The following is a 72,089-nucleotide window of genomic DNA, read 5'->3' as shown; positions in this document are numbered from 1 at the left end:
GACTTCACCAAATAAAGAATTAAGAAAATTAACCAGTATTCAGTCTGATGGGGGTCAAGGGGCATTGTGAATGTGTCAGACTTTGTCACATTGTTGTTGGTCAGAGATACCGTACTATCTATCATGACCCGTAACAGCATTGTTTCCCATTATTACCCCGTCTGCTAGAATCTATTCCACCATGCACCACATCATTGTTCCTCCTCTCACCACCAAAGTGAAAGAGAATGTCGCTCAAGTATACCCAATGCTCATTCCCTACAGGACTGAGCTTGAACACGATGGGCAACTCTAATAGTGCTTGTGTGTATGCACCTTAAAGGATACCTTAGTCCTAAATATAATCGGAAATGGACACCCTGTGTGTGGGGAGGTGCGCATACACTTACCGCACCTCCCGTGGGCCAGTGTCTCCTTCTGATCTTCTGTTAACAGCCCATTTTAAATCCCGGGGCGGCGGGGTCATTGCAGGCGCAGTAAGTTCCTGGGAATATGTGCACTCTTGCAGGAAGAAGTAGCCGGTGCGCACGGTCACAGGTGCCACAGTGGACATACTGCGCATGTGCTGTCCAAGCTCATATCGCTGCAAGCCTCCACAACTGGTGGGGACACAAAGTCCGCACCCCAGTGATGGCTTGGGCCAGAACCCTTAACCCATGTGCAGGCAGATGGCCAGCATGATCAACAATGAGCTTGGGTGGGGGGATGGAGGTATTGCCGCAACTGAGCCGATGTCGGCATTCATGGTGATTCGATGATGGTCCATGAGTGTGGCTGGGATGGCTGCAATGGTCGATGCCGCATGGACCTACATGGCCAAGCAAGCCGCCAGAGTCAGGGGGTGTAGGATGGTGTGGCGGTACAGCGTTCTCATGAGAGGACCACACTTCTACATGTTTCTATGGAATTCTGGCTTCGTCAGGGGGCGTGTCCACTATTGCACTCACACACATACATATGCGTGGAGGGAGCAAATTGAGAGGCACTGAAGTGTGGGGACAAGCGAATTTGGATTTCCAAATTTCAATAACCTGCATTCGAACACCAACACTAATTATAGGACCGATTGCACCATGGGACAGATTACAAATGAGCTAAAAACACTTCAAAACACTTCCCTGGCACTGGAACCAGAATTAAGAAGAAACTTCAACAAAAACAAAAGTCAGCAGACTTTCTTACCTTTTTCCACAATGAAAAAGTCTTAAAGTGGATCCGAGATGAAATTTTACTCATCGCATAATTGTCTTCCTTTCCTATTGTTTATAGGGCATTCCTCAAGCCAAATACTTTTTTTGTTTTTGTTTTAAAACTCTAATTCCCCCAAACTAAACAAGCCACGCCCACAGGTTTTCAGAGAGCCAAGGCACTTTCAGACAGTAGCAAGGGCTCATGGGAGCTCAGTCTGGGCAGGAGGAGGGGGAGAGATTTCAGAGGCAGAGGGGAGGAGGGAGGAGGAGGGGGATTAGGTTTTTTTTGCTCAAGATGCAGGTAAGCCTGCCTCTGTGTAATGTTTACAAACAACATGGCTGCTGTCATTGTATCACAGGAAGAAATAATCATTTTCTATTAAAGCTGTTTTCAGCTAGATTTGCTATGTAAACTATCTAAACTTTAGATAAGATATATAGACAAGTTACTTGTTATAGTTAGTTTTTCATCTCAGATCCACTTTAAACTTCTTTTATTTCTGAAATTGCAGGTCACCTGCCTTTCTGGTACACTTTGTTAGGTTGACAAATGAGTAGGACTTTGACCACAAAATGCATCCGTCACACTTGGACCAATCTTTGTACGTATAGATAAATATACCCATATGGATTATATGGAAGAATGAAAGCTTCACTAGACATTATATATACAACAGCATTTCAGACTTTGGGATATTTGATTGTGTTGTGGGATCTTACATTTGAGTGTGCTCAAAAGCAGAGATTTCAAACGCCAGTCCTCAAGAGCTGAGGTCCTCACATATTTTTCGCACAGCTCAAATTAATTGATGGGACTGAATCAGGTAAGGTGTGGTTCATCAAGTAAAACACGCTTCTCCATTTCCCAGTCCATCCCAAACACCAGCATGGATATGGATATGGCCCTTGAGGACTTGTTGGATATCACTGTCTTAAAGTGAGGATCTGATTATAAAAATGCTGGTGCGTGAATCAAATTGTTCATACTAATAAATAAGTGATCTCAAAGTGCTGATAATATCTGCACATGGACAAACTTCACAGGGTGACCCATCCTTTTGCAAATTCTGGGAGGAAGATAAGGGAAGATCTTTTCCTGGACATAAGTGGGTCATGGTTTTCCTCCTTACTCATAAGTTATCTATTTCTACTTCCATTTAGGAGAGAAGTTACAAGATGCTTTCAAATTGGCATAGATATCCTGATATTCCAACGTAGAATCAATCCAGATTTCCTTAATGTCTACTGAAGATCATGCCATAAAGAGAAGGGGACCCAATTGCATATCTGGTGGGGATGCGATAGGGTGCAGAATTTTTGGAATCTGACTTTTTTCCTGTTATGATGATAAAAAATACTGTACTAATAGAACCCCAGCCCTAAAACAGTTGGTAAATGGTTATACACTAAGCAGCCAAAACATCACCTGCCTAATATTGTTTAGAACCACTTTGTGCAGCTCTGGCCTGCAAAGGCATGACCCCTATAAGACCTCTGAAGACATTTAGCAGCAGATCCTTTAACCCCACTAAGTGTAATGCTGGGGAGGCATACTCTGAGTCAGCGTGTGTGCTCCAGACTATGTAGCTGGGTAATGGAAGAGGCTCCACAGATGGACACAGGAGTAATGAACAAGGGAGCAAGATTGCCCAGAGCAACTGCAGCTCTGGGCCACCTATCAGGCTAAATGCTAAGTGATACAATACACAACAGACGTAGTCGGTAACAGGCTTGGGTCATACACGTTAATTCAGTTGTCAGTCGAATTGGAAGGATTAGGCAGATTCGTAATCGAGAGGCAGGCAAAGGTCGGTACACAATACAATATACAATATTACAAATAATACAATACTGACTGACTAGAGTACATATATACAGTGCTGATGCGCAATATATGAAATGTAGCTGTCAAATAACTCACTAGCTAAAGCACAAGTAATGACAATTAACAAGACAGACAACAGACAGACAGACAGAATGCTCAGCCAATCTAGTCGCTGTTTCAGCAACGGCAACATTCACACTGAGATAGACAAGACTAACAGGTGGGAGCGAAACTAATGGCAACCGCTGCTATAGTTCGTCTTCAAGAACAAGGCAAGAACAAGGCTAGAAGGAATACTACAGTCACAAACGTAGTGCTGGTAGAATCCAAACTGTCAGGATCAGAAGGACTTCACTGACCCCCGCAGGTCAGCAAACGTCCAGCAGACATGAAAATACAGAGCAAGGCATTATACATTTTTACAATAACAACTTTCACAGCATAGACCCAACGACAACTCAGAGAGCTGAACGCTATGTCGGGCGGAGTCTGAAATGGGAGGCAGACTTTTATGCCGGCATCAGCCAATGGATGCAGGTATGCAAATTTCCACACAGGTGAATGGTAATCATTCAATCCTGAGCTGGCTTGATTACCATTTGCTAGCTGAAAGACTATCATAACAAATGCATGCAGTACTATGCAACAACATGCATGCAGGAAATCCAGGGCTACCATAGGAGGAATCCTGACAGCATCCTGAACTGCAGAGTGATTGCAAATGACAATAAGACTTACTGCGAATGCAGAACCGAATGCAAGAAGACAAGTCAGAACTGCCAAGTTGCAGCTCCACTACAAGCGACAGAACATGCTACAGGAGAGTTCCTGACACTAAGATAGAAGAGAAATCTTCATGCATTGGACTTGTTCCTCAAACACATCCCAATACATGCTTGATTGAATAAAGATCTAGAGGTGTTGGAGATGTTCATTAGACAAGACCACCTTATTTCATTGCTGAGTCTTTAATGTAGTTGTGAAGCTCTTTTGCCTAGGGTAGGTCTTTTTACAGTGGACAGGGGTAAAATGAACACTGATTGCTCGGTGGCCATGATTTATCTCTCAACTCATGGCCATGATTATGTTTTTCAGCAATCCGTGTCACTGTATTTTTTTCTGTGGAACTGGAATAAAAGGGTTAGCCTTGGTCCCCACATATATCAATGTACATTGCGCACCCATGAGTCTGTCAAGGGTCCTTCTGTCATGCTTCCTTGGACCAATTTTGATACATACAAATCAGGGCTGTACAATTATAAACTAGCCATTAAAAGAAAAAAAGGAAAGTTATACCAACCTATAAGCTGGTAACTGAACAAACAATCTTGATTGTACAATATAATCATGTTCTTGTAGTTGGACCTGTTGAGAGCAGTGTTAGGGAGATTTGCCCAAGGTCTCCTCACTGAATAGGTGCTGGCTTACTGAACAAGAAGGGCCCAGACTCAAACACTGGTCTCCTGTGTTAGAGGCAGAGCCCTTAGCCAGTATACTATCCAGCCACTGCTGGATATACTACAAAAGTGTGGTAGGTTGTACACTTAAGATTGCATGGTTAGAGGCCAGGTTAAGGTAACCACAACTTACTAATCCAAAGTATGTTTTTAATTGCTGGGTGAAAAATAAGGGGGAATAGACATATGAATAGTTTAAACGGTCAGAGGCCTCAGAGCCAATACTAAAACAGAGTGAATAAACATTTCTTTATGAGGTCATGTGACTATGAGTGGTCACCTGATCACAGTCACACCTGACTCTACATGCTATGTTAACTTTAAAGTGTTCCATTTGTTCAAGGTGACAATTGCCTGCTATACCCATTAACTAACAAGGGAGACCAACAATACAGGCAGCCAAAACCGTCTGCTATTTCCATACATCTCTAGAAGCATATTGGCCTGTTATGTGCTTATTATAGGAGAATTCCATCCAAATGGAACTGCCAGTACAGCCCCCTTCCTTGCAGTATTGTGTTTGGCCGCTCAACCTATGGAAACTCTTCCTTTAAATATAGCATGCCTTACAACTCAGCCATTTTTGTACTCTAGAAACTGTTTAGCACTGATCTATGAATGGAAAGAAATCAAACACAGATTTCCAATGATCGAGTCTGAAAAAATGATTTCTGTCGAGCACACATTTTACTAAAATTACAACTATCCTTCCACCAGGTGTTCTTTAAATCTGTCCGCCTTTGTGATGGTCCTCTGTGACCTGAGCTGCCCTCCACTCACTGGCCTGTTGCTCAGGTCTGGATTCACTTGTGTTGGTATTTCCACATCCTGGCACCAACGTGACTGCTTTGATATCAAGTCTGCCAAGTTATATTGGTGGTGACTGTTGTCATTCTTATCTCTGCAACTGACAGGCTGAATCTTGCAGTCAGACAAAAAGCAGCTGCATTTCTGAAGGTGTATATTAGATTGAGGAGCATTTTCACAGACCTATCAGTACAAAAGCTGCTACACCTCCACTGACCTCCTCTACATGCATTAACGGTTGTTTTGTCAGCAGGAAAGTTCCTTCCAAGCTTGAATGAATTAAACTTAGGTAAAACCACACAGGTGTGGAACTCAAGTTTTAGAATCTCCCAAAAGGATGAAGGGACAATAAAAAGCTTATTAGGGCTTTTGCTGGGGGTAGTATGACATACATTTCTGTATCTCCTATACATGTTGTAACATGAGAAGAACCCAAATCCTTGCCATTTCGAGTTTTGGGCGGTTAAAATGGGAAATGGCCGGCCGATGCAGTCAATACACGAAATACAGCCTTTTTTCGTGACCTGACAAGTTCTGGACAGCCAAGGCCCAAAGCTTACCACAACTACAACCTACAGTATATGCTTCCCTGCCCTGCGAGCTCCGAAGCTGCAACTTTCTACCGCTACCAGCTGCAGTGCAATAGCCCAGCTGGCCTGGAGAACCATTTCTTTCTCCTGCTGCCGGCTACAGCTCCTGCACAGCACATTTTTCTTTGCTGCTGGATGAAGCTTATAGATGTGACCTGTGGTGAATAGAGGTACAGAGGGACAGTGGGGAAAAAGGCAATTTGGGACTTGGCCGGCCAAGTTTCGGGTTCTTTCTGTAACCTATACAATGGTTAAGAAAAGCTTGCCATAGGTCACATTGTTACAATCCCCCCCCCCCCCCCCCCAAAAAAAAAAAAAAAGTATCATAGCTTTATTAACCTATAATCGACTATAGTCATCCAGATAGGAGCCACTCTGGTCCATCTGGAGGCATATATACGTGTCCAGTGTTTCCCAGGCAGGTGTGCGCACATAAGCACGCACCCGCTGCTCTTTCCCGGCGGCTTGTACATGGCGGCGAATGTTGCCTTAGGGACACAGCTTTTTTAATATGTATGTAATGAGGGTATATTATTGTTATGTTAGCAAATAAGGTCTTGTAATTAAGGAATGGATACCAAACAAACCCACAAGACAGAAAAAAAAAACCCTTCAATTCCAATATAATATATTGTCACCATACATTGTACTAGGAAAATAAATTAAATGTTGTGATGGCCAAGACTAATGGGTATATAAAATGTGGGCCTTATTTACTGTGTAGTAGCATTGCTTATTTTAAAACTATAGGGGATGGAATTGGAGAAAATGTGTATTTTTTGTTTTGTTACCTTATATTTCCCTATAAAATGCACAGAAAAAGTAATTACTGAAAACAAGTATCACCCCCAATCCTATCTTATATGAACTTTTTGCACTATAGTCTAATTTTGTCGAGTTCCACCTATGCGTGTGTGTGTGTTTTTTTCAAGGGGTACATAAGATGATATTAGCAACAAAAGTGGGTACTTGGCTAATCTAGTAATTATTAAAGGGGTCGACACTATTAATACATTGAGACACACTGATTTTGGTAATTGTCATAATACTTTTAATATTTCAGAAGCAAAGCACAGCTAGTGGGTTGGAAGACGACAGACAACATATGCTGTGGCCTGGTGTGGATGTTGTACTTATAAATCAGAACAAAGCAGGACCACACAAACACAAAAATTAGATAGTAACAACAATCCTTTATTAAACACATAATATTAAATCATTCCCAACATTGAGACGGAATTAAAAAAAACAATTGAAAACATCATCACTTCACTGTTAACCGTCAATAAACTGCATGAGGCTATGACAGCAACACAACAGCAGCCTGCCACCCAACGGTGATAAAAAATACTGTAACAAAGTCACATAAAAGAAAAGGGTCAGGTAGCAATCAATACTATACATATAAAGCTCAAATTATAACAACTCTTTAATGGGAAAAAGTAAAATGGCCCTGCAGACTGAATACTAAGAGTATAACTGTAAAAATTAATGTTCTTCAATCTTCAACTTACTCCGCAGTGCCCCTCCCTGGTACCTGGCGTCCATGTCGTGATGTTGTGGAACGTTCACATTCTAAACTTGATATTGTTGTCTTGATTCAGCCCTTATTTTGCCACACTCCATCTGTGTTTGGATGAGTATACTGAGCAGCATACCTTTACCATTGACTCAGCCCACTCACTGCACTTTCTTGCATTTTTATTAAACAGGCAGTATCAGTCACACTTCATACATTTTTCAGACCATAATATGCACTTTTTCTCCTGTGTGTGTGTGTGTGGGGGGGGGGGGGGAGGTTTCAGTGCATCTTTTGGTCTGAAGGTCTGCCAGGTTACCCCCCCCCCCCCAAAAAAAAAAAAAAAAAAACAAGCCATTACCCAATTCAGTGGCATGCTCTAAGTCCCCCCTCCATCCCCTCCTCTGTCTCCAGCCAGCACTCAGAGTCCTTAGACCTTCCTGATTCACATCGAAGTTCACGATGGCACCTGTGCGTCACAGTGTTAAGCAGGATAGACGGAAGTGAAAGCCTGAGGGCAGAGCGGGCTGGTGTTGTGCCTGATCAAGCTTCCATAATGATTATACCGGTTGGAGATGGAGGACTCAGAGCGCCCGGGTGGAGACGGAGGAGGAGGATGAGGACTACGAGCCAGACGGATGGATAGTTGAGGGGTTCTGCACTTTTAGTTAGTGTAGCTGGTGGGGCAGCAAAGATTAGTGTGGGGTAGTCAGTGGGGCAGCAGGGTTTAATGTAGGGTAGTTGGTGGGACAGCAGGGGTTAAAGTAGGGTAATTAGCGTAGCTGGGATGGTAGCAGTGGTTAGTGTAGCTGAGCAGTGTAGCTTGGGAGATAAAGACAGCTTGGGGGAGAAGCTCCACAAGACGCCCTTACGCTATGGATGCATCTTGTTTAGTATATTTTTTTTCCTCTGATTTTTGTCCTCTAAACCTAGGTGTGTCTTTGGTCAGGTGGGCCTTATGACCTGAAAAATACAGTACACTCTTATACTTTGCAATTCCCTGTCTCCACTCTGAGCATTGCACTGTCCTTATAAGTGACCTTCATGGAAATAGAGTTGTGGCTGTCTGAAGCCTATGTAATGGAACTGACATTTTTAGTACCATTAATTTTAGTGTTCATAAATGTTGATATTGGAGCACACAGAGGAAGTTCATCCTTAGCACTTTTAAAATCTGTATGCACTTTACGTTTTTAACAAGAACAATATGCAACTTTATGTTTTTGGATAAGAACTTTTTATATGTGTTTGGATAAGATCTTTTAGATATGGGCATAGGCAATAGGTGGTCACACACTTACAGATGGCCACCAGATTAGACCATCTGATAGATTCTTCCATCAACTACTTATTAATTTATTTTAAACTGTATTCGATGAAATACTATGAACTATTGCACTATCATGGGTAAAGGTGCTCTCAAGTTAATATTGTATAAACAAGAACAAGCTTTAGATGTTTATTTGCCCCCTTCCCGATTTCTTATTCTTTTGCATGTTTGTCACACTTAAATGTTTCTGCTCTTCAAAAACCGTTAACTATTGGTCAAAGATAGCATAATTGAACACAAAATGCAGTTTTAAATGATGGTTTTATTATTTAGTGAGACAAAAACTTCCAAATCTACATGGCCCTTTGTGAAAAAGTGATTGGCCCCCTTGTTAAAAAATAACTTAACTGTGGTTTATCACACCTGAGTTCAATTTCTGTAGTCACCCCCAGACCTGATTACTGCCACACCTGTTTCAATCAAGAAATCACTTAAATAGGAGCTATCTGACACAGAAGTAGACCAAAAGCACCTCAAAAGCTAGACATCATGCCAAGATCCAAAGGAAATCAGGAACAAATGAGAACAAAAGTAATTGAGATCTATCAGTCTGGTAAAGGTTATAAAGCCATTTCTAAAGCTTTGGGACTCCAGCTAACCACAGTGAGAGCCATTATCCACAAATGGCAAAAACATGAAACAGTGATGAACCTTCCCAGGAGTGGCCGGCCGACCAAAATTACCCCAAGAGCGCAGAGCGTGATTCTGGCCATTCATCTCTCCTGCTTTGCTCTTCCCAGTACCTCTGATGGCCCCTGCCGTGGCCTAACCAGGAGATCCTAATCTAGATCTTCAGCTGTTGCACTCGGCGCTCCCCTTCGGCAATCCATCCACTTTATAGGTGCCTGCCAATCATCTCTACTGCACAGCCTGCAGCATCGGTGGTCATCCGATCAGTTCATTATGTTTGATCCACGGTCAGCCTGCAGGTCATCATATTTACTACTAGCAGACATAATACACACTAGACAGCAAAAACTGCCATTATTTATAACCACACCCACACAATATGCAATAGGCTAAAAGGTTGCTGTTCAGATATTTATATGCACAGAGGGATATATTGGTTGCTTGGCAGACAGAAACAGCTGTTATTTCCCACAATGCAACAAGAGTCACAGACAAGAAACTGTCAGGACCTAGGTCCTGACATCACACTGTGGGAGGAGTTTCACCACAATATCAGCCATATAAAACCTCCCCATGATCTATTCGAGAAAAGGTAAAGATTTTTCTTGGGAAAGGGGGTATCAGCTACTGATTGAGATGACATTCAATTGTGGGTTAAAGTTCCTCTTTAAGATTAAGCATTAGATAAAAGAATAGCAGGTTAATTTTGTAAAAGTGACTGGCAGCCTATTGGGCCAATCAAAGTGCGGGGGTGAAACTACTTTATATGGCTCTGAACCAGTTCTGAAACATGCCTACTAGAAGAATCTTAACCACTTAACATGTCAGTCGTTTTCAGCTTATGCATCCGAGCAATGTTCACCTCCCATTCATTAGCCTATAACTTTATCACTACTTATCACAATGAACTGATCTATATCTTGTTTTTTCCGCCACCAATTCGGTTTTCTTTGGGGGGTACATTTTGCTAAGAGCCACTTTAATGTAAATGCATTTTAACAGGAAGAATAAGAAAAAAAATGAAAAAATTCATTATTTGTCAGTTTTCGGCCATTATAGTTTTAAAATAATACATGCCTCCATAATTAAAACCCACGTATTGTTATTGCCCATTTGTCACGGTTATTTCACCATTTAAATTATGTCCCTATCACAATGTATCGCGACAATATTTTATTTGGAAATAAAAGAGCATTTTTTCCGTTTTGCATACATCACTATTTACAAGCTTATAAAAAAAAAATAGAGAGAAATATTTCATCTTTACATAGATATTTAAAAAGTTTAGACCCTTAGGTAAATATTTATGTTTTTTTTTTTTTATAGTAATGTTTTTTTTGTTTTTTTTTATTAAACATTTTATGTGGGCATTTTTGGGAGGGTGGGATATAAAAGTGTTTTATTTGGGGAAATATTGGTGTATTGTAATGTTTTTGGGAATTTACTTGTAGTTTTACTTTTTGGCCACAAGATGGCAATCTCGATTTTTTTTACATGACGTCACTCTAAGCGTACAATGTATGCTTAGAGAGACACAGCTTCAGAAAGAGCGAAGCTTCCGAGAGAAGCTGTCGCTTTTTCAGCGGGGGATAGGAATCAATGATCGGGCTCCATAGCCCGATAAATTGATTCCGTGGCTACCGACTCCGCGGCCGGGAGTGCGCGTGCACGCGCGCGATCGTCCGCGGGAGCGCGCCTGTCCTCCTTGACGTTTTTATACGTCAAGGAGGACAAAGTGGTTAAAGAGAATCTGTATTGTTAAAATCGCACAAAAGTAAACATATCAGTGCGTTAGTGGTTAAAAACAGTTTTAAAAAATGTGTTTATAAACAAACAAAATGGCCACCAGAACAGGAAGTACAGTGGCGCACGGAAGGGGGTGTTCCGGGTGTCTGGAACACCCCCCAGCACCGAGACCGGAAGTGGGGCTGCCGCATGGCCCGGCCGGCTGGGGGAGAGAAGAGAGAAAAAAATGATGGCGGCGCCAATAAGGGATGCGGGAGCCGGCTTTATTCCTCACTCCCTCCCTCCCTCTGAATTCCCCTCACCTGCGGTGAATGTGTGCCCGGCTCCCCCATGAGTGAGTGCGCAGCGGAGCGGTAGGTCCTCTTACCGCAGATCAGGCGCACCGGCAACTAGTCTCTATGCTTCCTGTGACGTCATGGTAAACAGGAAGCAGGAGACTCCAGTTGCCGATGCGCCTGATCTGCGGTAAGAGGACCTACCGCTCCGCTGCGCACTCACTCATGGGGGAGCCGGGCACACATTCACCGCAGGTGAGGGGAATTCAGAGGGAGGGAGGGAGGGAGTGAGGAATAAAGCAGGCTCCCGCATCCCTTATTGGCGCGGCTGGTGCCTCCATCATTTTTTTTTCTCTCTTCTCTCCCCAGGGCAATCTTCTCCCCCCAGGGCAATCTTCTCCCCACACAGGGGCACCTTCCTCCACCTATCTATTCTATACTGGGGGACATTTACCTATCTAACTTATACTGGGGGGCATATACCTATCTAACCTATACTGGGGGACATATACCTATCTAACCTATACTGGGGGGCATATACCTATCTAACCTATACTGGGGGGCATATACCTATCTAATCTATACTGGGGGGCATATACCTATCTAAGCTATACTGGGGGGCATATACCTATCTAACCTATACTGGGGGGCATATACCTATCTAACCTATACTGGGGGGCATATACCTATCTAATCTATACTGGGGGGCATATACCTATCTAACCTATACTGGGGGGCATATACCTATCTAACCTATATTGGGGGGCATATACTTATGTAATCTATACTGGGGGGCATATACCTATCTAACCTATACTGGGGGGCATATACCTATCTAACCTATACTGGGGGGCATATACCTATCTAATTTATACTGGGGGGCATATACCTATCTAATTTATACTGGGCATATACCTATCTAATCTATACTGGGGGGCATATACCTATCTAACCTATACTGGGGGGCATATACCTATCTAACCTATACTGGGGGACATATACCTATCTAATCTATACTGGGGGGCATATACCTATCTAACCTATACTGGGCATATACCTATCTAATCTAGATAGGTATATGCCCCCCAGTATAGATTAGATAGGTATATGCCCCCCCAGTATAGATTAGATAGGTATCTGCCCCCCAGTATAGATTAGATAGGTATATGCCCAGTATAGATTAGATAGGTACAAAAACCTACTACACAGAAAGTGTACATGCTAGGGTGTGCTAAACAAGTGGGTACATGCACTGGTCAAAAAACTAGAATTAGTAAACAAACACACTACCAGTATATGCCGTTCAACCACCTGATATTTATTGAGAATCAAAGGTTTTTTTTACCTTGATTAATAATAGTTAAGTCTGTAAAAAAAGTTTTTAATGTAGCACACCATAATAATGCACAATTTTTCATTAAACGGGGTGTTACCCCACAATGTCTCAAACAGAAAGTCTCAGGGGACTGTGCACAGACCAGAATATAACCAGTTGACCATATCACTCCCTCAACATGGGGAGAGGCGGGCACGGACACCTACAATGCCAAAAGATTAAAGCATCTAATATGCTAATTGCCCGTCAAACGTGTCCGCATCACCCCATGCGCTAATATCACAGTGGTCAACAGCAATAAAAATGTGCCCCCCCAAAGCCCCCCTATGCCCCCCCCGCAATCACAACACCATGCCCTGCATGCAGACATCCACATCAAGATACCAACTAACATGGGTCGTCACCCACAGAAAAATCATGACACTTGAGAACACAGTCCATGAGAGGCATATATGAAAAATATCCCACGGCAAGTCCTGCTTTCAAAATTCAATGGCATGAGATAAAGTTCCACATTAAGAAGATCGTCATAGAAAGATCACTATATTTCTTCAAGAGTCTTTTCAGACCATTTAAGGCTGGTGCACCTAGCCAGTTTGCTGTAATATAAAGTTATAGGCCTATGCGGACAAAACAGTTCAGTATTTCAGCCAAGCCATATATCGTGACAACGAAGTTTCCATGCATGTAATACTTCACCATAATTGGATATACACATGAACTTTGCGGATATAGATGCCGTATGCACTGTTTCACATAGTTACCACCTCCTCCATTGATGCGATATGCAGTGACCGCATGGACGGTTTTTAGCCTGCCCAACTGACCGCAGTGTCCACGATGTGTATCTGCGGGAGTATCCAACTCAGGGCCTCAGACTTGTATTACCCCGGCCAAGCGGGAGTTCAGTCCTTGAAAGTATACGCCATAATTCCGGGCACCGTGCTCCGATCCAGCGGGAGGGCAGAGGGGGGCAGAGAGGCACATCTCAGCGCGTGACGCAGGCCTACGTCGACGCGTTTCGCCCCAGCCAGGGACTTCCTCAGGACGTACTGCGCAACCCTTTGATTCTCAATAAATATCAGGTGGTTGAACGGCATATACTGGTAGTGTGTTTGTTTACTAATTCTAGATTAGATAGGTATATGCCCAGTATAGATTACATAGGTATATGCCCCTCAATATAATCTATATTGGGCATATAACCATCTAATCTATATTGGGGGACATATACCTATCTAATCTATACTGGGGACATATACAGTGGCGTAGCTCAGGAGCTGTGGGCCCCGATGCAAGTTTTACAATGCCCCCCCCCCCCCCCAAGCACTCTATACATAGCAATTGATACGGCGCACCAAAACCTGCCAATGGCAACCACAGTGTCAGAGGTGCAAGAAGGGGATGGGAAACAGTTTGTTAATGATTACCACTATTAAAAGTATCTATAGAAGTGATTATTTTGAGCACCAGACCAATAGAGAGCTAATACTATAGTTAAGGGAGGGCCCTTTGGGGCCCCTCTGGCCCAAGGGCCCCGATGCGGTCGCAACCTCTGCAACCCCTATTGCTACGCCCAGTGGCGTAGCTACCTACAAACCTCTGGGCCCCGATGCGGAATCTGGATGTGCCCCCCCCCCCCCCGGCAACAACAGCCCCCCCTCCCCCGGCAACACCCGACGGATGCACACACATATCAAAATCCCTATAGCCAGCTATAGGTACCCCCAGTATAGGTAGTCAGGCATAGGTAAGCCAGTATAGTTGCCCCCAGTATAGGTGAGATAGGCAGGCGCCGCCGGTATAAGTTAGATAGATAGGTGCCCCCAGTACAGGTTAGCTAGGTGGGTGCCTCTAATATAGGTAGCCAGAATAGTTGCCCCCAGCGTAGGTTAGATAGGTAGGTGCCCCCAGTATAGGTTAGTTAGGTAGGTGCCTCCAATATAGGTAGCCAGTTTAGTTGCCACCTGTATAGGCTAGCTAGGTGCCCCCAATACAGGTTAGATAAGTAAGTGCCCCCAGTATAGGTTAGATAGGTAGGTGCCCCCAGTATAAATTAGATTAGGTTGGTGCCCCTTAGTATAGGTTAGATTAGGTAGGTGCCCCCCAGTATAGGTTAGATTAGGTAGCTGCCCCCCAGGATAGATTAGGTAGCTGCCCCCAGGATAGATTAGGTAGGTGCCCCCCAGTATAGGTTAGATGAGGTAGCTGCCCCCCAGGATAGATTAGGTAGCTGCCCCCCAGGATAGATTAGGTAGCTGCCCCCCAGGATAGATTAGGTAGCTGCCCCCCAGGATTAGGTTAGAATAGGTAGGTGCCCCCAGGATAGATTAGGTAGCTGCCCCCAGGATAGATTAGGTAGGTACCCCCCAGTATAGGTTAGATTAGGTAGCTGCCCCCCAGAATAGATTAGGTAGCTGCCCCCCAGGATAGATTAGGTAGGTGCCCCCCAGTATAGGTTAGATTAGGTAGCTGCCCCCCAGGATTAGGTTAGATTAGGTAGCTGCCCCCCAGGATAGATTAGGTAGCTGCCCCCAGGATAGATTAGGTAGGTGCCCCCCAGTATAGGTTAGATTAGGTAGGTGCCCCCCAGAATAGATTAGGTAGCTGCCCCCCAGGATAGATTAGGTAGCTGCCCCCCAGGATTAGGTTAGATTAGGTAGCTGCCCCCCAGGATAGATTAGGTAGCTGCCCCCCAGGATAGATTAGGTAGGTGCCCCCAGTATAGGTTAGATTAGGTAGGTGCCCCCCAGGATAGATTAGGTAGGTGCCCCCAGTATAGGTTAGATTAGGTAGGTGCCCCCCAGGATAGATTAGGTAGCTGCCCCCCAGGATAGGGCAGGTAGGTAGGTGCCCCGTCCCCATAATGGAGGGGGGGGGCCGCAGCCGCGGGGAGGGCAGCCCGACCTCTCCCTCCCTTCCTCTCCCCGGGCCCCCCCCCCTCAGATGCAGAGTGAGCGGCTCACGGAAGCGCTGTAGGCAGAACTCACCTCCGTCCCTGGTTCCAATCGCCGCTGATCTCCTCTCTGGCTGGCTCTGCATAGATGCTTACACACGCAGCTTCCTGTTTAGCCGGAAGCTGCGTGTGTAACAACATCTATGCAGAGCCAGCCAGAGAGGAGATCAGCGGCGAGTGGAACGCAGGAAGGTGAGTTCTGCCTACAGCGCTTCCGTGAGCTGCACTCTGCATCTGAGGGGGGGCCCCGGGGAGAGGAAGGGAGGGAGAGGTCGGGCTGCCCTCCCCGTGGCTGCGGCTCCCTCCTACCAGCGCGCACGGACGCATGGCCCTCCAAACGGAGATGGGCCCCCCGGGCCCCTCCCCCGCCTCCTCAGGAGCCGGGCCCGGTCGCCAAGGCGACCGCTGCGACCACGGGCCCTACGCCCATGGACATATACCTATCTAATCTATATTGGGCATATAACCAGCTAATCTATACTGGGGGGCATATACCTATCTAATCTATACTGGGCATCTACTTATCTAATCTATACTGGGGGCATATACCTATCTAACCTATACTGGGGGCAACTATATGGGCTACCTATACTGGGGGGGGAACTATAGCTGGCTACCTATACTGCGGGCACCTATACCTGTCTAAACGTTGGGGGCACATTTTACGCCCTCACCCTGGGTGCAATTTAGCCTAGAAACTGCTAGTATTTGGCTCCACCCACACCATATTTTGGCCATGCCCACACGCCGCTTTCAGGAATCCCCCCCTTGGAAATCCTGGATTTACCCCTGAAGTAGGTTGATGTACAATATGTCCACACATAGAAAATACATCCATACACAAGCAGGCTGTATACACCCTTCCTTTTGAATCTCAAGAGATCATTTGTGTTTCTTTCCCCCTGCAGCTATCTTCCACTGAAGTGTCAGGCTGTTTCTTCCTGCAGATTGCAGACAGCTCTGCCTGTATGTAATTCCTCAGTATGTGAAAGCCCAATCAGCTCAGAGGAGGATTTATCCAGCTTGTAAAAGATAAGAGAGAAGAGAGAAGCTGCCCTAATCTAAATAATACACAGGCAGTGTGCAGAGAGGGGCCTGGATGGGGGAGTGCATCACAGAACCACAACACTGAAGAACTTGGCAGCCTTTCAGACACAGGCTGACAAGTCTGACAAGAGAGAGATAAGTTGATTTATTACAGAGATGGTGATAGTAGAACGTGCTGCAGTAAGCCAGAACACATTAGAATAGCTTTTGGTACTTGTAGGATGATAAAAAACAGGATGCAATTTTTGTTACGGAGTCTCTTTAAAGTTTAGAAAGCTTTTGTTGTTCTGTCTTTGGATTCTCTCCATGACTAATACCGCACCACACACAACTAAATGCATAAAACAAATGACAATGTATTATGCACCGGCAACATGTTTCGGGAGTCTAAGCTCACTTCTTCAGGTCAAATAAAGTGCCACCCAATAGATTCAGCCAAACAAAAGGCACCTTTCAGTTGACTGAATTTATTGGACGGCACTTTATTTGGCCTTAAGAAGTGAGATTAGTCTCACAAAATGAGTTGCCATTGTCATATAAACTTGTCATTTTTGACATAAGCCACCTCCTCTTTTCTCATTTTAATTGTTTTGAACACAGTTTTATATATCCTTGGGTGCCTCTTACTCCCTCCCCCTACACAAACACCATCTGTGCTTCTCACCCTCCTTTTGAGGGGTAATATTGGTCTTAGTTGGCCTGGCCCCATCAAATACCAGATGTATTTTCTACTAGAGAGCCTGTGCCTAGTACCCTCTGGACAACCGAGTGGAGTTGGTTTTGTAAATCTCCACCTGCCGCAAGTTACTTGCATAATAAACAGCCTAGGCTGAACACACCATCCCCACTGTCAAATATGGTGGTGGCAGTATCATGCTCTGGGGGTGCTTCTCTTCAGCAGGGACAGGGAAGCTGGTCTGAGTTGATGGGAAGATGGATGGAGCCAAATACAGGGCAATCTTGGAAGAAAATCTCTTGGAGTCTGCAAAAGACTTGAGACTGGGGCGGAGGTTCACCTTCCAGCAGGACAATGACCCTGAACTTAAAGCCAGGGCAACAACGGAATGGTTTAAAACAAAACATATCCATGTGTTAGAATGGCCCAGTCAAAGTCCAGATCTGAATCCAATCGAGAATCTGTGGCAAGATCTGAAAACTGCTGTTCACAAACGCTGTCTATCTAATTTGACTGAGCTGGAGCTGTTTTGCAAAAAAGAATGGGCAAGGATTTCAGTTTCAGATGTGCAAAGCTGGTAGAAATATAACCTAAAAGACTGGCAGCTGTAATTGCAGCAAAAGGTGGTTTTACAAAGTATTGACTCAGGGGGCTAAGTAATTACGCACACCCCACTTTGCAGTTATTTAAAAAAAATGTTTGGAATCATGATATATGATTTTCGTTCCACTTCTCATGTGTACACCACTTTGTATTGGTCTTTCACATGGAATTCCAATAAAATTGATTAGGTTTGTGGCAGTAATATGACAAAATGTGGAAAACTTCAAGGGGGACGAATACTTTTGCAAACCACTGTATATACAGTAGATATAGGAAGTGTTTCTGATGCTGAAACTGAGATATTTAACATAAAAGTGAGTATCCTGAATTATTTACTGCATTCTACAATCTGTCACTACAATAACATCGGCAAAAGATAATAAAAAGTGTACATGGGCAGCTCTGGAGGGTGAATGTGCTCCCTAGAGTTTCTCAGCATGCAGCAATTACAGGCATTTTAATCTCAGACCTCCACACTCTTGCTCCATCGCACACTATGTAAGCTATAGAAATACATCCTGTTTGTATTTGTCAGCAGTTAATGCTGCAAGGACTGAATATAAATGTTTTGGCTTTGCTTTTCCTATATACAAACTGAAAGAATGTGAATTCAGCCCATAAAATGAAAGTCCTTATGCACAAAACACGCAAATGACTTCCTCCTCATAGCACACATGGCTTGTGGGAAGGCGTCACGTACAGTCAGAGTATTATTAGCTGGCTATAATAATATGATACATGTCCTGCAGATACAGAGCATCTAGGTGATTATGACCGTTTTTATGCACAAAAAGCTCCTGTGTGGACCCAACATACAGGCAAAATGAGGAAAACCACTGTTTCTATATAAACAAATACTCTAGGAGCTCCTCTGACTGCTCCATTACTAAACCAGACTTTGTACCTGAGGAGTAATGATGGTAATGTCTAGGAAAAGTCAAGGAGAAGCATGTGATTTGTTTGATTGGCTGATAGATTTGTAAAGCTCTGATTTGCTGTGATCACATCCTGCTTTAGCACGTGAAAAACTTGTGATAGCTAAAACTTGTGAACTCCAAATTTACAATGCCTCTGTGACAGTCTGAGTCCTAACTTTATGAAGATTGAGTAAACAAGCAGTCTAATCTATTAGTCATAAATCAGCATCAGCTAACAACCTCTCCTCCTATTTAGATGTTCTGTTTCATTTAAGGCATCTTAATGACATGTATTTATGCTTGCAAAAAAAAAAAAAAAAAAAGTGTGTATTCCTTTTGATTTTGCATGTATATAGCTTTCTGTTCCAGCATCTTGTAAGCAAACAAGATTGAGTCTGATGAAGGCTGCACAGCCGAAAGCTTACTCTTATTCATTTAAAGGATACCAGAGCCCAAAAAAAGATGAGAAACAGGGAGAGCAGGCATGGGTGGTGAGCTGTCCTGATGCTCACCGCTCCCCCATTCTCCTTTCTGCCCCTCTTCCGGTTGGCCGGGTCGGGAAGCATTGCCTCTTTCTGGCCAGGCTGCACGCGGGCTACAGCATGCAACCACTACATGCACGCATACTACTCCTGGCCGTGTGGTACATGTGCTGGCAGCAGTTGCGAGAAAGACGCAATGCTTTCCGACCAAGTTGACTAGAAGACGTAGCCACGGGGCAATTCCAGGTAAAGGAGGGGGCAGAAAGGAGAATGGGGGGAGCGGTGAGCATCAGAACATCTCACCACACATCGAAAGTTAATCTTTATTAGTTCCATGCAACAAATATGGCCAACGTTTTGGAGCCATGTAGGACCCCTTTATCAAGGCAATGTGTGCTCGGAGGCAAAGATTTGTCTGCTGCTGTGCATCAGCAATTGAGCCCAGACAATACACATCACTCTCTACGAGTGTCAAAAGCAGTCTAACTCCCACTTCCTTTGTGTAACGATCGGTGTAACACAGAGAGGGTCTGATTACCGGTGAACTGCAGTATCACCGAGAATACAGAATATACCCGATTATTGATGATCTGCAGTATCACCGATAATCAGATATATCTGCTAACCTCTGGACACCTGAGATAACAAGTGAGTGTTAGGTGCAACAGTAATACTTTGAGTATTGCACAGAAGTATGTTCCTTCCGTTGGCCGAGACTCTCCCGGGGGAGGAGCTAGGCTGAGAGTAGGAAGGACAGAGTGTGAGTGACACCAGTGAGAGGGTGTCACTAACAGGTCTGGGAACTGCCTCTAACAGTAAGGTCAGTTCTCGAGGTCGGGCAAGCCAGATCGTTAACACACAGACAGATAAGGTACAGATTCAGGAGACAGATACGGAATCCAATGAACAGGCAGGGTTTGGCAACGGAGTATCAGAATAGCAAGGTGCAGAATCAGGAGGCAAATACAGAGTCCAGGAACGAGCAGAGTTTGGCAACAGGATATCAGAAATAGCAAGGTACAGAATCGGAGTTCAGAGGAATAGTCAGCCAGGCAGAAGGTCATAACAAATAATACAATTCAATATTCCTAAAGCTAAGGTGTGAGTTCCTTGATCATCAACACCTTTGGAAACTATGCTAGAACACAGATACAGACAAGGTCTGAGTGCTACCACATAGTGATCGCAACGCCAGACACCAGAGAAATGACCAGCACCCAGTATATATACTATAGCGCTCTCCAGCGCCACCCCTAAGTGCTGGACCGATGGAAGGTGGTGAAAATGTCAGCTGACCAGCTTGGTCAGCTGACTCTTCTCTGGCTGTCATATAAGCTCTGTCTCTCAGCGTGCGCGCGCGTCCTTCTGAACCTGTGTGGACTAGCAGTCCCAGCCACACCAGACATGTTTTGCAATGTATCCACTGATTCGGGCGCGGGGGCCGCCGTACTGCTCTCCAAGCAAGCGGCGGCTTCCCCGCGTCCAACCACAATGTCAGTAGTATTGTTATGCGCGCAATCCGCCGCATCCAACGCGGACTCCACCGCTCTGCCCATGCAGCATGCGGCGGTTTCTTCGCGTTGTGCCGCCATGTTGGACGCGGAAACAGCCGCCTCACTCTGAGTACTTGCGTCGGCTTTTCCGCGTTTCCTCACACTTTGCAGGAACTTTTGCACAGCAGCAGACAGATCTTTGCCTCCGAGCAAACACTGCCTTGATAAAGGGGTCCTAAGTGACTCTGGAACGTTGGCCATATTTGTTACAAGGAACTAATAAAGATTAACTTTGGATGTGCCAGCTCTTTTCCTTGTTGAATACTGCATAGAGGGCATCATCCCTTTTTTCAGCTGTTGCACTCCCCTTAAATACTATAAGTTTGATCCTTTAGAGCAGGGGTCTCAAACTCGCGCAAGCTAAACAGTCATATCGTATTCAGTGACAGCTGCAATAAGCAGAATTATTATTAACTTTTATTTATATAGCGCCAACATCTTCTGTAGTGCTGTACATAGTACAAAACAAACTGTGGGGAGCATAGATACAGTGGGATGCGAAAGTTTGGGCAACCTTGTTAATCCTCATGATTTTCCCGTATAAATTGTTGGTTGTTACGATAAAAAAATGTCAGTTAAATATATAATATAGGAGACACACACAGTGATATTTGAGAAGTGAAATGAAGTTTATTGGATTTACAGAAAGTGTACAATAATTGTTTAAATAAAATGAGGCAGGCGCATAAATGTGAGCACTGTTGTCATTTTATTGATTCCAAAACCTTTAGAACTAATTACTGGAACTCAAATTGGCTTGGTAAGCTCAGTGACCCCTGACCTACATATACATGTGTATCCAATAAGAAAGCATATTTAAGGGGGTCAATTGTAAGTTTCCCTTCTCTTTCAATTTTCTCTGAAGAGTAGCAACATGGGGGTCACAAATCAAGTATCAAATGACCTGAAGACAAAGATTGTTCACCATCATGGTTTAGGGAAAGGATACAGAAAGCAGTCTCAGAGATTTCAGCTGTCTATTTCGACAGTTGGGAACATATTGAGGTAAATGAAAGACCACAGGCTCAGTTCAAGTTAAGGCTTGAAGTAGCAGACCAAGAAAAATCTTGGATAAACAGAAGCGACGAATGGTGAGAACAGTCAGAGTCAACCCACAGACCAGCATCAAAGTCCTACAAAATCATCTTGCTGCAAATGGAGTCACCGAGCATCGTTCAACTATTCGGCGCACGTTACACAAGGAGATGCTGTATGCGAGAGTGATGCAGAGGAAGCCTTTTCTCCACCCACAGCACAAACAGAGCCGCTTGAGGTATGCTAAAGCACATTTGGACAAGCTAGCTTCATTTTGGAATAAGGTGCTGTGGACTGATGAAACTTAAATTGAGTTATTTGGGCATAACAAGGGGGGTTATGCATGGAAGAAAAACAACACAGCATTGCAAGAAAAACACCGGCTATCTACAGTAAAATATGGTGGTGGTTGCATCATGCTGTGGGGCTGTGGGGCCAGCGCAAGGACTGGGAATCTTGTCAAAGTTGAGGGACACATGGATTCCACTCAGTATCAGCAGATTCTGGAGACCAATGTCCAGGGATCAGTGACAAAGCTGAAGCTGCGCCGGGGCTGGATCTTTCAATAAGACAACGACCCTAAACACTGCTTAAAATCCACTAAGACATTCATGCAGAGGAACAAGTACAACGTTCTGGAATGACCATCTCAGTCCCCAGACCTGAATATAATTGAAAATATGTGTTGTGAGTTAAAGAGAGCTGTCCATGCTCGGAAGCCATCAAACCTGAATGAACTAGAGATGTTTTGTAAAGAGGAATGGTCCAAAATACCTTCAACCAGAATCTAGACTCATTGGAACCTACAGGAAGTGTTTAGAGGCTGTAATTTCTCCAAAAGGAGGATCTATTAAATATTGATTTCATTTCTTTTTTGTGGTGCCCAAATTTACGCACCTGCCTAATTCTGTGCACACTTTCTGAAAATCCAATAACCTACACTTTTCAAATATCACTGTGTGTGTCTCCTATATGATATCTTTAACCGGTTCAGCACCGCAGTGCCGAAAATCTCATGCATCCGAGCAACGTTCACCTCCCATTCATTCGCCTATAACTTTATTGCTACTTATCACAATGAATTGATCTATATCTTGTTTTTTCCGCCATTAATTAGGCTTTCTTTGGGTGCTACACTTTGCTAAGAATTATTTTTTTCTAAATACATTTTAACAGGAAGATTAAGAAAGAAATGAAAAAAATTCATTAGTTCTCAGTTTTTGGCCATTATAGTTTGAAATTAATATAAGCTACCGTAATTAAAACTCATGTATTTTATTTGCCCATCTGTCCCGGTTATTACACCGCTTAAACGATGTCCCTATCACAATTTATGGTGCCAATATTTTATTTAGAAATAAAGGTGCATTTTTTCAATTTGTGGCCATCACTATTTATAAGCTTATAATTTTAAATAATATAATAACATATTCTCTTGACATGCATATTTAAAAAGTTCAGACCCTTGGGTAACTATTTATGTAGTTTTTGTTTTTTTTTAATTGTATTTTTTTTTTATAAAAAAAATGTATGTGGGTAATTTTTGGTGTGGGAGGGAAACTGCTAATTTTAAATGTAAAATAATATTTTTCTTTTTATTAAAAATGTATGTGGGTGCAGTTTACTATTTGGCCACAAGATGGCCACAGTGAAAAAAGTCCTGGATGCGAACAATCTCGCATCCAGGAACTAAAATGCTGGGGAGAAGTTTCCTGGGGGCAGAAATCTCTCTGGAGAGAAAGCGTCGGTATTTCTGTGGGGAACTTAGATCGGTGAATGGGAATTATATTCCCAATCACGGATCGGGGGGCTAGCGGCGGGCGGCAGGAGAGCGCACAGGGGTGCGCCCAATCGCGCGCACCAGCCAGCGGCAGCAGCAGTACCTATCTGGACGCGGAAGCTCGTTCAGATAGGCCGAACTGGTTAACTTACATTTTTTATCCTAACTACCAACGATTTGTACAAGAAAATAATGACGATCAACAAGGTTGCCCAAACTTTCGCATCCCACTGTACATGAGAAGTTCAAAAGTCTGTACAGGACATCCAGCAATACAACTACAGACTTCGTTGATATGGGGTTTGAGACATCATCAATAGTGGTGCATGTTTATATGATAAATTACAGCAGAATAAGAAACTCAAGGAGGAGGTCCCTGCCCTTGTGAGCTTACAATCTAGAGAGTAGTGGGTTGGAGGCATTATGGAAGGAGACAAAGGGGCTATCGGATGAGGCAGAGAGCCTTCAAATGTTACCTATAGCAAACAATAGGCTTGTCTGAACAGGTGTGTTTTGAGAGTGTGTTTGAAGTATGAAGGTTTTCAGGCCGGAGCATGACGGACAGGCTGTGGGAGAGAGTTCCAAAGGCGAGGTGAGGCTTGTGAGAAGTTCTGGATACAAGAGTGAAAGGAGGTGACCAAGTTAGAGGACAAGAATGTCTCCTGGGTGGAGCAAATTTTCTGAGTGTGATAGTATCTGGACATTGGGCAGCAGAGAACAGTAGGGGCTGAAGAGGTGCCAGTCTGTTTTTTGGTAGATCACAGAGTAGGGTGTTACAATAGTCAACACAGGATATGATTAGAGAATGTACAAGCATTTTAGTAGCCTCCTATGAAAGTAAGAGACAAATTCTAGAAATGTTTAAGCTGGAAGTATCAGGAGGTAATTAATGTGTTAATATGTGGTCTAAATGAGAGCTGAGAGCCCAGAGTTACCCCTTGACAGCAAGCTTTAGGAGCTGAGGTTTTCGGGGTGTTTTTTACATTGACGGTCACAATCTCCATTTTCTTCACGTTAAGTTTAAGGAAACAAGATGAAGTGAATGTAGAGACAGCAGACAGACAGTCAGGGACTCAAGATAATAGTGTAGAGAGGTCGGGTGCTGAGAAGTAGATTTGGGTGTTATCAGCACACAGGTGATACTGAAAACCTTAAAGGCCAATTCACACCATAAATCGCACCGTTTTGAACGGGTGATTTTACCGTAATTTGCGTGGTAAAATCATGGCTCACACTTCCACGATTCAGATCGATCGGGGTCAGTGCTTTATAAGCACTAGATTGCGGCAAAATGCTGCATGTAATGCATTTTGTGTTACCGCTAATCGCCAACGTCCGCAATCTGCGCCAATCGTGACAGTGGGATCACTGGCATGGGGAAAATAGCACTAGTGCTTTAAAAAGCGCTAGCGATTTGGCGATTAGCTGGGATCGCCCGCTAAACGTCACAGTATGAACAGGCCATGAGAGCTTATTAATTGTCCCAGCAGAAGCGATGGACTACCCATGGAACTGCTAAGTATGAACTTTTGTTATACTAAATGGTTCCCTGGACAGAAATCAGAGCTAATATATGCTTGTGTCTCCTATCAGGCATCCTCCTGGTGCTATGAAGTTGTCAGGAGTTCCCCTGGTGCTGCTGCAGTCTCAGCTCTCCATCAAGCTTGGTAAGATGAGGGTTAAGTGTCTGTGAAGGGGGTGGAGAAGGGAATCCCAGCCTGGAACTTGAGAGCCTTGAGCTGAAAAAAAGGAAGGCTTCAGACATAATGATGAAGCCCAGCGCTCTGTGTGTCTGGATGTGAAAGTTACTCACAGCCTGGGAGGAATCTCTTCATTTCCTATAGGGGAGACCTATAGCCATGCGCATTACTCTAGCCTGCAGGGTAAGTGCACATAGCCCAGGTGGGCACTGCTATTCTGTTCCATGTACCTGCCTGATCATCAGCCTGCAGGCTCTCAAAGTTGCGATAGTGCTCTGAGAAACTCTGCACAGCTGCAGGAAAGAGCATTGTGCTGCTGAGACCTGTGAGAGTGCTACCTGTAGGGTCACTAAGGTGTAACTATAATCTCAGTTTACCATGCAAGTCCTATGGGTCCCTGGTGTATAGGGGCCCTACCTGCATTTTGTTACACAGTAATTCCTGCAGGAAGCAATGAGCACAGGAGATTAACGAGTGCTTCACTGCACAGTGAATGTCTGCAGGTAGCAATACCATTAGGCAAATACAATGAATGTGTATATGGTTTTGGCAATTATTTACAGCTTATTATCAGTATATTATTCAGCATTGTTTGCTCATTAGAGGGACTGTCTTTGAAAGAATCCGAGGGCCCTGCAATGGTTTTGCACAGTTATGTCCTGGTTTGTAAAACTTTATCCCACTGAGCCTGGGAGTGCTGTCTGTGATTTCTCCAGCTGATAGCTGCACTTATCTGCTCTCAGTGTGCCAATAATGATCTTATTACAACATGTTAAACATTAAGTTCTAAATAAGTCAGGAACCGTAGCGCTGGCAGTGAATGGGATAGCTACAGTCCCAAATTGCACACTATACCCCCCCCCCCCTTCCCCACTGTATACATAACAATCACCTATACACAAAACCTTTGGAAAACCACCTACATAGGTGATTATTACCATTAAAGTCTTGATGAAGAACTAATACAGTGGCAGAGCTGGTCCAGGTGTGATTGCAACCTTTGCTTTGCCACTGCTGTGGGTCACACTAACAGATGCTGGTAGTCACAGAAGGGCTACTCTGCAACCTGCAGGCTGTCATCTGTCTCCATATCTTCATAATGTAAAGCTTTAACCGTGTTTGTGCTGGTAGGCGCTGGATCTTCATGCTGTCATTGCTTGTAGGGAGCACTGTGATTCATTGTAAAGGAATGCTGAGATGTGCAAGGGTTTTCTTGTGAACAAATAATTGCAATGATCGTCATGCAGAGGCTTTGTGTGCTGACAGCTGTCTGATTTCAAAATGTACACATCTGTAATGTGAATTGAGCTTCAAGGTGGATTTACTCATGTTGGATCTCGGTGTGCTGTGTATCAGCCATGGCTGTGGTTCCTTCTAGTGCATGAGAATGAATGAGCAGCAGTCTCCATTGCTGCTGTACCTAGAACAAGGACGTTCATATATTACAAGCAGTGCTATCCAATGTTGCTGGAGGATGGCTAGAGAGATGGCCTAAGGTGGTTAGCAGGAGGGAGGAGAAGCTATAGTGTACAGAGGTGTGGAGCTGTCAAGTTGAAGCCATGTGTTCAGAGATCACATGTCCTGGGGCAAGGCAAATACAGTATGTTTACATGTGGAAAGCAACCAATGACAGCAACAGCCAATGAAAAGGGTCGGTGTGAAATCAGTTTATAAATGTCAAGACTAAGTTGTCTTTTTATAAAGCAGCACATGACAGAATTATGTTTGATGGGCCATGAGATTATTGATGAAAAATATAATGTACAGTATTTATAAAGCGTGTTAGCTGCTATACAAGTGAAATTCAAAAAACTAGAATATCGAGCCAAAGTTAATTTATTTCAGTAATTCAACTTACAACGTGAAAATAATATATGTAATAGGAACCCTTTGCAGGTGTTTTGGATGAATTAACTGACTAGAGTGACACTGAGTACAGAATATTGAACATTTTCACAATATTCTAATGGTTTGAGATTTTGGGGTTCTCATAAGCTGTAAGCTATAATCATTACAATTATAGCAAATAAAAGCATAAAATATCTCGCTTTGTATGTAATGAGTCTATTCCATATATTATTAAAGGTGAAGCAGGTTAAGCACCGCATGCAAATACTGTCCGTTTTCTAGAAGTTCTATACCCCAGAGGCGATAACAGGCCGGGTCGTGCTGCACCTTCTGGTGAGTCTCTGTAAGACGGGGAGGGGGGTGGGTGAGTAACCACCCATTATCCCTTTTGAGCTAAACTCCTAGAAAACGGACAATATATGCATGTGGCGCTAACCCGCTTCACCTTTAAGAATTTTTAACTGGACACACATCCATTAGGAAGCGAACTGCATCAAATAATGTTGCGTCACAATCTTAATAATATTGCACTTAGTATCATTGTGAGCGCTAGATTGTATTGAGCTGTAAGATATTCCATATATTAGTTTCACCTTTTAAGTTGAATTACTGAAATAAATTAACATTTGCAAGATATTCGATTTTTTCAAGTTTCACCTGTAGTTTATAACAGATTTACTAGTTCCAAAACAGTTACCGATATCTGGATCTGTTCTTGTCTTCAGGTCTGACAGACTTTGCTTCATAAAATAATTTCTTATTGGATCATAAGCTGCCATTTTTTTTTCTTAAAATTCACTGTACGTTGGTATTTCTCGGTTCATTTTTGCCGGTACGTCCCCTTAGCAAAATATGCCTTCTGACTTTATAAAAAACAAACGCTGGGGAGAATGTGGGCAAGTTCCACCAGATAAATTTACCTAGGTAGGCCCGATAGTTGTAAACTGCCTTGTTTCTTAAAGCCTTATTAAATTTGCCTAATCCCTAATTTACTAAGGAAGGAGCACAATCACAGATCATTCAGTTCAACTACTGATGGGTGGGATACTACTTCAACCTGTTGGGTGGGCACGGGGGTGGAGGTGCACATAGAATGTCCAACTCCCGAAACTCTATGCATATTGGGTGCCTCAAAGAGTTATTAGCCCCTTTATCAACTATGCAGGTTAGTACTGACCAGGGAGGTGAAGGCTCTAGGCCTAAGTTCCTGACATGTGGCTAAGAACAACTTGCTTGGCTGCTAACATTGGGAGTACCTTACTAAGAGGGCAATATATTTCCCATTCTTGTAAAGTAACCTTTGCTCAAGACAAGGGGCCCAACCCGATTTACCTTTTCTCCTAAATTGTCCTTTAGGTGAGATGTGTGTGTGTGTGTACGTATGTGTGTGTGTATATCTATACATGTGTGTGTGTGTGTGTGTGTGTGTGTGTGTGTAAATCTATACATGTGTGTGTGTGTGTGTGTGTGTGTGTTTATGTGTAATTTTTTTTTTTTGGGGGGGGAGGTTGATACACCAGCATTTTCTTAGCCTGTACTAGATAATATTGACTAAGGTTTTTAACATTAACCACTTCAGATTCCTTGATGTGAGTCTCCCATCCTAACTGGCCACCCTGCAGATTTTGGGAAGTGAGGTTCACATTTTGCATTAAAAGCAACCGCTATGCTGAGTCCGAGTTGAAAATAAACTGATGAAAAAAACAATTGCATCTATCCTCCTTCTCCTAATAATGACTTTTTTAGATATTCTTTTATTTTATATATAAATCTAAAAGTTTTTACTGTTTCATTATCTCTGCTCAATGACACCTTCATTGATTTATGCCAGAGGTCAAATCTATGAAGTATTGACCCTTTTTATCTCTTTCCTGCTCCAGAAAGCCATTTACTGGCAGGAAAGTGTTTTATGGCTGTAATTACCTATCAATGAGGGATATGATAAAGTCTGACCCAGTCCGACCCGGACAGAAACTGTCACTTGCATTCCTGATGTTTCAGGTTGATGCTTTTTCAGACAGAGAAAAAGAAAAAGGAACCCAGTCTAGTTATTTGTGTGCTGGGCACTGTACATACCCATGTCTATCTCATCATGTCACATGTCACCTTGGTTGTCCTTTAAGAATTTACTTAGCAGATACTGTGTATAAGATTTATTACGATAAGTTTGCATCTTGCAAACAAGTGTGATTCAACTGATATAAATCATGGGTTGTGCCCTTTGTTAATAGTATGACTTAAAAAAAAATAAAGAAAGAAATTTGGCTTCTCTGAGCTGCTTTGGAGCCATTGTACCATAACTTTTCTTCCTGGGTGTAGTTATTGTTAAAACACCTAATCTGCATCCAACCTGGAATAATTAGCATCTCTTTGACCAGCAATAACGGTCATCCCTTAAAGGGAACCTAAAGTGAGGCATCCATATTGATTTCCTTTTAAGCAATACCAGTTATCTGGCTATCCTACTGATCTCTTTGTCTACATTAGTATCTGAATCACACACCTGAAACAAGCATGCAGCTAATCCAGTCACACTTCAGTCAGAGCACCTGATCTGCATGCTTGTTCAGGTCTACGGCAAAAAAAAAATTAAAGGCAGAAGATCAACAGGACAGCCAGGCAATCTGCATTGTTTAAAAAGAAATAAATATGGCAGCCTCTATAACCCTCTTGCTTTAAGTTCCCTTTAAGAAGTGGTTCATCAAACAGCCATTTGCACTGATGAAAAGGGTCTTTCGGCAGAACCCTTATTTAGCTACCACAAAGGGTTAGATATGTGTCAATAAATCAAAGGGTTTAATATGTTACTTGCTTCCAAATCATGCTAGAAGCTGGTGCAAAGTCTTCTTCCAATGTTGCTAGAAGAATCTTGTGCCATGCTGACCATGCTGATTTGCTGACCACAGTGCCTATCCTTGTCAATCAATATGGCAGTCTCTCGAAAGTTACACTACAAAATGCAATCACTAAGCTCTTAGCGATTGTGATTTTCAGAGCGATTTTCAAAGGAATGTGCTATTTGTACATTCGTTTAAAAAAAAAAAATCACTCTAAAAATTAATACTGGCAGCACATTTTCGATTTTCTCAAAATCGAAATGCTGCAGTGAGAACACTCTCATAGGGTGACACTGAGATTGCTCACAATGTGAACCAACCCAATATTCACAGAGAGGAAACTCTACAGTGAAAAAGATGAATACCTCTTTATTGATCTTAAGATGTGCCAGCTATTGTCTTTGAATTGTCTTTGTTAAAGTTTGGGTACACTTTAAAGCAGCAGGTACAGCCATACTATCCAAAGAAAAAAAAACACTATGGCCTCAATTCACTAAACTTATCTCCTGTCTTTAATAACTCTTCTAGAGTTGTTACCATGGTGATAAGGCCTGTAGTATTCAGGAAACATTTTACCTCAGGCAAACCTAAAGTTAACTCTTCTGTCTTTAAGTTAACTCTTCAATCCTTAAAATAAATCCAGAGTTAAAGACAGGCTGTTTATTAACTGCATGTGAAAATAACTACAGAGGAGGTAAATTAACTACAGAGGAGGTAAAATAACTACAGAGGAGGTAAATTAAGGATTGAAGAGATAAGATAACTCTCTCTTATGTGGAGGTAAGTTTTCTCTTGCCTTATTATCTCCAGCATGATCTTAGTGAATTGAGGCCTATATAAGCAGATAACTACTTGATCTACTTACATAACAGATGTATTGTACTGGCCACATTTTTATTTCAGTGAATTTTATATAGTAAATAAAGAGAATTCTGTTCCTGGCATTCTCCATCTTGGTTCCTTCTGACTGCAGCCAATCCTGATGTCATTTCCTCCCTTACTTTTCTTTCCTCCTAGAAACTGCACTGTCAAAGCTAGCTTGCTTTGTAAACACGTGAGCACAGCAGAGATCAGATTTCAGCTGCTCACTGAACTGCCCTCAGCCAATCAGTGAGGAGCAGGAATGTGGGAAGGGTGATGGTAAGCTTCCTTCTCATTGGCAATGGCAAAAATAGAGCCAGGCTGACTGAGAAGATTTATTACAGCAAAAACATTTCTGAATAGATTGAAGTGCGTGCAATGCAGGGTCAGGTTCCAGGCTGCATAATAAACACGAAGCAGTGGGTAAATGGAATTTGATTTTCTGGTTGACAATCCTTCTTTTAGATTAATTGAATAGTGTATGGTCAGCAGGGCCGGCCCTAGACTATTTGCCGCCTGAGGCAAAAAAAAAAAAAATTTCCGCCGCCACCCCCCCCCCCCCCCCGGGGGGGCGCGCTCTGGGGGGCCGCCGAGCTGGAGGGGTAGCTGGCAGGACGGGGGTATTGGGCCTAGCGGCGGGGAGGGGGTCGTACCCCCCCCTCCCTCGCCTGGGTCCCCCATGCTCCGCTCCCCTCCAGCCTTAAAAACAAGCAGCCGCTATGTGTAAGAGGCACGGGCGGGTAGGACTCACCTCTTCCTCGTTCCAAGCGTGCGCTCCACTGACGTCACTTCCTGCAATGCTGCAGGAAGTGACGTCAGTGGAGCGCACGCTTGGAACGAGGAAGAGGTGAGTCCTACCCGCCCGTGCCTCTTACACATAGCGGCTGCTTGTATTTAAGGCTGGAGGGGAGCGGAGGATGGGCGACCCAGGCGAGGGAGGGGGGGGGGTCCGACCCCCCTCCCCGCCGCTAGGCCCAATACCCCCATCCTGCCAGCTACCCCTCCAGCTCGGCGGCCGGCTCCCCGCACCCACGGACGGGCGGGTGCCGCCCCTGGAATTTTGCCGCCTGAGGCAAAAGTTTCACCCCGCCTCATGAGCGGGCCGGCCCTGATGGTCAGCTTTAACATTATCATGGGCGAGGTACACTGAACTCACAGCAGTCAAGTCCAGGAGGAGTATTATAAGGTCACACCTGGCAAGCAAAGAGATACTTGCCCCATTAGTTACCATTGTATTCCTGGCCAGAGCCATGTTCAGAGGATTAGCGGTTTCCTCTACACTTGTTACGAGCGGTTTTATCCATGAAATCTTGTAAGTGCAACTTTTACTGTATCAATGAGAAGTAATAAATCCTGTTTTTCACATCGCACCTTGATTAAGAGATGCAGTCTCAAAACAACACATTCTCTTGTACACTAATTATATTGAGTGCCGGCTTGATTGTTGCGGTATTTGATTTGTCTACATTGTGATTTCACAGTCTGCCACTTTCCCCCTCGCTAGTCTGAATGGACATGTGACTCTTCCATTTCATGGTGGCCTCTTATACTCCAACAGGCTATTCAGTTTTATAGGCATGGCCCTCTTGCACAATGTCCAGTCACTAGCTCTCTATTTTCAAATTGGGAGCCCAATCTAGTGTAATACGTTAGGTGTTTAGAATTAAGAGAAGCGGACACTCACAAAACTGAGTTGCTGAACTAAACCGCCGCTGATATGAACATGTGGGAAAGTACCATTCCCACTCAGCCATTAATCTGGATGACGGTAGCTGCTCCAAAGTGTTAAACTGTATGAAAGCTTCCGTTTAAGCCCTTCTAGAAGGGTGACAAAGACTATGGAAACAATAGTAATTAGTTCGATCGAATGACGTAACTTGTATATCAATATTTTTTGCATATAAAAATAGCAAAAGTAAGTTTTGTCCTACCTTGAAAGCAAAGACTCACAGACAAGTTAAAAAAAACTCTATTAAGCACTGGACAACATGTTTCGCCGCTACAATCAGCTTCATCAGCTTCATTTGCCAGAGCTAGGAGCACATTTGTTTTAAAGGCAGGACAAAACCTGTGCTATTTTTTATGTATAAAGTTACGTATTTTTATCAAATTCATTTATATTGGGAGCCTCCTACCATTGTTCCCATTATCTTCAAATGTAGTCTCATAATACCTTCAGCATTAAGTTCATTTCACTTCTTCTCACTTCACACTTTAATGAATGAGGTCCGGAGTGCTCAGCTGTACAATGATCTCTGCTGTCATATAATACATCATACAAGGCAGTGGTTTGGAATGTGCGTTATACTGTGCAGAAAAAGCTCTTCTGTGCACCTGCATCCCTCCGTTAAGTCTTCAGCCTTCCAGTGTAAAGCCAAAGTTCTGTTCAGGGAGATAAGATGACGACGAGTTTAGGCGGAGGTTTGCTGACCTGCAGGAAGTGTGGACACAGCTTTTGTTCAGCTCTGGTTGTTGGGATGTAGGTTGCCTGTATTCTTTTCCACAGAGACGTTGATTTCCTGTTCTGGTATGTCCAATATATAAGATTCACATGTTACATCATCATCTCAGTGGGGAGCTTCTTTACACAGGAAAAAGAGGTGAGGCAGATGTATCACTGATATCCCCAGTGTAATGCAGCCATCGGACTGGACAGCAGTTCATTGTGATTCAGCATACGAAACAAGCAAAGTGCTACTCTGAGCTACAGCAGATACTGCATCAAGAGTTTTACACACCGGACAGAACAAGAAACTAGGCAGTGTTCATACATAAAGAATAAATAGCAGAGGAGTAGGAGGCGCTCAGCCAGATTTGGTGTGTTATAATTGAACAGTATTGGTATAGATCCAACTAAAAGTAAATATAAAAACTAGAAAAAAAATAAACTGGTCCTACCTTAATTCAGGGCGCCCACATCTGGAGAAGGTGCATATACAGGCACACTATACGACCTGAGGAAGCGACTTACGCCGTGAAACACGTTGTCATTTTAAGTGCTCAATAAATTTCCTTTATTTTATCAAAGCCTACTGAATGATTAAGGTAGGACCAGTTTATTTTTTATTTATTTCTAGTTTTTATATTTACTTTTAGTTGGATCCATACCAATATGACTTATACCAATACTGTTTAATTATAACACACCAAATCTTCCTGGGCGTCTCCTACTACTCTGCTATTTACTTTTTTTACCCCGTGCTAGGGGTTATAACCACCCTCCAGGTGGTTCATTTTAAGGAGCTGCGACCTTCACCCAACAAGTAAAAGGCCGAGTGGAGACGGTACTTCTCCACATGCTGACAGAGTGGTTGCATCTCGTCTGCAACCCTGCTTTGTGAGTATATTTCTTACTCTATACAGACTTCGCTGAGAAAAATAACAATAATACACCAGATTGGGCTCCTGGTCTTCTCTTGTTTTTTGTTTCCTCACCAAGCCCGGAATACATAAAGAATAAGACACTGAGAAAAAAAAGTGACAGGTTTATATCGACACTGCAAGACAATTCCTTAACTTAGATGGTAACCGAACCAACCAGGGGAGATGCTCTGCTTGATTAGTAATTAGTCAATGATTAGTCATTAATCAATCATCAATCAAATACACCACATGTTATATCTAATGTAAAGTTCGAGAACATTTGGGAAATAGTGACCATAATATAGTAACATTTGACCTACTACTTAACAGGGTTGTGAATAATGGGACAACTAAAACTATGAATGAAGGCTAACTTTAACATGCTCGGGGACTCACTAAGAGTGGTAGACTGGGAGAGTAAATTACAGGGTAAGGACACTGAAAGTAAATGGCAAACTTTCAAACGGATTCTTTATGACCATTGTAGAATGTACATACCTTATGGAAATAATTCTAGATCTAAAAAAAGGCGTGTATGGATAAATAATACTGTTTTAGGCATGTTTAAGTGTCAAAGGAATACCTTTAGTCAGTGGCGTAGCTAAGGAGCTGTGGGCCCCGATGCAAGTTTTACAACGGGGACCCCAAGCACTCTATACATAACCATTGATACGGCGCACCAAAACCTGCCAATGGCAACTACAGTGTCAGAGGTGCAAGAAGGGAATGGGGAACAATTTGTTAATGATTACCACTATTTAAAGTATCTATAGAAGTGATTACTATGAGCACAGGACCGATCGAGAGGTAATACTGTAGTTGAGGGAGAGCGCTTTGGGGTCCTTCTGGCCCAAGGGCCCCAATTCGGTTGCTACCTCTGCACCCCCTATTGCTACGCCCCTGCCTTTAGTGCCCTATAGAATGAGGGGACTGCATCTGCACTAAAGAATTATATACAGTGTAACAAAAACTGCAAAAAAGTAATCAGACTTGCAAAACTGGAAGCGGAAAAAAAGTGGTTCGTGATATAAAGTCAAATCCCAAAAAGTTTTACAAATATATAAACTCTAAAAAGAAAAATGTAGAGAATGTAGGACTTTTACAAGATCAGGCAGGAAACTTGATTGTGGAGACAGAGCTAAAGCGGAAATTTTAACTGCTTGCTTTGCTTCTGTCTTTTCCAGTGTGATTCCTTTAGCTCATAATATGGCCTTGGGTTGTTCCCAATCTACCTCATTCAGCATAAATTGCCTAAGGCTACTTTCCCACCAAGACATTGCGTTTTAGGGGACGTTATGGTCGCATAACGTGTCACTAACGCAACGCATGGTGGTGTTGAAGTTGGACGTCAGATTGAGCTGCGTTATGCAGCTCTCAAAGCAGCCGCTCCAGGTTAGTGATAGGAAGTCCGGATCTTTTTAAGGATTCGGATCATTTGAATCGGATCATTGAAAAGATCCTGATCTTTGCACCGAATCATTTTACTCTGGAAGCAGACTGGGTGAAATGACTAGCAAGACAGGACTTTCCCTGCACTGTACATTCTGTATGTTCCTGTTTCTTCCAGACAGACATCCACTGTGAACCAAATCTTTCATTGTGATGATCCGGATGATTCGACTTACAAAAAATATACGGATCAAATGAACGATTGGTTCATGATCCGGACAACACTACAGTCTCACCACGAGTCACCACAGTGCATGTGGCTGGCCGCAGAGGTGGGGGGGGGAGACCTCTTCCTCCAACATTACTGAGCATGTGCAAACAGTGTAACGTGGCTTAGCCCAGTATAACGTACAGCATGAGTTACTATGTAACTCAACGTGTGCACTGTGAACAGCACATTGATTTTACAGTGCTGTGAGTTAGGCTGCATTACTGGCTGCTATAACGTGGGACTTTAACGTCCCACTGTGAAACCAGCCTAAAGGTAGCCACTAACGGTCCAATTTCTAGCAAAAAATCGTTCGAGCGATCAGAAATTCTGATCGGAAGTGAAATATTGTAATAAAACGTTCACTACACCATCAACGAACCAATCTTTACTTCCTATCTATCACAACCAAAAAGAAAATCCAAATTTTGGTTTGATGAAAATTCATTCGGGCGACAATTTTTTTCACTCGTTCATAATCGATTGTGTCCACCAATGGAGATTATTTACAACCAATCCAATCAGAATTTCTGATCGCTCGAACGATTTTTCGCTAGAAATTGGACCGTTAGTGGCCTCCTTTACACAGGAAGGTGTGCAGGCACAATTGAATAAGATTAAGATAGACAAGGTACCTGGCCTAGATGGCATCCACCCCCGGGTATTAAAGGAGTTGAGTTCAGTTATCGATAAGCCACTTTATCTTATTTTCTGTGCTTTTCTTTCAAGTGGGTTAGTTCCTTATGACTGGCATACAGCTGATGTTTTCCCCTTATTCAAGAAAGGAAAAAAAAATCAGAGCCAGAAAACTATAGACCTGTAAGCGTCAGTTGTGTGTAAATTATTTGAAGGTATCCTAAGGGTTGCTATACAAAGTTATATAGCACAGAATAATCTTATTTCAATTAAACAGCATGGCTTTACTAAAGACGGGCCCTGTCTCACCAACATGCTCAGCTTTTATGAAGTGGTGAATGACAATTTAGATCTTGGGAAAGCTATAAATGTAAAGTACTTGGACTTTGCAAAGGCATTTGACACTGTTCCCCACAATAGCCTAGTGCAGAAGCTGAGGATACAGGGACTAGGGGAAAATGTTTGTATGTGGATATAGAACTGGTTAAGGAAAGAAGGCAAATAGTGGTGGTAAACGGAACATACTCAAAATGGGAAACTGTTAGGCAGTGGGGTACCACAGGGGTCAGTACTTGGTCCAATTTTTTTTCAATTTATTTATAATGCATATTATGCAGAATTGTCAACACTAAGATGGATAGTGACATATTACAACAGGACTTTGACAACATGGCCATATGGGCAGGCACGTGGCAGGTGAAATTTAATGTTGATAAATGGAAAGTCATGCACCTGGGACGTAATCATCATATAAAATAAAAGGCGTACAGCTGGGAACATCAGACTTGGAGAAGGACTTAGGAATACTGGTTGATAACAAGTTAGGTAATCGTATACAATGCCGAGCAGCAAATAAAATTCTGAAATGCATAAAAAAGGGAAATAATATCTCGAGAAGCTAGTATTCTACACCCTCTGTATGAAACACTTGTGAGGCCATATTTGGAGTATGGGATACATTTTTGGGCACCACACTATAGAAAGGACATTGACCTTCTGGAACAGGTACAAAGACAGGCAACTCAATTAATCAGAGGGATGGAAGCTCTCACTTACCAAGAAAGGTTGGACAAGCTGAACTTATTTAGCTTGGAAAAAAGGCAACTGAGACATGACCTGATTAACATGTATAAATACATCAAAAGGCAATACAAAAGCTTGGCAGATGAGCGTTTTGTCCCTAGGGTTGTACAAAGGACAAGGGGACATGATTTGCGTGTAGAGGAAACATTTTTTTTGCCATCCATTTAGAAAGGGGTCCTTTACAGGAAGAGTGGTTAAAATCTGGCATATCTTACCTCAGGAAGACGTTATGGCAAACTATATATCTGCATTTAAAGAGGGCTTGAATGCTTTCTCCTTGCATTTAAGGGCATCCATGGGTATTATAGGTAATTTCCAGGACAGTTGATTTAGGGATTTATCGGACTGCCATCTGGAGTCGGAAATACATTTTTCCCTTTTAAGGCTAATTGGCACGGGCCTTGTAAGGTTTTTCGCCTTCCCCTGGATCAACTGGGATATGTGCAAATTTAATTTTTTTTCCTGGTTGGACTTGATGGATGGATGGATGTCTTTTTTTAGCCAAACAACGCAACTACTATGTAACTATATAGGTAGATAACTACTTGTTCTACTTACATAACAGATGTATTGTACTGTCCATGTTTTTATACAGTAAATAAAGATAATTCTGTTCCTGGCATTCTCCATCTTGGTTCCTTCTGACTGAAGCCAATCCTGATGTCATTTTCTCCCTTACTTTTTTTGGCCTAGAAACTGCACTGTCATAGCTAATTCAGTAGTAGCATCCCAGTAGTTAGAGGGGCGGCAGAGTAAAGAGTAATATTTATGGTGACAAATTAGTAAAATTGAATATATAATCGGGAGGAGGGGTACTTATGGCTCAGATTATCATATATTTACTAGGGCACACTTTATTGGTCTATTCTTGAAATGTCAAAATATGAAATAATGCTGCCTCAAGTCTAATACCTGTATGAGACCAGGGACAATATGCAATTGACTTTTTCTCCTGAGTTTTCTCCTAAATGATATTTTCAAACTTCAACCACTAGCAAGTAAGAAAATACTCAAAATAATTTTGACAGTACTTTTTCACCTACTTTGTGGTACTTTTTTCAGTTGCAGAGTGCTGAAAAGTTATTTACAGAGAAGATGAAAAATTATCTCCTAGTAGAAAACAGAGGAGAACAATATAATTGCATATGGGTCCTGGGGCCATAGGCAATTACATTTTTCACATGCGTTTTGTCCTAGGTAATATTTTCACAACTTGTAAATACAATTACTTTTTAAGCCACCCCCAAGCAAACAAATACTCAGAATAGTTTTGATAGTACTTTTTTACCTACTTTTTGGTACTTTTCAATTGCAGAATGCTGAAAAATTATTTAAATAGAAGATGAAAAATTATCTCCTAGGAGAAAACACAGGAGAAAGAATGAGCTGCGTATGGGCCCTGGGCATATGGGCACTTTGCAATTAAAAAAGTAACAAAGTAGGTGGAAAAGTACTATCAAAATACATTAATTATTTTCTTGCTTGCTGGTGATTTAAAGGGCATTTTATTGACAAGTTTGAAAATATCACCTAGGAGAAAACTCAGGAGAAAAAGGTTAATGGAATACGGACCCTGGGCCAATATGTAATAAACTTTTTCTCCTGAGTTTTCTCCAAGGTCATAATGTACTTCAGTACTCTCAGTAGAGGTAAGCCGCCGCATCCCCAAGCCCAAATGAGAGCTTTAGACACCTCAAATCCCCGGGGGATAATCCGGCCAGCGCTTCCTGAAAGAGGCAGAGCTTTCTGCTGTAGCTCTGCCTCTACTGATGTCAATCGCAGCAGATCGCCTCCTCTCCCCGCCCCTCTCACTCTTCCTTCACAGAGAGGGTCCGGGAGAGGCGGAGATCCGCACGGTATTTGACGTCAGTAGAGGCAGAGCTACAGCTCAAAGCTTTGCCTCCCCGGGCAGCAAAATTCACGACCTAGAAAGTTGTGGGATTTTGCCCCGGGATTTAGGGGGTATAAAGCCCTCGTCTTGGCTCGGGGATGTGGCGGTTTACCTCTACTGAGACTACTGAAGCGAACTACGAGGTGAAAATAGCAATTTTTGTTTGCTTCAGAGTCTTTTTAAAAGGAATCCGTGGTGTGAGACTTATGGAAGTTGCCATATTTCCTTTTAAACAATACCAGTTGCTTGGCAGTCCTGCTGATATTTGTGGTCAGTAAGGTCTAAATCACACACCTAAAACAAGCATGCAGATAATCTGGTCAGATTTGTCATAGACAACTGATCTCCATGCCTCTTAAAGGTGGCCAGGATTGCCTTTACCTATTTATCGGCACGTTACTTCACCTGAGGAAGTTGCTTATGCCCTGAACCATGTTGTCCCAAGTGCTAAATAAAAAGTTGAACCTTTATCTTTTGTACATTTTTCTGTAAGCCTCCTTCTTAAGGTAGGACTAAGATTTTTTAATTAGTATTGAGAGCTGCAGTGTTCTCCATTTTTGGAAGCCTCCTACTTCCATATGTCTATGGCTTAAAGTATTAGAGGCAGAGGATCAGCAGGACAGCCAGGCAATGTGCAGTGTTTAAAAGCACACAAACATGTCAGCCTCCATATCCCTCTTATCCCAAGTTCTCTTTGAGCCACCAGCAATCAAGAAAATACTCAGAACATTCTGACAGTGCTTTTTCACCTATGTATCCGTACTTTTTCACTTGCTGAGTGTACAGGAGATGAATAGTCTCTGTTTAAAATAACTTGAGCCCTTATTCAATTCATATTGGCCCTTACACATTCAACTTTTTCTCCTGAATTTTTAATTTTGTAAAATAACTACCAGCTAACAAGACATTTCTTAAAATATTTTGATAGTACTTTTTATCTTACTTTTGTGTACCATTTCCACTGCAAAGTACTTTAAGTATAATTTAAAGAGAAGATGAAAAAATATCTACTATGAGAAAACTCAGGAGAAAATCTAAATTGCATATTGGCCCTGAAGTGTGATGGATATGGAGGCTGCCATATTTATTTCCTTTTAAACAATACCAGTTGCCTGGCAGTCCTGCAGATCTCGTTGGCTGCAGTAGTGTTTTAATCACACACTTGAAACAAGCACATGGCTAATCCAGTCAGACTGCATGCTTGTTCAGGGTCTATGGCTAAAAGTATTAGAGGCAGAGGATCAGCAGGACAGCCAGGCAATGTGCATTGTTTAAAAGAAAATACATATGTGAGCCTCTTTGGCACTTCAAGTTCCCTTTAAAATAATTTTTCAGCATTCTGCAATTGAAAAAAAAAAGTACCAAAAAGTAGGTGAAAAAGTACTGTAGACATTATTTTGAGTATTTTCCTGCTTGCTGGTGGTTTGAAAAGGCATGTTATTGATAAGGTGTGATAATATCACCTAGGAGAAAATATAGGAGAAAAAGTTAATTGAATAAGACCCATGAAGTGCTAATGAATGGATGACTTGGGCACAGGCTTACAGTATTGTACAGTATACAAAACACTACTAACAGCTCTCCAGCATGTAACCCTAATAATCTGAAAGTTTATAGCTCTACAAAATATTAAAAAAAAATCTATAGTTTACGGATTATAAAAAAAAGAAAGTGTTCGTCTATAACTAACAAGGGGAAGCAAAAGATAATCAGCCGCGTGTGTTGATAGTGACCCGGTATTATGCTGCCATTGGCCGTGAATTTTAAGTGACAATGAGGGTCTGGAGTGCCTGTTGTTCTTCCAGGGGTAGATAAAAAACAAACTGGAGAGAACTGGAAGCCTCTTGTGGTGTAGTCAGTAAAGTAATCCAGAAAGGAAAGAAAACAAATAAGGTACTCACAAAATAGAGTTGCAGACGGCAACCACAGATTTTCGCTTGAAGATGGTGTCACCGACCACCAAAAGAGGGTTTGTTTTGTTGAGATAAGGTCACACTCCCAAAAAAAGGAATAGTAGCAGGGGAAAATGTAAATACAAACACCTGCCCAATCTAAAAAACCTACCCCAACATGGGTTCAGAAGTGTAATACTGGGAGGGAGGTGCCCCAAAGGATGTGTAAAATGATTAAAACTGTTTAAAAGACTAGAAAAATGTACCACAAGAAGAGGACTGATGTAAGCTACAAAAATGATTTATTCAAAAACACTTGACAACGCGTTTCACACACATCCACCCTCTTCTTCAGGTCAATAAAACAGTGTCTCAAGGAAAGAGTGAATTGGCTCAGAGCACCTATATTGCCTATATAGGCTTGCACCACACATAGAATAAAGTAGAGTACATTTAACAAGCCAACAATTGTTTCAGGGCCACGGAGGGTCCTCTTGATCAAGGCATGAACAAGGATAGACATTTCTAATATGTCAGTCCTTATTTATGCCTTAATAGGCACTGTTCCTGACTTCAAAACAATTCTTGGCTTTTAGGATGTTTTTATCATGCAACAAGCATAAGGATACTTTATACAGTACTTACAAATTGGTGTGCAGACTTCAGTCAACTACTTTGCTGTTTTCATGGATGTTTGGTTCCATTCCTTGGGGTACGGCACCCACGGAAGATGTACAGCTGACCACTCGGCTACATAATACTACCAATTTGCCCACTCTACCTAAATTATATTCAAGCAGAAATCTATCTGTGAACGGATTGACCTGCCAGTGCTCTAAAACTTAAAGTGTACCAGAGCTGAAGCTTGGGTCAAAAAGGAAATACTTATCTAAGAAGAGGCATGCCTCTAGGTCCTGTAGAGGCTTCTGGTCCCCTGTAATCAGGGCCACATTCCTCTTCAACCACGAGCGTGTCTTTACTGTGCATGCGCGAGTATAGCTCCGCCTGCACGAGTGTGGCCCCGCCTGCTCGAGCATGGCCCCGCCTGCTCAGTAAGCCAGAGCCGCTGGTGCACGAGTGGCTCCACGCTACAGTGCGGGCACAGCCATGCTTGCGTATGTGCAGCACAGCTGTGCTCCTACTTGAAGAGGAGTGCAGCCAGGATCCTCTGAAGAGTCCCCAGCAAGCATGGGCAAGAATGAGGAGGGATGGGGAAGCCTCTATGGGATCTAGAGGGTTTCCGCTTCATAGGAATTTCCATTTCAACCCAAGCTTCGGCTCGGGGTTCACATTCCTTCAGTGCGATGCTGTGTGGTCATCAATGTTCCACTCTCCCCATCCACTTAATACCCAATCACCCCTTTAATCAATAAACTTGCTATCAACATTAAGCAAGTTGGGCCTGTAAAAGATCACTGCCAACTCAACCAAACAAGTGATAAAACTTACTAGAAAAATTGATATGTGGCTGTCCAGCCTAAGAACGGATAGTGAGATTTACGTACAGCACATAAGAAAAGAACGGTATTGTGAAGTGCAAACAAATATTTATAGTCTTCATCAGCAGAGGACAGTCTGGATAAGGAAAAAATTAAGTGTGATTGGTTGCTAACTAGCTACAAAATCCACTCTGCTCTTTCTCTTGCTAAACACGAATATTTGGTAAAGGAGGAAAAAAATAATTAAATGCAAAGTGCAGATCGTCAGCCGACAGATTTCATCTCTCATCCATTCACCACAGCCACAATACTGATTAGTTATAACTTGTATGTTACCATAGGTTACAGCTGTTTGTAGAGTATTATGGATGAAGGCAGTCTGGGCTTATTCTCAGGGCGCAGCGTGTGCTGTCTCAAGGAATAAATTACAGCAATCATGCTGGGCGGCAGGTGGAAGCAATATCCCAACACCTTATCGTCATTAATAACTACTATGCTCTGTGCCAGGAATATGCCGAGTGTTTTTGTTTTGCTAGACTCGTGGGGAATGGCAGCAGTGTGTCATTCCTTACACACATTCCAAAAAGCCCTGTGTGCCAGCTGGCAGGTGCTGCACAAATGTATTGATTTGTCATGCCTGCTGCACAAGAACTTGCAGTTTAATTGAATTACTGTATCCTAATGGCAAACTGTAAAAGAGGAGGAGCGCAGATAAGATGGTGAGGCTGATATATCAAGACCAGCAGACAATCACAGTTATCCCACTGCTACAAGACAGAACGCTGTGCCTGATTAAAGCTTCACTTAAGCCACAACTTTTTTTTATGTATATAACAGAACATTGTTAACAATTGAATATGCATAAAACATTTGAAAAACAAGAAAATATAGCCATTGGTGCAAAACAAAACAAAAAAGCAAAAAACTGGAAAATACCGGCTGCCCAAATTTATAGATCTTCATGCCATCCTCCAGGACCTACAGCTGCCTGTTCACTCCTTATCAAATCTGAAACACTCCCTCTTTAGTCACATGGGCATGCAGGTGGAAAAGTGTCTGTCCTGTCAACTGAAGCCACGCCTCTCTCTGATGATCTGCTGACTGACAGGTTACCATAGTGGTCTATAGAAACGATCAGTGAGATGCTAGTAATTACAAAATAATGCAGATGTAATGCTAATTTTATGCAAAGATACACAACTTGGATAGTTAAATGCAGAGTAATTAGTAGTATCTCACAGACCATCCTTTTTTACTAATCTAGAAGATGAAATACTATGAACTGTGTCTGGAGTTTAGATATAAAGCAGATCTGAACTAAAAATACACTTATGAGATACTTATTTATATACAGTATGTAGTAGTAGTAGTACAAATGTTAAACAGGAGTCTCATATTCTTATTCTTAGTTTATAGACTACATTTCTAAACTGAATTCTTTACAGCACCCATGACCGTGGTGTAAAATCTAGGGCTGCATTCCACTGGTTGACTACCTCTTTTGCATAGCATAAATTATAAACACTTGATTGTAACCTTTGCAATGCATAAAAGTACATTATGGGCCCAACCAAATTCACTTTAACCACTTCACCCCACAGGCTATTTTACCCTTACCCCCAAGAGCCATTTTCACCTACCAGTGCTTCTCCCATTCCTTTGGCCATAACGTTATTACTGCTTATCATACCTAAATGATCTATATCTTGTTGTTTTCTTTTCACCACAAATTAGGCATTATGTGGGTGATACTTTTTTCAGTAATTACTTTATTTTCTATGCATTTTATAGGGAAAAACAAGGGGATAAACATGAAAAAATACACCATTTCTCCAATTCCATTTCTTATAGTTTTAAAAGTAAACAATGCTACTATAGATAAAACCCACACATTTTATTTAATTTATGATCCTAGTACAATGTTAGGCTACAATAGTACAATGTACAGCAAAATTAAGGTGTATTTTTCTGTTTTGTATACGTTATCAATAATTGAGTCCTTATTTGCTAAAATAACCCTCATGCCATACATATTAAAAATAGCCGAGTCCCTATCGTTACTATTTATGTATTTACAAAATAAATAAAAAATCACCTTTTTTAATCGTGTTTCTGTTTGGTACTACTTGGGAGGTGGGGGGGGGGGGGGGAGGTTTAGAAGAGGTTAATAGCTACAGTAATTTTTTTAATTTTTTTTTATTTGTGGCCACAAAATAGCACTATATACTATCGTGGGTTACCGGAAGGCGTTTTATCATTTTCTTTCTTTTTTTTTTTTTTTCAGAGAGTATGTGTCATCTTGTTTGATGCAGTAGATATTATAATACATATAATGCATTGATACCCTAAAGGTACAATATAGGATTCATAGATCACGGTTAAAGTTATATGGCACCGCTATAATAAACATTCACTAAAAAAGAACAGAAGTACAAAACAAAGAAATAGAGAACATTATAAATTGAAGTATAACAAATTGAAGTATAACAACTCCTATCTAAGGGGTTACACTCTGATCTAGCATCATATCTATAGGGGCCCATACACTTACCAATTTTCCCACCGATACATAGCCGATTCGATCACTGTCGAATCGGCTGTGAAATTGTCGCACAAATGCTGACCGAACGATCGATTTCCGTCCGAAAACGCTCGTTCCCGTTTATTCCCGTCGTTCCTGTCCGTGCAGAAGGTTTCGCTCGTTCGCCGGCGGGTTAGGAGTGCGTCGATAGCCCGACGACCGACGCAATACAGCGGCAGTACATCACCTGTTCCGCCGGCGCGAGTCCCCTGGTCACCGCTGCTCCGTCTCTGAGCAGGGCTCCAAGTCCAGCAGGCTTCACTTCTTCCTGTCCCAGCAGGAAGTTTAAACAGTAGAGCGCCCTCTACTGTTAACTTCCCTCGGCAGGAAGTAAAGTGAAGCTGGAGGAGCCCAGACCGGAGAGGAGACAGCGGAGACCAGGGGACTCGCGCCGGCCGGAGCAGGTAATGTATAGCTGGCGGGGGGGGGGGGCAGCTCCTCAGATGGTCAATCGATATTATGCTGAAATCGATAAACAATCTGTTTGCAGTAAAGGCAGCCATACGATCCCTCTTTGAACAGATTCGATCAGAGAGGGATCTATCTGTTGGTCAAATCTGATGGCAAATCGACCAGTGTATGGCCACCTTAAGGAGGAACTGTAACGACAAAACGGCCCCTGGGGGGTACTCGGGTATTTCCGTCTATTTCCGTGCCGAAAGACGCCACAGCGCCCCCGCTGGAGCCAGCAAAGGTAAATATTGAACTGACAGTTGGCACAGTCGCCGGCTGTTCGGAGGGCTGCGGCGAGACCCCCGTGGGACAGAGGACGGCGTGGGAAGCCTCATTAGGATCCGGAGGCTTCCCCCACCCGAGGTGAGTACCCCCCAGGGGAGGTTTTTGTTGTTACAGAGTCTCTTTAAGTGTCTACACACAACATGTCAAGATAGATGCTACCTTTCTTGTGCATCCTAGTTACAGGCATAACTTAACGACAAAAAAAAAAAAAAAAAAAAAGAATACAGGTTCTGGAAGGTCTAACTGAGGAAGGGAAAGTAATCAGCCAGGGGGAAATGAGAGGAGATGGAGGGGACCATCTGGTATACTAAGTAGTCTCGGAAGGTGGTGATTTTTAGACAGATGTTGTTGGGTCAGGGGTGCCTCTAGCCATTTTGTCACTCCAGGCGAGAAATCCTGTGGCCAACCCCCCCCCCCTCCAATTGCCCCCCAGCCCCATTCCCCCCACCCCCAAAACCCCTAAAAATAATCATAATGCAGCAGCGTTTCACCAGAAAATCAGAAAATACACTTATTGCGGCATGGGTTCACCAGAAAATAGTTGTAATGCAGCAGAGCATTTCACCATAAAATATACTTATTCCGGCATGCACTCACACACACCACACACAGTACACACACACACACTCTACACACACACCACACACACACACACGCTCTACACACTCTACACACACACACACACACTATACACACTATACACACGCACACACACACTATACATACACACACACACACACACACACACACTATTTATTATTTATTTATTTATTTATTGTATTTATAAAGCGCCAACATATTATGCAGCACTATACACACACTACACACTATATACACACGCACAGTACACACACACTATACACACGCACACTGCACACTACACTATACACACACACACACACACATACACCTACCTATGTCCTCCCCTTCACCACCATCTCTACTAATCCCTGCTTTCGCTACCTTATAGTGTGTCTGAGCCCTTATGCAAAGAAATAATGAGGAGAGAAAAGCTGAAAGAGAGGGAAGAAGATGTTTGCCTCACCAGGATTGCACTTTTATTTAGCTTTCCTGTATGACAAGAAGACACAGCCAGCACTAGGGAAAGAGGGAAACAAAGGTGAATGAAGGAGGCTGGAGCACACCAAGAGTGCTTCAGAGCGCTTTTCAAATCGACAGTGATTTGAAAAGCGCTGGGCTATTGTTACCCTATGACGGTGTTCCCACAGCAGCGTTGGGATTTTTTATAATTTTTTTGGAGCGATTCTTTCAAAAATTGCTTCACAAAGTCGCATTCGCAAACTGCTAGCAATTGCTATTGCGATTTTGTCGTGCAGTAGCCCAGAGAGAGGCGGAGTGGAGAAACTTAGAATAGCCTGAGATGGAGCAGAGAGCTTATCTGTATTGCAGTCCTACATTACACAGAGACTACTTACCTGTAATAGGATTCCTGTCCCTGGCTGTTTTTCACACAAGTCAGAAAGCAGCCCTCCTGGATTGTAGGGACTGTCAACATTTTTCCACTTGTTTAACACCTTATCTGCACAGGCAGTCATTTTAACAATGGTGAGAGACCAGACAGATGTTTTCCCACAGACCCTCCAGGCAAGCTCTGCAATATGTTGTGTATATTTACCAGCTTGTGTGCCCTCTAATTGCACTTTTATCTGCTAGCTTAGTGTTTGGCATTGCCTTACAACAACAAACCTGATTACACCAGACACTGGACCAGCCCTAAATCACTGAATGAAAGGCGACCTGGGGGGCAGTCCATGCTTGACTGCTACACTAAGTCTCTCTAAATCCATGGAGTTACCAGTAGCAGAGAGAGAGAGAGGAACTGACTTAATCAGTCAGGACTCAGAAGCTGATGCTGTACTCCGATGGATCCCTGACTGAGTGAGCTGGAACTGAGTGAGCTGAGACCAGTGCCTTCTCTCACTGACTCATTCATTACTGTGGTTCTTTGAATCATTGAGCTGAAGAAACTGAATTAATCAGCTATGAGTGGAGTCAGGCGCTGCTTTTAGCTGCTGTTGTAATCTGACCCCTGAGTGAGCTGAGAGGCATTTCTTATCGCACTACTCAGTGCAACAGCGCTCTTCCCTCCTCCTGTCGCTCTAGGCAAAAATGTATAGCTGCCTAATGGCTGAGACGGCTGTGTGTTGGGTTAATGATTAGTTAATTATTTATAGGCGGGGGTTAGTAGAGTGGTATAGAGGGGGTAATGGAAAGAGGTTATGGGTTTACAGATTTAATGAATAATAGTATCTTTTTAGGTTGATCCATAAAGAGCATTAAATGACCCATAGAGAGCGTTAACCAAGAGGGATTTCAGATGGCCAATTAAGTGAGAAGTGGAATGCGTTTTATCATTTTCAACTTTACTTTTTACTTAACTTTTTATGAACAAACATGGCTCCTGAGTCATGTTCATTCATTCCCAGACACTTTGATCGTTTCACCAATCCCTGACATCTATCACCAATCCACTTGTTCACGGTGGAAGTGTGCACACCCGCTGCTGATTGACTGTTAGTAAGTCTAAATATGGACATACCGGTACGTCCAGATAGAATTAACAGGTTAAGCCAACAGCAAAATCATTTTGACTGTACTTTTTCACCTAAATTTTGCTACTTTTTCAATTGCAAAGCATTGAAAATGTATTTTAAATAGAGATGAAAGATGGCAGTTGCTCTGTCCAACTGCCAAAAAACTGTGTAGCGAGCAGAGAAGCTGGCCAGCATCATTGTATAAATCCCTTTTAGGGAGCATCTTTATAAAGAATAAAAGCATTGCTGAGAATCCCCTATGAAGACATGGACTAGATGGACTAGTCCAAAACCTGTCACTTCTGTCAGATTTCTACTACCTACTGTAAGTGACAGCAACATAGGAGAAAAGTAATTTATAGTTACTCTGGAAAAAACATACTTATTTATCTATGTTTGCACATATTTTACATTTTACATGTTTTCGCCATAGTGCTCCTTTAACTGTTTATTGTAGATTGTTACAGATCATGGCAAGCAAAAATAAAGCAATTGCTCTGAGCACAAATGAAATTGGACAAAGAAAAAAACAAAAAAGATTTAAGAAGTGGTGTAGTGTTGGGTAACATACCCATTTTTGATACAGTTTTGTTTGTGTCCGGCTTTGAGAATTACCCATAAGGAGGTTTGAATGAACAGATCTTTAGGAGAGTGTCTGATATTTGCCTGGAGTTCCACTTTATTGAAAAGTCAGAGGTTAGCAAGTTGGTGAAATGTTTCTAGACAGATTAAGCTCCTAAGTCTAAACACCTCCGCCATTTTCATGCAGACTGTTTATTCCATCAATACACAGACTCTATTAATACCCAATAGGGGGTTTTCTGAGTCTAAAATTACTCACAACATATTTATTGTGAAACCAGGCTTATAGGACGGGAGTGATCTGGAAATGTTTAGGTCTCTAGGCACGTGGTTTTGCCACACATGAAGTCAAAGTATTTACAGAATTTAATGAGCAATTCCAACTTAAAAAGTTTAAAGTTTTAGAAGGTAAGAGCAGGCCTTGCAGTTCTCAGAACCATTCAAATATATTACATTTTAGGAAACCTAATACAAGGTTAGGCATGCACTAAAGTCTATAAAATGCAAGTGACTAAACATATAATGGATGATAATACATGGTACGTGGTTTAACCACTTTGCCGCCCGGGTACAGTATATCTATGCTCCTTTGGACTTCAGTTCCCCGCCCGGAGTGTAGATATACGCACCCCCCGCCGCTGCCGCCGCTGTCCGCACTCCCGTTCGCACGTGCGCACACTCCCGCGATCGTGCACGCCGCTGCCCGCTCGCCCGGAGATCAATAAACGGGAAAATCCATTCCCGTTCATTGATCTCTGCCCCCGCAATGATCGGCATGCTTCCACGAGAAGCAGCGCGATCATTGTGAAAAAACTCAGTTTCCCAGCCTCCCTTCCTGCAAGCGTCCTTCCGACGCTTGCAGGATGCCTGAAAAAAAATGTGGCCATCTTGTGGCCAAAAAGTAATACTACACCCCAAATTTTTTTTCACATACAAATACATTATTTTCACTATTCATTTTAACTCATTAACTCCCACACTCCCCAATTGTTACCAATATTTTTCTTTTTTGTAATATTGAAATAAATTAAAAAAAAATTACAATAATAAAAAAAAAAATTAAATAGTTACCTTAGGGACTGAAATCTTTAAATATTTATATCAAGAGGGTATAACACTGTTACTTTATAAATTATGGGCTTGTAATTAGGGATAGACACAAAACTGAAAAAAATGCACCTTTATTTGCAAATAAAATATTGGCGCCAAACATTGTGTCCCACCTAAAGAAAGCCTAATTGGTGGTGAAAAAAACAAGATATAGTTCATTTTATTGTGATAAGTAATGATAAAGTTATAGGCGAATGAATGTAAGAGCGCTGAAAGAAGAAAATTGCTCGGATGCTGAAGGGGTAAAACCCCTCAGTTGTGAAGTGGTTAAAGTCAGTTTGGGGGTCTGTTAAGTGAGAATGCCAAATCCACCAATCACGCCCTATCCTACTTATAAAGCAAGGTCACTAACAATTTTACCTCTACATAACTGGACATGTTCTCTATATGTTAAAATCCAACCACATGCATGCATGTCTTTCTAATCCTGAGCATCCACTCATGCCTGCTGAATGGCCTCCAAAAATAATAAAATATTTCACCAGTAGCTGCTCCAATCGCCTTTTCCTGCAAGACAAATTTCCTAGGCTGGGATCTTGTCAAAGAACTATGTTCCTGGAGCAGGATTTCTGGAAAGGGCACAATGTACTTGATTCATTAAACTGTGCTGCTAAAGTAGTGCAGCTTAATGAGAGGAGCACGAGTTATGCACACACATAGTAGTGAAGCGTAGTGTGCGGTGCTAACTTACTTGGCTGCTCCACTGAACACGCCCTGAGCACCAGCACGTCCAGTGGCTTTGACAGGCAGCCTGTTCGGCCAATCAAAGTGTGGGGATAACGTCCATTAAAGCCACTGGACCCTCCAGGGCTCAGGGTGGGTTCAGAGCGGCCGTTACTTAGAAGCTGCTGCACTACTGTGGATAGCATTTGCTTTAGCAGCGCAGCTTAATGCATCAAACCCAAAAACCTGGGCTTAGGGCAGCAGCTATTTAAGGCCATAGCTGGGCAGGGAGAAGGGGATTGTGGTCAATGGAAGAGGAGGCTGGAAGTGGATCAGGGAGGTTGAAAATAGGGAGCAGCACACTGAACACAAGAGAGATTCTGCTCAAGGCAGAGAAGAGAAGGAGATAGGTTGTTACATGAATGTTACTCATTGGAAGAGAAGGCTGCAAATGGAATGGGAGTGGGGCTGCTTCAAATTCCAGTGTTGCCATATATAGAAGAGGGGTGCCCAGGGCAGCCACAAGAAAGTTGGTCTAGAGAAAAAAGTATAAATCTGATCTTTGTATATCTCACCTCCTTACACCCTGGGCAGCAGGAATTCAAGTCAAGTATTTATTTATTCAGTCATTGTATTTATAAAGCGCCAACATATTACGCAGCACTGGACAATAAATAGGGATACATACATTGCAACAAGAGGTGACAGACAGAGAGGTAGCAAACGGTTATACAACATAGCACAAGGTCATACATGCAATCAGGGTATAAAATGCGTTTTACAGAGACCCGGCAAAACAAGTTTGAGTTAGTCCATGAGAAGGGTGTCATTGCTGGGGTTGCAAGATTAAGAAGGACACACTAAGGGAGGTAGAGGCCCTGCCAAAGGCTTACAATCTAAAAAGTAGCAGTATCTGCACCCACAGAAAAACAGTATTAGGCCCAGTGCACACCAAAAACCTCTAGCAGATCCGCAAAACGCTAGAGGTTTTTGAAGCAGATTTTCAGAGCGATTCTGGTGATGTTTAGAGAGGTTTTCTACACATGCCCAGCGTTTTTTGGAGCGTTTTTGTGTAGCAGATTTCATATATTGTTACAGTAAAGCTGTTGCTGAACAGCTTCTGTAACAAAAATACCTGGAAAACCGCCCTGATCTAGCGTTTTTCAGAGCGGTTTGAGCTTTTCCTATACTTTACACTGAGGCAGAAACACATCTGCAAAACGTAAAATGCTGCAGGAGCCACGTTTGAGGTTTGCTAAAAACCTCATGCAATGTCTCCAAGATGATCCGGCACAGCTCTTTTACCAAAATTGCTTTATTGGATCTTAAAAGACAAACCTAAAAGGTGCAGAGTGCTAAAAACCTGAAACCGCTGGTGTGCACTATCCCATTGAGATACATTAACCAAGCGTTTTCACAGGCGGCAGCGGTTTTGGAAATGCTACCAAAAACGCTTGGTGTGCACCAGCTCTAACCAACAGAAATTGCCACCTGTGGTGTGCCGCCTCATATTGTATTGACCATAAGAATAGAAAAGGAAGTTTTGCTCACTGTAGAGTTTTCTGAGTGAATATTATATAACACATCCATGTGGGAGGAGGGCAGAGATTTTTGATGTTTTTGCAGATTAAATTATTTTGGGCCTAAAGCAATTAGGATAACTGTCTGGGCAATACAGAGAGTTGGGAATGCTATCTCCTAAGTTTAGGACAAGTCAAAAAAGAAACAGTTTTGTCTAGCGCTATCTATCTAACTACAAGACTGTATATTCAGGTGTTCTTTCGTTGGTGCACTATGGAGCAGCTTCTCTTCTGGGTGGAACCAGTAAGTAGCATGCAAAGAGAGAAAAAACGAAAAGCGCTTGTAAGTGCAATTTGTACATTGCGTTTTTATTGATTAAAAGTTTAATGCACTATAGGAGCGCTTTTCGTTTTTTTTCTCTCTTTGCATGCTCCTAAGTTTAGGTTTATACAAAGCAGGTACTGTATTTAGGCAAACAATATTTAAGCTTTTGGTTTGGAAAAAACCTGCTGCCACCATAACAAAAATGACAAATAAGCAATAAATCATTGTCACTGCAGAGTAATACTTTTATCTGGTTACAACAAAAAATAAAAATATAGTTTTATAAATGAAATTAGGTTTGATTACAATGATTTGACTCTTTCCTTGAATGCATCTGTAAAAATCCAGATAATGTTGCATCTGCAGTGATGCCTCTCCTTCCACAGGTTGTGTTGCAGTTAATGTAGCTACTTTCCTTAAAGGGGTTCTGTGGAGTCCTTCAATAAACATAAACAGACACTTACCTGGGGCTTCTATCAGCCCCCTGTAGCTGTAATGTGCCGCACCGTCCTCCTCCGATCACTCCTTTCACGACGCCGGTCCCGGGTCTTACGCATGTCACGCGGCTGTGTGCACTCCCGCCTTCGGGAGCTCACTGCGCAGGCGCAGTAAGCTCCTGGAGAAGCGAGTGGGAGCGCGCATTATTCGTCTTGTTAGACGAATAATTACCCGGTGCCGGCGGCGGGGAATGGGTGATCGGAGGAGGATGGTGCGGGACATTAGAGCAACAGGGGGCTGATAGAAGCACCAGGTAAGTGTCTCTTTTTGCTTATTGAAGGACTCCACAGAACCCCTTTAAATACAGCCCCAGCACACACTGACCATGCAGAGGTTTCAGAGGCAAGGGGATGCAGAGGGGAGGAGAGGGGAGTGGAGTCTTCACAGTCTAAGGGGAGGGCTGCAGATGCACAGCAGCTTGCCTGTGTGTAATGTGACAAACAGAACATGGCTGCCCTTATTGTATCACAGGAAGAAATAATAATATACAGTTGAAGCTGTTTGCAGCTCGATTTTCTGTGTGAACCATCTAAACTTTAGATAAGACATATAGACAAGTTACTTGCTATAATTAGTTTTTCATCTCAGATCCGCTTTAAAGGAGTTATCAGGCATTTACTAGTAAAATAAGGGCTACTTACCCGGGGGCTTCGTCCAGCCCCAAGCTCCCAGCATGTCCCTCGCCGCAGCTCTCCCCGCAGCCGTTCGCCGCCTCAGCCTCCCGGTCCGCGGTGATGACATCAGGCCAACGCAGGCGCAGTACGCTCCGGTCCACGTGGCGGTGATTGACAGTGCTGCTCGCACTGTCCCGGTCAGCCTGACGTCATCACCGTGGACCGGGAGGCAGAGGCGGTGAACGGCTGTGGAGAGAGCTGTGGCGAGGGACGTGCTGGGAGCTTGGGGCTGGACGAAGCCCCGGGTAAGTAGCACTTATTTTACTAGTAAAAGACTGATAACTCCTTTAAGCCTTGTTTATATGTGCAGAAAAAGTGATACAAACACAGCCATTCCACAGGTTATTATGAGCTGAGTGCTAGAAGTGTGTATCAGAGTTTACTACAGCCACTTGATGTGTAGCAAAAAATGCAATGTTTCTGTCTCTGCACAGATTGCAGGTAGGAAGAGAAGCGTTACTGAGTGTTCACTCATCTGAAGGGCACAACAAATTTGCACTGTTTCCATAGCTGGAAAAAAACAGCCATTAAAGTTTCTGGGCATGAGCAATGCTAGACATTCATAGCTGGCTGCAAATTGAAATGGAAAGATCATTTTTAGTAAAATTAAATTATAGAATGACTTGTGTAGCAATAACAGATGTCATTTTTTTTTAAGTGGAATTTCCCTTTAATAACATTAAGTTATAAAAAATGGCTTGCATCACCGTCCTGCTATCTGTAAAAGCAATGGATGCTACTTTTGCAGTAAAAAAGGGTTGCATGTGAATTAGTATAAACGTGTTGCACAAATGTGATGTGATTCAATGTCATCACATTGTATTTGCGATAGTGTGTGATTTGCATGTGCAAATTTTATGTATTTAAAATGTAAAAAATCTAGTCTGCTCCTTTATGTGCGATTCGTGTTTTGATGCGCATCAATGGGAGCTCAGAAATCACATTTTGAACGGAAATAATTGCATGTAATTTAGAAGTTGATTAGATGTATAATTCATGTAAATTATCTTCTTTGTTATTCATGCAGAATTCGCATTGCAATTGTTTTAAACACATTTAGGCTGGATCCACACTATCAGCGCTTTTGTGAGCGATTGTGATTGCTGAGCTCTTGCTGAGCGCTTTTTCCCATTCACTTTCATTAAAATCACTTTAACCACATCACCCCAAGGCGGTTTTTACCCTAACAGATAAGAGCGATTTGGTAAATACTCTCATTACTTATATAGGGAACATTCCCCTTATCTTCACTCAACTTTGTATGCATTCAGTTTCAATGATATATGCATTAAAAATGTATGTTTATTATTTTCCCTTGCACTGTTACTTTAATATACATGCACCTTAATTGGCTGGCCATATATGTGAATTTAATGTGTTTAAAGATTTAGATATATACATGGTAGTGCCTGATTGATTCTGTGCTACACTAACCATTACAATACGCACACATGCATATGTATGTCTGCTAGACCTGAGTGTAGCACTAGAAATTAAGGCTGGTTTCACAGTGGGACGTTAAAGTCCCACGTTACAGAAGCCAGTAACGCAGCCTAACTCACAGCACTGTAAAATCAATTGTGCTGTTCACAGTGCCCACGTTGCGTTACATTGTAATGCAGCACATTTAAACAAAGTGCTGCATGCTGTACGTTATACTGGGCTAAGCAGCGTTAGACTGCTTGCACATGCTCAGTAATGTTGGAGGAGGAGGTCTCCCCTCCTCCTCAGCTGCCAGCCACATGGCTAATTAATATTCACTGCACTGCAGAGACTCATGGTAGGACAGTACTGTTGTCCGGATCATGAACGAATCGTTCATTTGATCCAGGTCTTTTTTGTGAGTCGAATCAACTGGATCATCACGATGAAAGATTCAGTTCACAGTGGATGTCTGTCTGGAAGAAACAGGAACATACAGAATGTACAGTGCAGGGAAAGTCCTGTCCTGCTAGTCATTTCACCCAGTCTGCTTCCCTAGTAAAATGATTCAAATGATTAGGTTCAAAGATCCAGATCTTTTCAATGATCCGATTCAAATGATCCGAATCCTTAAAAAGATCCGGACTTCCTATCACTAACCTGGAGCGGCTGCTTTGAGAGCTGCATAACGCAGCTCAATCTGACGTCCAACTTCAACACCACCATACGTTGCGTTAGGGGCACGTTATGCGACCATAACGTCCCCTAAAACGCAACGTCTTGGTGTGTAAGTAGCCTAAAGAACCAATTACAGGCTATTCATTCGAGATTTGGTCTTCTTGACTCAATACTGTGCCATCTCTTCATGTGGCGTACATGCATATGGACATGCGTGTCTGCAATAATTGTGGCACAGTATCAGACTAATTTGAGCCAATTTGTGAACCATCAAGCTTGGAATGAGCCTTATCTGATGAATTACCTTTACATATGTATTGTATCTCCAGTGTGTCACACCAATTGCTTATAAGCTAGTTCACATGCATATTAGTATACATGCTTACAAAATGGATGGTGTGACACCACATTGAATAGGTCCAATAGGGGATATATTCTATACCTATAGTACTTACCATTTATACAAATATATTTTGGGATCATTAGAGCCTGGGAGGACACGCCTCATTGCTGTTTTATCTGTTTTTAGCTAAATGGTTGTTGGTCAATAAATAATTTGTTACAAGTTTATTCAGCATCAATAAGTCTTATCTTCTTTATTATAAGTTGAGGGGAGGTTGTCCTATCTCGTTTATTTGTGCATAGTTATGGGATGTATGGGAGGAGTCAGGTAGGTGTATGGGAGGAGTCAGGTATGGGGTGTATGGGAGAAGTCTGGTATGGGGTGTCTGGGATGGTCAGGTATGGGGTGTCTGCGAGGGTCAGTTACGGGGTGTATGGGAGGGTCAGGTATGGGAGGAGTCAGTTATGGGGTGTATGGGAGGAGTCAGGTAGGAGGTGTATAGGATGAGTCAGGTAGGAGGTGTATGGGAGGAGTCAGGTATGGGGTGTATGGGAGGAGTCAGGTATGGGGTGTCTGCGAGGGTCAGTTACGGGGTGTATGGGAGGGTCAGGTATGGGAGGAGTCAGTTATGGGGTGTATGGGAGGAGTCAGGTAGGAGGTGTATGGGATGAGTCAGGTATGGGGTGTATAGGAGGAGTCAGGTATGGGGTGTATGGGAGGAGTCAGGTATGGGGTGTCTGGCAGGGTCAGGTATGGGGTGTATGGGAGGAGTCAGGTATGGGGTGTTTGGGAGAGTCAGATATACCTCTACTGTCTTACTGCAAAAGGTCTGACAACATGAATAGTACACAAGACACAGAGAATTTATATTGTGCTTTTCTCCTGGCAGACTCAAAGCACCAGAGCTGCAGCCACTAAGACACACTCAGTGGGCTTGATTCACAAACGAGTGCTAACTGTTAGCACGACTGTTTTCGCGCGATCGCAAATTTTGTGCGCAATTGAACGGTTTCACTTGCAAACGCGAATTTTCGCGCAGAAACTATAACGACTTCACGCGAAAATCCATGTTTGCAAGCGAAAATGTTTATGCGCGAAAATTCACGATTGCACGCAAATGCGAAAATTTGTGGGAAAACGGCCATCCTAACAGTTAGCACTTTTTTGTGAATCAAGCCCAGTGTCTTTGAACCCTGGGTCTTGTGTGTCAGTGGCAGAGCCCTTAACCAGTACACTATCCAGCCACGGCCTGCTCTATCCAGCCACGGCCTGCTCTATCCATCCACTGCTTGCTCTATCCAGCCACGGCCTGCTCAATCCAGCCACGGCCTGCTCAATCCAGTCACGGCCTGTTCTATCCCACCACGGCCTGCTCTATCCAGCCATGGCCTGCTCTATCCAGCCACGGCCTGCTCTATCCAGCCACGGCCTGCTCTATCCAGCCACTGCACAGATACATTATCACTGGTGAGCAATGCTCTGTAGCAGACTTCAGTGTTTAGTCACAGATTTTTTATAGGTCAGGCAGAGGCTTCATCATGTTCATTGAATGATTATTTCGGGATTGTCTGCCAAGATCAACAATGTATACATCCAGCTTTAGAAGTTCTGGTGATTCCCAGCTGCATGAATTATTGTGGATTTGGGAACTGTAATGTACACATATGATAAGTTAATTAAGTAAGATGATACTCCTTAGTTTATTGCATTATCTGAGCAATTAACTACTTCCTATTACCAGAGCTACAGATAATGCTTTGCAGTTCTGCTGAACAGCTTCATGCCTGTACTTGGGTGTAAAGATGATTTTTTGGCGTGTCTTAATCTGAATATGTTAAATGTGTGGGGAAACGAAAGTTTTGAACAATCTAACAGAACAATAAAAAAACCCACCCCTGTGCTAAGTACCACAATCTGTAGTGTAAAAATAAACAGCTTTGATCAGTTTTACTGAAAGAATAGTAGCAGTAGAGTATTGTACCGTGTTAGCCATCAGTAAAAGCAATGTTTCAATTAAAGCATCTTAATGACATATTTATGTTTCCCCCCCAAAAATCTATGTATCCCCATTTGATGCTGCATGTATACAACTGTGTGCTACAACATCTTGTCAGCATACAGAATTTGAGTCTGATGAAGGTGGAATAGCCAGAAGCTTACTCTTATTTTATTTAAGTTAGCCAATAAATGGTATCATCCTGTTTCCAAACGTATTGCTGTTGCTGGAAGGATAAGTGAGCCTACTTATATATTTCATATCATCTGTTGGCAGCAGGTAGGAGTAACTGAAAATAGTCTTCTTAAAGAGGCACTGTAGTGAAAATAAAGTAATAAATATGACTGCTTTTTTTTTTTTCATTATGAATAATTTATAAATTATTTAGTTAGTGTTTACCCATTGTAAAGTCTTTCCTCTCCCTAATATTCTGAAGTTTATCACAGGTGGCGACATCTTTAGTCCCGTCGGGTGCAGCTCCGTGGAATGTTTGCTTCTGTGAAATCTGAAGGCACTGAATATAATGCCTGGTCTCCCAGAATGCTCTGGGAGGAGAATTCCGCATAGCTAAACAGCCTAGGCTAAGGATGCATACACACACCCAATTTTGATTAGCCAATGACTGGTTATTTTACCATCTCCATGTAGTATGAGGGTTTACCTACACAAGCTGTTCATCATATTCAAAATCTGTTGGCCGTCATACTATATGGAGATGGTAAATTTGGCCAGTGATTGGCCAATCAAAATTGGATGTGTGTACCAGGCTTTAGCCTCAATGGGAGGGTGGGGTTTCATACCAATATTCAGCAATTTATAGATATAGGAAGTGTTTCTGGTGCGAAACCAGGAACATTACAGCAAAAGTGTATATCCTGGATAATTTACTGCATTCTACAATATGTCAAAACAATGACTCTTGAACATTTTAGTATCTGCCAACACAGTCTACAGTAACTAATGCTGGGAATACACGTTTCGTTTTAGCCTTCGTTTTAGCCTTCGATTCGTTCGGTAAACGAATCGAGTGTTGAAAACGTATGTGAAAATAGTCATAATCTCATTATAGTTTCGATTAATAGACCCCAAAAACGAACGACTAGTGATCGAACATGTTTGATATTATCTCTCTTTATCCATCTAATCGAGCCATTGGTAGGCTTGATGGCTGTTCAGATCGATTATATATTCGTTTATGCCGTCCGTCCCTGTACTACGTTTCGTTTCTTTGCAGCCTTCGATCATTGGAAAAACGAAACCATCAGAATCGAAAAAAAAACCCGAAACCGTGGGTGGTGGTGATATTAACCTTACGATCGATTATTTCGGGATCGAAAGGGACAAAAGGCACAATCGAAACGAAGGTTTAAACGAAGGCAAAAACGAAACGTGTATTCCCAGCATAAATAAAACGTTTTGATTCCTGCATGGAGAATTTATAGTGGTTGATTTGTACTTCTGATTGGCTAGTTGCAATCAGCATACAAAGGAAGAAAGGGGAGACATAATCACATGATAGTGATCAGCCAAACAAAGAAGTACAAATCAGTTACGAAAAGTAATTAACATTTTATGCACTCATATACAGAGATGCACAGCAAACCAGCTGCTCAAATGCAGTCAATTCAGGACACAGCAACTTTCACCACAGTTTACAAAACATGCAGGATTCTGTGTAGTCACATAACAACAGCAGCAAAACATTTGTAAAGTGCTTTCATCCCATAGGACCCAAAGCGCATAAACTTGTCTCAAATCCTTAGATAGTGATGTGTACATGGGAAAAAGTTACGAAAGAGACTAAACAGGTTTCTTTTCAGTTTTGATTTAAACTCATTTAGGATTAGAGCTGTCTTGATTAGAAGTGGCAGGGCATTCCAATTGGTTGGGGCAGCATGACAGAAAACTCTGGCTCCAAAACTTTTTGATTTCGACTCTGTGGGTGATCAAGTTATTATATCCTCTTGATCTGAGGTTGTGGGGAGTGTGCCAACATAGAGGCTCCGTCTGGATTTGTATGTGTACCTACCACCAGTCAGTCCCGTTTAAAGGCTAGGAGCACATATAACAAAGCTGCTCTCATTGGGCTAATAGTGCAACAAATATGGCAATCATTACGAGACTAAGAGGGAGCGCCATATTTAACCATGGCCAGTAGATTTGTAAGGCAAAGCAAGACAAAAAGTCCAGGTTATTCACCCAGATGGGGCACTTAAAGCGGTTTTAAACTGACAAAATATTCAATAAAATGTGTTTTCCTACTTTTTACAACCCATACAATTATTATATTTGCTTTTGTGCACAAGTATTATTCATTTAGAAATTATAAGTTCCCAAAGTTCAATTTACTTTGAAAGCTGCTGGAGCATTTTATTCATAACTGTTGTATTTATATTGTAAATGCACCCAGTAAGGATTTCTGAGCAGTGTTTCAGTTCAGGACTCAGTAGCAGACGTTTCTGCACAGTCAGAGAATGTTTACTTAACCACTTGAGGACCACAGTCTTTTCGCCCCTTAAGGACCAAAGCCTTTTTTCCATTCAGACCACTGCAGCTTTCACGGTTTATTGCTCGGTCATACAACCTACCACCTAAATGAATTTTACCTCCTTTTCTTGTCCCTAATACAGCTTTCTTTTGGTGCCATTTGATTGCTGCTGCGAGTTTTACTTTTTATTATATTCATCAAAAAAGACATGAATTTTGTCAAAAAAATGACTTTTTTAACTTTCTGTGCTGACATTTTTCAAATAAAGTAAAATTTCCTATACATTTGAGCGCGAAGGTTATTCTGCTACATGTCTTTGATTAAAAAAAAAACCATTCAGTGTATATTTATTGGATTGGGTAAAAGTTATAGCGTTTACAAACTATGGTGCCAAAAGTGAATTTTCCTATTTTAAAGCATCTCTCCTTTTCTAACCCCCTGTCATGTTTCATGAGGTGCTAAAATTCCAGGATAGTATAAATACCCACCAAATGACCCCATTTTGGAAAGAAGACATCCCAAAGTATTCAGTGAGAGGCATGGTGAGTTCATAGAAGATTTTATTTTTTGTCACAAGTTAGCGGAAAATTACACATTGTGTGAAAAAAAAAAGTTTCCATTTCTTCTAACTTGCGACAAAAAAATGAAATCTGCCACGGTCTCACTATGCTCCTCTCTGAATACCTTGAAGTGTCTACTTTCCAAAATGGGGTCATTTGTGGGGTGTGTTCACTGTCCTGGCATTTTGGGGGGTGCCTAATTTTAAGCACCCCTGTAAAGCCTAAAGATGCTCATTGGACTTTGGGCCCCTTAGCGCAGTTAGGGTGCAAAAAAGTGCCACACATGTGGTATCGCCGTACTCAGGAGAAGTAGTATAATGTGTTTTGGGGTGTATTTTTACACATACCCATGCTGGGTGGGAGAAATATCTCTGTAAATGACAATTTTTTGATTTTTTTTTACACACAATTGTCTATTTACAGAGATATTTTTCCCACTCAGCATGGGTATGTGTAAAAATACACCCCAAAACACATTATACTACTTCTCCTGAGTACGGCGATACCACATGTATGGCACTTTTTTGCACCCCCAATCAGTGGTCAAGGGGGGGAGGCAGGGGGGGGGGTCTGAGGGGTGCTGTGGGCGATCAGGGGGCGGGGGGGGGGATCAGTGTGCTTGGGTGCACACTAGGGTGGCTGCAGCCTGCCCTGGTGGTCCCTCGGACACTGGGACCACCAGGGCAGGAGGCAGCCAGTATAATAGGCTTTTTATACATTACAAAGCCTATTATACTCTTTACATGCGGCGATCCGGGTGTTAGTAACCTGCCGGCGCTTCCGAACGGCGGCTGATCGCGTCACGAATTACGCGATCGCTGCATAACCACGCCTGCCGCCGCCTCCGCCGATGGGCGTATTGCGGTCGTTTAGGCCCAGTCTTTGCCGCCGCCCATCGGCTGGGGGCGGTCGGCAAGTGGTTAATTGTATCAAGTGAAGAATGTAAAACACAAGTTAAGATTATCACCAGTTCGGATGCTGCTGCCCCTGCAGGAGAAAAAGTCAGTCCTGTGATTTAACCCTTTGAATGTTTTACTAAAAAAAAAATGTGTAGATTATATGCTGTAAATAATCTTTTAGAGCAAAGAAGAAATGCTGGGTTTCATTCCACTTTAATAAGATTAAGGAGATGAACCCTTTTCGAACCACCACTGGTGAAATCTACATGTGGCTGTCAGTCAGTGACAGGGCATAGACTTCACCTGTTCCTGTTGGGCATTCTGTGACTGCTGCTCTTAATGCGCTGGCGTCTCTGCTCAGCTGGTTGAGCTCCAAGTGCTGGTCAGGTGTAGATATCATTGGCTCCTGAAAATGAATGGAATTTTAGGTGGGCAAAGATTTCTGTAAATGCCACCCAGAACTGGGTGTGAGGCAAGTGGATATGGAAGAGGAGGCTGTAATGGGGAGTTACACCTAGAAGAGGGCCCAGATGCCTAAAGGTGTCCATTAACAATACAATCCCAGGGCCAATCGGAGACAATCAGTCGTGTACATTAATGGCTGGATTCCCCCTAACCAAACCGATCAGATCGATCCAAAAAAAACAAACTGATTCTCAGTTTGATTAAATTGGTTAGCGGGAATTCAGCCAGAAGACACTCGATCAGCTGTAAGATTGCATTGTTAAAGGAGGAGCATAAAAGAGAGAGGCTGCTATACATGGAGGAGGAGCCATAAGAAGGTTGGACAAGAGGCAGAAAAATGATAAAACTGGCCTTGTTTTCCGGGACATGAAGCATTGCTTTCCATAATCATAGTGACTCACTCTCCTGAAGTGACGCATTATGGGAGTAACTTCTGCTTTGTGTAAAGCTGAATACTTAAAAATAACATCTGTTTTAGAAAGAAAAAAATTGCATTTCATATACGCCTTCCTGTAATCTTGTTGGATAGACTTCCCTCACTTCCTGCCTCATAAACAACAGGAAATTAAGTCAGAGGATATCTGCTTAAAGAGGGAAAGGCAATCCCGCCTTTGACAAAGTCAAGGTAACAACATTGGAGATGTATCTCAGACTCTGGCCCTGATAAAAAATAGGAATGCAACTCAGTTTTGACACCACTGCATCACATCATGGCTGTCAGTGCATAGAGATGAACTCACCCAAGACTTCCTGTTTTGTAAGGTCTATATAGGCAGAAAGACTTTTGCCACAGAGCAATTTTTGCCTTGATAAAGGAACCCAGACGAGGTCTTAAAACATTGGCTTCTGGGTTTCTTGTCTTGAAATAAAGTTAAAGTTCATAAGGAAGTACCTGTTTATTGATTATTGTAGGAGGCATCATCCTCCAGGATGTACTGAGCACTGTGCAGCAGCAGTTCAGAAAGGGTTTATTTACCCAATCTTATTATATCCTAGAACTAACTGTCACAGGACGTGAAGAACAAGTTTTACATGGGTGACACAGGCATCAATAAGAACTTGACAGAGGTTCTATCCCTTTTCCAACCGTGACTTACCTTTTTCAGGACTCTACAATAGTATGGGGGTGATGCTGGAATATCCATATGGGATTATGTTGCTGCAGGAGTACTTTTAAGATAGATCACATAGTCAACCAATATGCTTTAGTGTCTACTACTGTGTAGATGACTCATCTGTCCTGGATCCACCATAATCTGACCCTTTATACAGTAAATGAATTATGTACTGCTGAACTTAGAGGAAAAAGGGAAAAATTGCCAGATTTTTAATAAGACTCAGTGTCCATCAAATCTTTCTACTTGGCCAAAATTGCCTAACATTTTTAGCTTCTGTGTGTTACAGACAAACACTTCACACTCCTCCACACAAGGAATTACTGAATAATAAGAACTTTGACATGTCTCCTTGAAGGACCTCATCCAGAAAAAAAAGGCAGTTCAGATCGGACACTTAACACGTAGTCATGAGCCTGTGCCTTTTCTGTCTGGCACCCAACAAAAGTCAAAGTAACATCAATCATCACCAAGTGGTCCAAAATTCCAAAAAACAAGGCTAACTAGACAGTTGTAGGTTAACAATATTTATTTATACTTGAGGCAAGCCAAACAGTTAAATGTTCATGTCTAGAAGCACTAGGGAGGAGGAGGGTCAAGAAGTGACATCCCGTTGGGTCTACATTACATAATCCCCCAACGAACGTTTCATGTTGGCTGCTGCCTGGACGAACTGTTGAAAGTTTTCTGGCAGAACACAGATCCCATACAGGTGCCAACTGTCATTCAATTTAGGATGCTTGCAGGGAATATTACTTAATCTCCTGGATTACTCCTCTGCTCCCTTCGACATGTATCATAACGAAAGCAATCGTCTTTTAAGACACAACAGCCAATGTAAATAGCGTAATAGCACATTTTTGAAACTGCTTACAAAATGCTAAGCGACAGAAGCTATTAGCGTATTACTAGCCCACCTGCTTTTTCTGTTGTGTAAGAATATAAGGGAGTTGGATATCTCAGGCTCCATGCGGGATGCATGATCCCAAAGAAGCAAGTGTTGCAACAGATGGTTAGTACTTGTAATGATTGGACGCTTGCAACAGAATGGTAGCAATTTTTATAATAGGTGTTGCTAATTTTTCACAATTTCACTGCTTCTTGTTGTTCAGTTACTATTCAGTCATGTTCGACTCTTAGCAACCCCATGGAGAACAGAATCCCAGGTTTATCTATTCTCTATTGCCTCTCGAAGCCTCTCCAAACACATTTGTTGTTTCTATGATACTATCTAGCCATCTCATCCGCTGCTGTCCCCTCCTCCTTTTGCCCTCGATCTTTCCCAGCATCAGGGTCTTCTCCAGTGAGTCCTGCTGTCTCATTGTGTGTCCAACAGGGTTGCTTGCGAACTTTCGCCAAAGTCATTTTCACATTGAAAATGCAATTTTCGATTTTGAGAAATTTTCATGAAAAAAATAGCTTGTATTGTCTCAATATTTTTACCGCGAAAGCACAAAAAATGACTGATTGATTTTTTTATGGGGTTTACAAGGTTTTTGAAGTCCATTTAGAAAGCTAATCTGTTGTTCTATTCAATGCTTTCCTCTTGGTGTCAGCAGAAGTGATTGTCATAACATCAAAAGGAGCCACCTAAGAATATGGAGGAATGGTAAAAGCTAAGGCACTGGTAGTAAATCTGTTATCTTGGAACTTTGGCATGGATCAAGGAATTACTTCAGAGAATTTGTACAAACAGAACTGCCAAAAACATATTGCTGTTATGTGTTTGCCAAAGTTACTGTAATATTATAACGACAATTCTGCCATAAAAGCAGTAAACCGTTTAAAAGGACTCCGCCCAAAACAATTTTGTTTTTAGGCTTAGTAAGAATATGAAATCTGGATTTGTCTGTCAAGCAAATGGCAGCTGCAAATCATACACAGTGGTGCAGCTTTGTAAGCCCTCTGCCTACAGCACTGAAGCAAAATCGGTGCTCTTGCCCAGAGAAACCAATCAGGTACTGGCTGTTATGTGAAGCAAGTGTGATTGGCTGCTCTTGGCAACTGCTCCACATTTGATTCATTTATCTTTCCAATAGTCTTGATTCATCAGCCTCATAGTTAGGTGCCAATTAACCAGAGGATCCATTTTAAAGAGAAACCGTAACCAATAATTGAACTTCATCCCAATCTGTAGCTGCTATCCCCCCTTTACCCATGAGAAATCTATTCCTTTTCTCAAACAGATCCTCAGGGGGCTCTGTATGGCTGATTTTGTGGTGAAACCCCACCCACAAATGATGGCAGCGCCTCACAGCACCGAGGTACTGACACACACTGTGGGAGCCTTGTTGCATTGTGGGAAAAAGCAAACAGCATCTCCTTCCAGTGACATCACTTGCCAGCAGTAAAAAGGTCACCATGTGATGAATGTCATAATGTAAATTAGGGAGAGGAATGATTTTACAATGAGCAAATACTGACTAAATCATTTATACATAAATATTGTAAAAATGAAGCACTTTTTTATTACATTATTTTTACTGAAGTACCTCTTTAAACTCTTAACCCTAACCTGCAAAGCTCTCCACAATCTATCTCCCCTATACATTTCCTCATTTGTTTCTAGATACCAACCGAACCGCAATCTCAGATCTCCACATGAGCTTCTTTAATCCTTCTAGAGAAACTCCTCGCATTCATGTATACAAGACTTCTCACATGCTCCAAACCTCCTCTGGAATGCCCATCCACAAAACATCCGTCACTCTCCAACCTTTGAAATCTTTAAATGCTCCCTCAAAACTCACCATTTCCGATGAGTGTACGCTCTATCTTAGGCCATTCCCCCTTTGATCTTGCGTCAAGTTGTACTCCTTACTAGATAACCTGAAAACACACTGCCTCTAGGTATAGCTATTGTATACTGTATACCTATTGTTCCCTCCCATTCCTTCAGATTGTAAGCTTGCAAGGGCAGGGCACTCTCACCCTTTTGTCTTGGAATGTGTTATTCATTTTGTATCTTGCAATCTGTATTCATCATTTTATAACAATTAACAATTCAGTATTTTGCACCAGTGTCCATATTTGATGTATACCATTGTCTATACTACTATGTACCCCATGGTTTTCTTACTTGTACAGCACTACAGAATATGTTGGCACTTTACTTTATAAATCAATATTAAGCACTTGAGGACCCTGGGCTTTAACCCCCTTAAGGACCAGGCACTTTTTTTCCATTCAGACCACTGCAGCTTTCACGGTTTATTGCTCGCTCATACAACCTACCACCTAAATGCATTTTGGCTCCTTTTCTTGTCACTAATAAAGCTTTCTTTTGGTGCTATTTGATTGCTGCTGCGATTTTTACTTTTTATTATATTCATCAAAAAAGACATGAATTTTGGCAAAAAAATGATTTTTTTAACTTTCTGTGCTGACATTTTTCAAATAAAGTAAAATTTCTGTATGCATGCAGCGCGAAAAATGTGGACAAACATGTTTTTGATGAAAAAAAACCCATTCAGCCTATATTTATTGGTTTGGGTAAAAGTTATAGCATTTACAAACTATGGTGCAAAAAGTGAATTTTCCCATTTTCAAGCATCTATGACTTTTCTGACCCCCTGTCATGTTTCATGAGGGGCTAGAATTCCAGGATAGTATAAATACCCCCCAAATGACCCCATTTTGGAAAGAAGATATCCCAAAGTATTCACTGAGAGGCATAGTGAGTTCATAGAAGATATTATTTTTTGTCACAAGTAAGCGGAAAATGACACTTTGTGACAAAAAAAAAAAAAAAAAAAGGTTTCCATTTCTTCTAACTTGCGACAAAAAAAAAAAAATTTAATCTGCCACGGACTCACCATGCCCCTCTCTGAATACCTTGAAGTGTCTACTTTCCAAAATGGGGTCATTTGTGGGGTGTGTTTACTGTCCTGGCATTTTGGGGGGTGGCTAATTGTAAGCACCCCTGTAAAGCCTAAAGATGCTCATTGGACTTTGGACCCCTTAGCGCAGTTAGGCTGCAAAAAAGTGCCACACGTGGTATTGCCGTACTCAGGAGAAGTAGTACAATGTGTTTTGAGGTGTATTTTTACACATACCCATGCTGGGTGGGAGAAATATCTCTGTAAATGACAATTTTTTGATTTTTTTTTATACACAATTGTCCGTTTACAGAGAGATTTCTCCCACCCAGCATGGGTATGTGTAAAAATACACCCCAAAACACATTGTACTACTTCTCCCGAGTACGGCGATACCACGTGTGGCACTTTTTTGCACCCTAAGTACGCTAAGGGGTCCAAAGTCCAATGAGTACCTTTAGGATTTCACAGGTCAACTTGCGGAATTTGATTTCCAGACTACTCCTCACGGTTTAGGGCCCCTAAAATGCCAGGGCAGTATAGGAACCCTGCAAATGACCCCATTTTAGAAAGAAGACACCCCAAGGTATTCCGTTAGGAGTATGGTGAGTTCATAGAAGATTTTATTTTTTGTCACAAGTTAGCGGAAATTGATTTGTATTGTTTTTTTTTCACAAAGTGTCACTTTCCGCTAACTTGTGACAAAAAATAAAATCTTCTATGAACTCACCATAGTCCTAACAGAATACCTTGGGGTGTCTTCTTTCTAAAATGGGGTCATTTGTGGGGTTCCTATACTGCCCTGGCATTTTAGGGGCCCTAAACCATGAGGAGTAGTCTGGAAATCAAATTCCGCAAGTTGACCTGTGAAATCCTAAAGGTACTCATTGGACTTTGGACCCCTTAGCGCACTTAGGGTGCAAAAAAGTGCCACACGTGGTATCGCCGTACTCGGGAGAAGTAGTACAATGTGTTTTGGGGTGTATTTTTACACATACCCATGCTGGGTGGGAGAAATCTCTCTGTAAACGGACAATTGTGTATAAAAAAAAAAAATCAAAAAATTGTCATTTACAGAGATATTTCTCCCACCCAGCATGGGTATGTGTAAAAATACACCCCAAAACACATTGTACTACTTCTCCCGAGTACGGTGATACCACATGTGTGGCATTTTTTGCACCCTAACTGCGCTAAGGGGCCCAACGTCCAATGAGTAACTTTAGGATTTCACAGGTCATTTTTGTTTCAAGACTACTCCTCACGGTTTAGGGCCCCTAAAATGCCAGGGCAGTATAGGAACCCCACTAATGACCCTATTTTAGAAAGAAGACACCCCAAGGTATTCCGTTAGGAGTATGGCGAGTTCATAGAAGATTTTATTTTTGTCACAAGTTAGCGGAAATTGATTTTAATTAGCTTTTTTTCACAAAGTGTCATTTTCCGCTAACTTGTGACAAAAAATAAAATCTTCTATGAACTCACCATACTCCTAACGGAATACCTTTAGGTGTCTTCTTTCTAGAATGGGGTAATTTGTGGGATTCCTCCTATACTGCCCTGGCATTTTAGGGGCCCTAAACCCCTTTGGTCTTGAAACCAACAATGTCGCAAAATGACCTGTGAAATCCTAAAGGTACTCATTGGACTTTGGGCCCCTTAGCGCACTTAGGGTGTAAAAAAGTGCCACACATGTGGTACCGCCGTACTCAGGAGAAGTAGTATAATGTGTTTTGTGGTGTATTTTTACACATACCCATGCTGGGTGGGAGAAATATCTCTGTAAATGACAATCTTTTGATTTTTTTTTACACACAATTGTCCATTAACAGAGAGATTTCTCCCACCCAGCATGGGTATGTGTAAAAATACACCCCAAAACACATTATACTACTTCTCCTGAGTACGGCGATACCACATGTGTGACACTTTTTTGCAGCCTAGGTGCGCTAAGGGGCCCAACGTCCTATTCACAGGTCATTTTGAGGCATTTGTTTTGTAGACTACTCCTCACGGTTTAGGGCCCCTAAAATGCCAGGGCAGTATAGGAACCCCACAAGTGACCCCATTTTAGAAAGAAGACACCCCAAGGTATTCCGTTAGGAGTATGGGGAGTTCATAGAAGATTTTATTTTTTGTCACAAGTTAGTGAAAAATGACACTTTGTGAAAAAAAAACAATAAAAATCAATTTCCGCTAACTTTTGACAAAAAATAAAATCTTCTATGAACTCGTCATACACCTAACAGAATACCTTGGGGTGTCTTTTTTTCTAAAATGGGGTCACTTGTGGGGTTCCTATACCGCCCTGGCATTTTACGGGCCCAAAACAGTGAGTAGTCTGGAAACCAAATGTCTCAAAATGACTGTTCAGGGGTATAAGCATCTGCAAATTTTGATGACAGGTGGTCTATGAGGGGGCGAATTTTGTGGAACCGGTCATAAGCAGGGTGGCCTTTTAGATGACAGGTTGTATTGGGCCTGATCTGATGGATAGGAGTGCTAGGGGGTGACAGGAGGTGATTGATGGGTGTCTCAGGGGGTGGTTAGAGGGGAAAATAGATGCAATCAATGCACTGGGGAGGTGATCGGAAGGGGGTCTGAGGGGGATCTGAGGGTTTGGCCGAGTGATCAGGAGCCCACACGGGGCAAATTAGGGCCTGATCTGATGGGTAGGTGTGCTAGGGTGTGACAGGAGGTGATTGATGGGTGTCGCAAGGTGTGATTAGAGGGGGGAATAGATGCAAGCAATGCACTGGCGAGGTGATCAGGGCTGGGGTCTGAGGGCGTTCTGAGGGTATGGGAGGGTGATTGAGTGCCCTAGGGGCAGATAGGGGTCTAATCTGATGGGTGGCAGTGACAGGGGGTGATTGATGGGTGATTGACAGGTGATTGACAGGTGATCAGTGGGTTATTACAGGGAAGGACAGATGTAAATAATGCCCTGGCGAATTGATAAGGGGGGGTCTGAGGGCAATCTGAGCATGTAGGCGGGTGATTGGGTGCCCGCAAGGGGCAGATTAGGGACTAATCTGATGGGTAACAGTGACAGGTGGTGATAGGGGGTGATTGATGGGTAATTAGTGGGTGTTTAGAGGAGAGAATAGATGTAAACACTGCGCTTGGGTGGTGATCTGATGTCGGATCTGCGGGCGATCTATTGGTGTGGGTGGGTGATCAGATTGCCCGCAAGGGGCAGGTTAGGGGCTGATTGATGGGTGGCAGTGACAGGGGGTGATTGATGGGTGGCAGTGACAGGGGGTGATTGATGGGCGATTGACAGGTGATTGACAGGTGATCAGTGGGTTATTACAGGGAAGGACAGATGTAAATAATGCCCTGGCGAATTGATAAGGGGGGGTCTGAAGGCAATCTGAGCGTGTAGGCGGGTGATTGGGTGCCCGCAAGGGGCAGATTAGGGTCTGATCTGATGGGTAACAGTGACAGGTGGTGATAGGGGGTGATTGATGGGTAATTAGTGGGTGTTTAGAGGAGAGAATAGATGTAAACACTGCATTTGGGTGGTGATCTGATGTCGGATCTGCGGGCGATCTATTGGTGTGGGTGGGTGATCATATTGCCCGCAAGGGGCAGGTTAGGGGCTGATTGATGGGTGGCAGTGACAGGGGGTGATTGATGGGTGATTGACAGGTGATCAGGGGGGATAGATGCATACAGTACACAGGGGGGGGGGGTCTGGGGAGAATCTGAGGGGTGGGGGGGTGATCAGGAGGGGCCAGGGGGGGATAAAACAAAAATAGCGTTGACAGATAGTGACAGGGAGTGATTGATGGGTGATTAGGGGGGTGATTGGGTGCAAACAGGGGTCTGGGGGGTGGGCAGGGGGGGGGGTCTGATGGGTGCTGTGGGCGATCTGGGGCAGGGGGGGGAGAAATCAGTGTACTTGGGTGCGACATAGGGTGGCTGCAGCCTGCCCTGGTGGTCCCTCGGACACTGGGACCACCAGGGCAGGAGGCAGCCTGTATAATACACTTTGTAAACATTACAAAGTGTATTATACACTTTGTATGCAGCGATCATCGGGTTAACATCCCGCCGGCGCTTCCGTATGGCCGGCGGGATGTTGCGGCGGATGAG

Source organism: Hyperolius riggenbachi, chromosome 11, assembly GCF_040937935.1.
Source record: "Hyperolius riggenbachi isolate aHypRig1 chromosome 11, aHypRig1.pri, whole genome shotgun sequence".
In the NCBI taxonomy this organism is placed as follows: Eukaryota; Metazoa; Chordata; class Amphibia; order Anura; family Hyperoliidae; genus Hyperolius; species Hyperolius riggenbachi.
Note: the sequence above shows the minus strand (reverse complement) of the source record.